Source organism: Varroa jacobsoni, unplaced genomic scaffold (genome assembly GCF_002532875.2).
Source record: "Varroa jacobsoni isolate VJ856 unplaced genomic scaffold, vjacob_1.0 scaffold_487, whole genome shotgun sequence".
Classification (NCBI taxonomy): domain Eukaryota; kingdom Metazoa; phylum Arthropoda; class Arachnida; order Mesostigmata; family Varroidae; genus Varroa; species Varroa jacobsoni.
Window position 1 is genome coordinate 203,778 of NW_019213389.1, and position 61,948 is coordinate 265,725.

The following is a 61,948-nucleotide window of genomic DNA, read 5'->3' on the forward strand; positions in this document are numbered from 1 at the left end:
TGCATAGCCGATCACGAAGGGCAGCAAAAAAAGCCGAGAAAGATGGAGTGTACAGTCATACCTAGTACAACATCTTAGAATACAAAAGAAACTCACAGGGTAGAGGAAGCAAAAAAGGAAAATTTGAAAGAGGGATTTCCTCGACGGCGGACGTGGGAGGGAAAAGGGTTTTGGGGGCCACAGACAAGTTGGGCTGGGGACCTAAAAAATAAGCCAGATGGCAAATGGAATGCAGGCGGCCATTGCAAACTCAGCATGTTATTTCGGCTGTATGACCGCTCTCTGGTATTGGACCAGCTGAGAGCTGAGAAGCGGGTCCCCTGTTACTACTGTCGGGCCCTCGCAGGAAAGCACGATGCTAGCAAACAGAATGGCGGCCGTTGTTGCCACCACATGAACGAACAACGACGTCAACAACGAAAACGATGACGACATCAGTGGCGGTGTCGGCATCGGCGACACACAGGGAGAGATAGATAGATATATATATATATATATATATATATATATCTAGATATATATAGAGAGAGAGAGGGAGAGAGCGAGAGACTAAGATAAAAGCAAGAGCGATAGAGAAAATAGGCAAGGAGAAGCAAAACCGAGTGAGAGTGAAATGGGCTACCATTAAAGGACGTGTTATGGATAGGGGAGGGGTATAGAACAGAAGGGAGTTGGTGTGGAGAAAGAGCGCCACAGGTAGGAGGTAAGGACAGCATAGAGTATGAAGGGCACATGACCCTACACAAAGGACAACAGGCATCGACAGTATTAGCAGTTGCCGGCTTTGCGCGCCATCACACCACGGTCGGCTGAGTGTTCCAGCGTGCGACGTATAAAAATGTGCGTGCGCACATACGGTTCATGCCGATATATATCAGCCGGCTTCGGATTGCACTGTGTATGTGTATTAGTCCTTAGTAGTTACGCATTTAATTGTGACTTAAATAGCAAGGGGAACTCCTTCGCAGATACGATATTGGATAACAGTGTTCTTCTGTTCGTCCGTTCGAGTGAGGCCTCGAATAGTATCAAACCTTGCAGATGACAGTGATATTCCCGACCGCGTCCCGTGCGAGAGTGCCAAAGTCCGGCTTTTGTTAGCTTGTAGTTGTTTTTTCTAATAGCTTTGATATCCCTAACAATTTGACGAAATATTACAGGAAAATTTCTCTAAAGCATTACCCTACAGCATTACCTACAGTACTCTAAAGTCAGTGAAAAAGAAGGCTAACTTATGCAAACATAGGACTTATCTCACAGACATCATTAGACCAATATTTTCAATTTCTAGGCAAATAGATTATCCGAATCCACTTAACGCTTTCGGCAATCTGGCCATATATATTTAAAAATTCGCAATTTAACCACCCTAATGTCAACTTAAAAAGACAGCAAACGTGGGACAAATCTAGGACTTTTTTTTTGTGGAAACGGGACTAGATCCATTATAAGGAATTTTGCTTTATCGAGAATTAGGAATATGATAATTACCGAAGTTAGGCTAAAGTGTGATTGCAGTTCACTACTAAACCTCTAAAGGAGTCTAGTATTTGTTTGTCATATAAAAAGGCCGATTTTTTTGTGTTTGACCAGCGTGAACTTAGGCCTATTCGCAGAAAATCTCTTCATATAGAAGACCGGCAACTCCAAAAATGACACATTTATTGACAATGACTTTGTCCGTTGGAAGTGGCCATGCTACCTATCGTAAACCGATTTCATAACAGGTGCGCATTGAGGGCATCTGTTTCCGTCTGTCTATGTACGAATGTGAGGACTGTTTCACAGCTCAAGCGTTGCATAAAGAACGATTCCCTTGTTCAGTACCGCGTCTCCTTTATTAAAGCCACGTTCTCGACTTTCGCCTATCATTTCATCTATTTCGGTGATGCTGAAAGACCCACGAGAGAGGATTCCCTTCAGTCAAACGCGCCGCGACAACGGCCACAATTTTCAGTTGTTTACCAAGAGTGTCGGGAGCGTCAGTGCCAGTGTATTGTGTGAATTGCTATTATATGAGGAAACGACTATAGAACACGCGGCATGGAATTATACGAGATACAGAACCCATGGGCGTCAATGCGTAGGTACCAAACACTTATTTTCGTTTAGAACTGATTTGTCTATAATTAAACAGTTTATTAGATAAATAATAGCACATAGATAAAGAAAGACCACAGCACATTTGGGGCATATGTGGTAGCAGGTGGAATAACATCTATGCTTGTTAACGGCATTACCACACGGATGCTGTACCATGTGATATCACTGTCCTGTTGGCTATTATTAAATTGGCATTATAAAATCACTATTGTGCCGTCATAGCCTGTAGGAAAACAGGACCGGTTTGTCGCTGCGAAAGGGCGCTAGAAACGTACTCCAACGGCCATCTGGAAATATGTGTAGCTGTGACAATCCCTAGTGTCGATTATCGGAACCGTGGCAAGTCCTCTGATAATAACCTACACATAATGATTACTGTAAGACCAGAAAGGGGTTAAGTACGTTGGTCGTCTTAGCGCCCTTTGCGTTTCTATGTCCGTGCTAACATCATCCCAGTGGCGTTAAGTTTCTATGCTGATAACGACAATGTCGGTTATCGCTGGTTACAGCAAATCTGTTCATTAGCAGCCATCTAGCCACCTATTTATTCCGGCAGGTGTTTTCAAGGTCTCCAAGGAAGTTGAGCTTATCGTCCAGGCTTGCGGCGTTATCCTGATATTTCCGTTTTTTTTTTTGGTTTTTTTTTTTGTTGATAAGAAAATTTACGCATCGAACGACGTTTAGGAATGCTGACAACACTGTTCAAGGCAAAACCTTCCTAATGAGAATTTGAGCTTGCCACGAACTATGCCAATGCACTTATCGGCTGCCTGGTCAATTTGTAGCGAGTAAGATTCAGTGGGGAAGAATCAATGGTTACGAAGAAGCACTATCGACTGTATTTGTCGCGACGATAGTCATAGTCCGTCTGTTTTTCTAGTAGTTCCTAGATAATATGTTTTTTTTTCAAACAAAGGTCATCAGTTAAATGCAGTGCGCAGTACAGTGTTATACACGGTGAGAAGCGTCTGCCGACCTGTGTTGAGCAGGATTTGGAGGCGGTTAGAGGCTGAACGGGCATCACCCTGTTTTTTTCATGTCTACTTAGATTAAGTGTCCTGAACTAATCGTCTCCACGATGCAAGCTCACAGCTTGCGTTATCTGCTAATTACGATGGCATCACCAAGGTAATTTTGCGCGTCTTCTGATAGATCCCATTAGTTAGTATGGTGTAGAATTCACTTAGCCGGAATAATGGAGCTGCACTCAGATTCAATCAGTTATAAGAACGATTTTTCGGTCATTACCTTATCGACTTACATGCCTGTTGAATGTGTTATTCGTTCATTATCGTTAAACTTAAACTTTAAAATGCGAAAGTCTTTGCCGGCCAAGCGAGTTGTTAGGCAACAGACAACGAGGCGTCTCAAAAATAAACAATAGTTATCTCCTTTTGTTCACACGTTCGTAGGAGTGGCAGATTCATAATGCCAGGTCTACGGGACACTACACTCGTCCTTACGTACTTCTGTGTCCAGCTGTTCTCTTTCTAACCCTTCGAGCGACCTTCATGGCGTCGACCTTCACTTCCAACGAGGTGTACTGCCGAGAAATACCAAGATGTGTCTGTATGTACTCAGATCCGCAGGGGCGTTAAGGCTATTTGGAACGTGCGCAGCCTTCTTATTAGCTGCTCTTAGCACTAAGAATGACGACAGGGGTAAACTACATCGTCTGCGATATCTGACCAATCCTGAGGACTGCCGATTCAAGCAAACGAACGACTGCGATGTTTTTTGGTCAGCAGCGTTCAGTGAGGAGCTAAACTAGTAGAAGCTGACTGAAAATCAGTTTCAGCAGCAACTGGGATGGGTAGAAAATAGCGGAAGTGCTGTTAGGGTCCAGTCAATACTTCGAGGTCTTTCGGTAGGGCTGTTTCGTTTGTAGTGCTAGCGATATTTTACCTTACTCTTAAGAAAGGGAGTAGGTAAGGTCATCTTGCTAATAACCAGCTACGTAAAGCAAGCAAACGAGACCAGATCATGATAGTACGTTTTTATTATGTGAAGTTGATCCTGTGGACCAGTAAGGACAGCAACGATTCTCCAACAGCGATCCGTTGACATATCCACATAACAGGTCTCTAGCGAGGTAATTTTAGTAAGTGGTTACCTATCGCTAAGTTACGAATCGTGTCCATGACAATAGTAGCGCAATTTTATCATTCAGAATAAGGTGGAAGCTAATATTTTTTTTGTTCCAGTTATTTGTGGTAGCCAAGTCGAGTTACCAAAACACTGGTCGAGCTGAGGATGAATAAAAGGCTGCAGTCTGTGGTGGAGCGCCTGGCAAGCAGTGCGAAGGGAGTCACATAGTTGCCGGGTCTGCCACTTTTTCACTATTCGAGGCCTGAGCAATGAGTAGAATTTCTAGACAGCAACTGATGTCTACGGATGGTGGCATCAGCGTATGTTCGGGACTGCTTATAAACCTTTGCCAAACCCAGGAAGGGCCGGATGCGATACATTCAGTGTTAATGGTTCGAGTTCGCCATGGGTAGCCATGCGACGTATGATGAACTTAAGGCTCGTCTATTCGAGCGGTTTCCAGGGAAAGTAGCACCTCAGGCAAAGGAATATCATGCGCGTGTCCGAGAAAATGATGAAAATCCATATGCTTTCACCGCGGAGAAACAGTTTCTGAAGCCAGGAGTATCTTCAATTACAAAGATTTGCAAAGGTTGATGAGAACACCTAGATGCGCATACTTTAACATCAACAGATCAGCAGCCGAAAAGAAAAAATTCGGTTTATGTGCACGGAGTGATCTTTCAAGGAGAAACTAGCCCAGACCGCAAATGGTCTTAAACCGTTTAAATACATTTAAAAGCAGAATAGCGGAGTGGTATATATATATATATATATGATAAATTATTTTGTCACTACTCCTATATAGAGTTGGGATGTAAGGCAGGTAAGTCGAACTTACTCTAGCTAGAACAGCAGTTTCTTGCTATTATTGCTCAGCTCATCGTATGAATCCCCCAGGCATACTTTGATTCTATCAAACACTAGTCTAAACACTGCCTTTATCCATTTATGTAATGTGTGTGTGTGTATATTGAAAACGACAAGAAGAAAGATGCAACAAGCGCTGAGCCACAGTAAATGACGCGTACGTGCACACATAACGTTGACACAGGGGGGTAACACGTTCTGACGTCTTTGTCAGGCGAGTTGCTTACGATGCCTTGCCTATGGATTGCCTGAGCGTTGGAACGGAAGTATAAAATGATATCGGTAACGAAAATGACAGTCTCAAGCATTTACTACCTGGCCACACAATGAGTACTGTGATGCTATCATTAACAAATAGCAGCCATGTTCATGCAAAATAATAGTAACGGGTTGTAATTTTCCTTCTTCTCACGTGTAAGCATATTTTTTTTCTGTTCCCCCTTTTCGCATAACACCCAACCAGTATTTATCTCCATTATGCTTTGTATGATCTATGTAATAGTTCCATATAACGTGTGGCATATATTGCACGTTTCGACGCGCGATGTCTGCTAGCATGTATAAAAACAGAAATAGTTGACCGAACACTTGGTAACGCTTATTCCACACTTAGTGGCAATAGTTACGTATATCTACTCGCGCAGAGGCAGGCTGACTCTGCGGTCGGTCGGCCGGCTTAGCTTGACATAAAGCTTTGCCAACAACTGCCAACGCATCGTACATAAACGATAGATGTATCTCAAAGATTAGCCGGGATAGCGTCGGGAGCGATTTTTCAAATGAAATGTTGTTTTGGTCTATCTCCTGACAAGTGGCTAATCAACAACGAAAAAGAAAGAGACGCATTTATAAAAAAGGTGTTCCGCATGAAACAGAATACGCAGAAGGTTGTAGATGGCGTCCTTTTAGTGTTAGCAAGGCCGCCGGATCTTAGGAAAAGCATTCTGTTATAGGAGCCCGGGACAAAATCGATTGTTGCAATTTAAATCCTCCGCTTCAACTACCATACTTTATCGTGCCTATCGGCAGCTATATCGCACTTTCATGCGATTGCGCTGCTATGCTAGATCAGCCCATTAAACTATATAATATGTATGTATATCTGGCACCTTGTCTCGATGGCTGTTGTAGAACAGCGACAGGATCTCGTTGTCACGTACGTATACGTACACGTATAGAGCACTGATATATTTAATGGTTGAGCAATTATGTACCTCGTAACAAATAAAAGGGTACTTTCAGATAAAGCAAATCACCGCACCGATATCTTTGCGCCATCGATTCATTTGGCGATCCAGTGATTGTTCTACGCTATGGCTTCAGTATACCTACTGCACAAGCTATGCGGAGAAAGTTAGTGAAATAACATAAAAATAGAGAAAAAAGGTCGTAATCCATTGCAGTATGAACCTAGATGTCAACTGGCTTTCACTAGTTGCGACGTTTAGTTTTTTAGCGGTGGTACGTTTCGTAGTGCGACTCTCGTCAGCGTAAAAAGTGGGAAACGAACCAGGAACCATCTACAGTGTTCGCCGTTCTTCGATGGCGAGTAATTCTACAGGTGTAGGCCAGTATCAGCGACGGCAGCAGCAGTAGCAGAATCAGCCAAAGAGCGAAATAACGGTAACAATAATTGTTTTTACTGCTCCTTTCTTGTGATGGACACGCAGCCTGCAATATGCTTTGGGAACTACAGGTCATCGGCAACAGCCATTGACGGCTTTTGTAGTTGCCGCTGTTACTGGAATCACTAAATGTTCATGGCCTTCCGGGCAGCCTCGTAACGCTGAGCGGGGCAACAACGGAGGGGCCACTGCCTTGGACATTGCAGCTTGTTCGCCTTCTAGCGATCACTACAGGTAGTTGTGGCGCTGCTATCGCCGCCGGCGGCACCAAAGCCGATACAAAAATCAGTGCTAGAAAAGCTCGTAGCAATAGCGAACCAATAAGAAAAAAAGTCTACTGCTATAAAGGAGTCGTATGTATATTATTTATTCTATAATATGTAATGGAATATGGTCCGTTGCCCGCGTAGCTAGGCTCACTGCTGCTAACTAAACGGCTTTTTGCTGTTAACATGGCCGCCCTTGACGTTACTCGTACTGTTAGGGACGCTGTCTAGCTCGACGCAGCTGCCGTACTCAGTCATAAGTATTCAACTGATAGCTGATGTCTTCATTGTAACTGGTTAAGCGGATATTGACTGTATATAACATTAATAAAAATCATACAGACCGTGCAAACATTGAAATGAAACGGAACTAACGAACGCCGTAAACAACTGTGACATGAATTTTCAATATAGAGTGAAGCCAACATGGGATCGTGTGGTTTTGCTTCCACAGAAGGACAATGTCACCAAGTCCGCCATTCTAAGGGGTTTATATATACTGTTATACATATGTACACAAACGCATATATATATATATATATTAGGTTAATAAGAAACGGCTAAGGGAGATGTTTCAGTTTTTTCTGTTTGAAAGAATATGGCTTTTTTGATCTTCTCTTCATCAGATGTGTTCATCACCCAAATACATTCATATTTGATGCGGCGGGAACGTACGATAGTTCATTGCGGTGCGTTGAGCACCTTCACGAACATCAGGACTAATCTGGTAGCGACATATAAGATGGCAGATAAGGGGGAGTTGTCGAACAAAAATGCATGCCCAGATAGTTGAATTGAAAATTAGATCTCATTTGTTGTAGTGGGTTGTAACAAAGTGTGCTTTAAGATGAAGGCTTCTGCTCGATGCTTTTCGTCGAAAAGCGATATATAGTAACGTCGCAAAAAGACAGATAGTGATTAGAAATCAGCTAGGCTTGCTGGAACGCTAAAAAACAGACGCGTACACAAATCGATATCAAAAACACGGCGTGTCGAAAGTGTGTAAACGAACGAACGAGCTATTACCTAATAACACTTCGAACCATTCCTGGCTGAGGAGCGGACCCGGGGTGCGCAGTGCAGTTACTGTGAATATACCAGCCCATACGTATACCGAATGTAGATCGTGAATGATGCAAAATTTTAAACGCATAATACGTACTGGACAGAAACATGCTGTATTCTGTTATGTAAAAACAACAATGCCTGTCTATGTCTACGTTCGTGCACAGTGAGAGCTTGACTGAAGGGGTTCGACTGAAAAACGACAAGTTTTCTATTGATTTTAAACAGTGAGTACTGTTTATATACAACGAGCCTGTAGTTAATTATTCTTTTTTCTTTCGTTTTATTCATAGAGGCTATTTAACGTTCGCTTTATATATGACTTTATTGCATAAAGCATCAAACTCTTTGACTTTTATTTCTGCCATTGATATTGACCTTATGTTTGTCAGCTACGCTGCCTATAAGCAGCCTAGGAGCAGTGATTCTGTAGTATAGATTGATTGGTATTGCATTTTAACAATGGGAACTTTAACGGCGACGATGGATGGTAGTGTCGATCCATCACTTTATACTGCTAAATGCACCCGACGATTATTCGAGGACGGATATTGTCAAAGGAAAACGACGATAATAGACGAACGATTGTAGAGAATTAAAGCTAAATAGAATCGACTATTATACGCTATGATATGGAGTATGTTTTTGATCTTTTTTACGCTTTATCTTCTGTGAAATTTTCCGGTCTACCTTTCCGGTCGACAAATGCGTGTACAACCTATAGCTAATATGCTCTGTTAATTCACAGCTGGCATATGCGCCTTGTGGCCTATTGTCTACGCGTCAAAAGAAAGCTGTACAAAAGGTGCGCGCCTCTTGACGCTAGTCCTTACAAACCTTTGCGAGCCATTATCAGGTATAGCATATGTGTGTCAGTGAGCGTCCTTTTAGGATCGAACTTGTTTTTTTAATAGATCAGCAACAGACCTTAGAAATGGTACACTAGGTTTAAAACACGACTTTTTGACCCTAACTCAAGCACAATAGCTGATACGTAACTGACTGTTGAATCTCTGAATTTTTCTAGATGTCCGCAAAGGTTATTCTGTTGGCATGCTTATTCCTATTTACTTTCTTTCCTAACCATCCGGAAGCTTAGAAATGTCAAATGCAAAAGGGTCTGCCTCTACGCAGTTTTCTGTAACCTACGAGGAGCTAGGCACAACAACACCGACAACTAAAAGGGTTCTTTCTAAAGTGCTACCGTTGGAATCGATTCCGAACAAGTAACATACCACAAAGACAATTACTACAAAGCCATTGTTGATTCGAAATTCGCCCGAAAATACGATAATGGGGACACTTGTTACAAGTGGGGGGCAAAAAGTGCTACGTCAAAGGGCGACTCATTTATTCTATGAAGTTTTTTTTTTTTTTCACTTCAGACGCGATTCGTAAGATTATATGTCAACCTGTGAATGATATGAAACAAAATTTCTAGCGTCGAATGCGACAGTGCGAATCATCACTTGCAGACATAAGTTCTGCGTTAATATTTGCAGAGAAAAATGATAATCATTCATAGCACATAAATAAATAAATATATATTTGTTTTCACTTATCAATCATCTGTCCATTGATCACAAAACGTTCGTTTCGGATGAACGGAGCTTTGCCGCCGCTGCAGTTACCGTTTTACTCAAAATAGGGAAATTTGCAGTCTGTTTCTGTAGCCTGCTCGATAAACGCGCTAGAACCCGTTACGCGCGACGACACACGGTTATAACTGGAGCTAGGGCCTATAAAGGGCAAACAATTTCAACGCTGGCTCGAAAAAGGGAAGCCAAGCTATATAGGACGACCAAGAAAGAATACGTTTCCGCAGCCATCCAGGGCCCCCCACGAGGAGCTGGCCGCTTCTACGAGACAAGGATCCGTAATGGCATTGGGAATGGTTAGGACACTGGGACGCTTATACAGAACGGGAAAGAATTTGAACATGCACATAGGGTAGCAGGTCGGCAAAGTCGAATGAGAGAATCGTTTTAGTAACGGTGACGGTGCTGAGGAAATATTGTTGAGAGGGAGATTTTGAGCCTGGTAGTTGTCCTAGCTCATCGAGCGTATACAAGGTGCAAGACTTGGGGGTAGTTTCCAAGGGGCACAGGTCAGTGCCACCGAACGTAAAATCCGCAGACCGGCGTAGCATTACGAACTTACCGAAAAATACCCGTCTGGTGGCGCGCAACATAGCCTGTTTGTATACTTCGCTTTGCCCGCCACAGCAGTGACAGTAGCGGCTTTATCGGTACCTGGTTTTGGTGGTGAACCATTTCGCTATTGCGGAAAAAGAGTAAGATCGCTTTCGACGGTTGGCAACAGCCGTCACTGTTCACTTCGGTAGGATAAGGGAGCACAACCTCGACGGAACTGTTTTCCAAAGAAAGAGGTTTTTCTGTAGAAAGCAAAACAACGGCGCGCATAAGCGACCTAGTAGATCGCTTAGCTTCACCCAGAAGCCTCTCTTTGACTGTCGCCCGTTTGGGCAGGGCAAACTACGATGACGCTCTTTCGTCCACACGAGCCTCTATTAAGATCTTTTCGTTGCTCTCTTCTCTACCCCCTCACTAAGTACACTCCAGGGTACTAAAAACGCCCGAAAGCAGCAAAATGTTTTCTGCAACAAAGAGTAAAAGCAGTACTGTTGCCGCTTTAAAGATATAAATAACCGACAGCATCGAGGCAATCGCCGAGCACATGATCGGCATAGCGCAGGGCAAAACGAAGCCAAAGGCCAATGACCTACGTTGTCCTTGTCGCTGCTGTTGCTGGCGATGTTGTGGAATACGTAGCCTAACTGGTGCAGCTGCAGCCTGATGCAATGCTAACAGATCGTGCAGTGTAGATGAAGTTAAAGTAACTTCCGCTAGACTAGGTTAAATTAGTCCTTAACTCTTTGGCAAGCATAACTATTAGGTGTGGTAAAGGCAACATTGTCACGTTGGTATAAATAGTAGACAATTAGTAAAAAAACACGAACAGAAATATAACTGAAGACCAGAGGCAGACTAATAATTAGCTTAAGATAAACCTATGATATATGCGTATTTGAGCACATACTTTCCGCTTTAGCCTATAGCCACTTTGCATATAGCTGGACATCTGTTTATCAGATGGCCAACTGGCTAGCGATCCGCGATCCTGACGTTTACGTCAAACATCCTTCCGTTGCTCCGTCAGCTGTTTCCCTACGACCGTAATACGAAATTTAGGATTAAATAGCGGGTTTATTTTATCAGTTCCCTATATCTCAGGATGTTCCCACCAGGTGACGCCTAGGTTAAGAATCCTGGGTCAATTCACTTCGAAGGAAATGGAAGTTATATAAAATAGCATTTCGCACGCCGTTGTATTAGCGATCGCCGCTATAGCGATACAAAATTGAGAACATAACGTGTGAGAGCAAAAGAGGTAATGGCGTCAGAAAGGGCAGACAGTCGCTGCCCTGAGTCATGTGCTCCTCTTTTATTGCGGCCGCAGAGCTACAAACTTGTGTGGTGAACTTGGACGGAAGTAACATCACAATGATAGCCCGCTCGCGGCCTCGAATTGGTCCTGATAAACAATTATTTCAAAACAGATGGCAGATAACCAACAAACTGACCCGTACCACTTCCTAGCTGATAGCAGCAGTATCATCAGACCTTCCATTAAATAGATAGTTCAAAATTGGTACCGAAGGCATTAGAAGTGCTTCGCTAAAACCGTGGACAATCGGTGTATGTTAACAGAGTAATATACGTAACAATAACGGTGAAAACGTCAGAATTACTTTAATAATTCTGCTCATCGCTGTACATTCAGGCATTTACGGAAAAAACAGAAAACTTACGGGTGAGTATGTAGGTGCACGGAACGGCTACTACAGAGTGTCATACTTTCTTTTATGTATATATTTTACCTTTATCTATGACAGGGATTTCTGCCCAACTAAAAAGCAAGATGCCAAATAGTAAGAGTTGTCTGTCAGAGTTGTCTAAGCCGTTAAGGCTGGCCGTGACCATGTATTTCATGATACTTGCGCACAGATACGTGATACGTTTCACATTGATTTCAACACATCGCTGTGTTTATGTTATTCATCCCTATAAGGTATGTCACAATCGGATGGTCGAAAAAAAAGGGGAAATCCCAATCAAATAATAAGTGTTGAGTGAAACACAATGTTTTAGTTAGCTAAACCGTAGTTACCGCTTTAATAGAAATTTGAACAAAACCGTAGTTACCGCTTTAATAGAAATTTGAACATATCTCTATTGGCTCTTGAATACTGTTCCGACTCGTGATTTTAGTCATATAAATAAATAAGATAAAAAAAATTATAGTCTTCAACGTTTCACCGATTTTACGTCTTCAACGATTACAACTCTATATATATGTGCCTAATGATGACCGTAACCATTTGATACATCCTAAGACTATATAGTAGTGCTTCCGATACCTACGGTATACGAGCTTTAGAAGAACTTGATAGGATTTACATATAGCATCGTTTGTGCTCTGTTCAGGTGTCAATACTCGCAATAACAGACCTACTAGACAACCTGAGCCTACTAGACGAAAGCTTTACTAGTGCTAATGAAGACTAGTTAGTGTGATGAGAGCTTGTGTGTTTCATAGAATAGTTTCGCATTTTTTTTTCCTCTACATTCGTGTGAGTATGATTTATGTGTCGACCGCATGAGTCAAAAACGTGTTCAAGCTTCTTCGGGCTAGAATACGAGTATTCAATTATTTGCCTTTAAGTCACCATGGCTTAAGCTGTCAGCCTGATTCTGTCTCGAATTGTCAGACTATTGCATAATTTGGTTACGTTAATTATATGTTGGATGAAGAAGGAAGCATAAATCACCTGTCCATGTTAGCGGATAAGTCGTTGGTTACATTAGCTGTTATTCTATTTAGTTCGTGTTTGTACAAGAGAAATGGGCAGCTGATGCGAAAACAACGATCGGATGGCTCTGTGCGACAGTGGCGCCAATTTTCGAAATCGAAGGCAAAACAGGAGTTGAAAATATAGGTTGTGAGGAAGATAATTTCGAATTCGTCGTTTTGTTCAAAAATACTTTCGATAAAAATCGTTAGTCATTGTTTTTATCTCATTATCATATTAGTTGAAGCGTAATAATTTAATAAGACTAGAGAAGCCATTCAACAACACTATCAGAATAAGTTCTGTTAGATTGGCAGACATTTTAGCCAATATGCGCCAAAAGATTAATCTTAATGTTTCTGTTTGTCTCGATATCTTTAATCTAGTTTGCCTGTCCACCGGCCGACGAGTCCTTGTTCTGTTTTTATGACCACAATAGTTTTTCATATTTTTATTTTTAAACGCCTACGAGAAGGACGCGTAGTAAACACATTGCTAGCAATCATTGGTCAAGAAGCCAATCTCTCGATATTTGAGCGAGTGTACGGAACAATTCATAATCACCCCAAATGCCATATCCCAACGTCATATCGGTTATATAAGAGTGGTCTCAAAGGCTTCCATTGAAGAGATGACGAAGTCTTCAAACAACAGCTACCAGTCAACAAGGAGAAACGCTATTTGTCTATTATTTTCACGAAAGAGCTTTTAGCGAGATTGAATTGTTCGAGGTTCTCGATTGTGAGACCAGTCAGCACTCCACAAGACCTTTCTGCCCAATAGTCAAATAAGCAACACTATCCGGTTACGTGCGCAATAGAAATCCTACTGTTCGCAAGGAAAAGCGACCGGTTAACACAGATAAGAGGTAACCTGTACGTATCGAGTGTTATGTCCGGTACCACCTTTAGGCATCCCATTAGACGGTTAGCTACCGACATAGAACAACGTGCCTCCATGGCCGCGTTCGAACCCAGTCCATAACGTGTCCCTGAAATTAGCAGCCAAACACGCAGTCCAACTAAACTTTCACGGGTACGCGAAATCGACAAGCTGGCGAGTTACAATGTGTCGCTGGCCATTGTCCTGCCTTCCCTTCTAAAGTTCATTGTTTTCGTCTTAGTCTTGACTTCCTTGGCGGTCTTATTTGAGGCCCTTCAGCGAAATGGAAATTGGGAATGGGCTTAGATTGTCCTCCTGAACTAGGGCAGTTGTCTATGTAGAAGGCGGAACTTTGGCCTTTTTGTCATCATGGCTCTTCTGTTCTGCTGTACAAGCGCAGTGAAAAGGTTGAGCATATTTTTAGGGACACTCACTTCTGCCAGGTGCTAGCATGGCGGCACATTTAAGATGCTCGATGCGAATTATTATAATTATTATTAATAATGGTATACTTCTAAAAACGTTATATATACAAGTAACTATATACTAGCTTTTAAACGTTCTATTTGATATTCTTAAAATAAAATAATAAATATTATAGAAATTAATAGTCATTTCGAATAAAGTAAGATTATATTAGAAAAGTGAGAATCATAAAATAAGAATAATGAGTATATCGATAAAACTAAAATGAAGAAGTTTATTATATTTCATCGCTTTATTTGGACCAACGGCGTTCTTGTTATGTAGGCTTCCAAGGTCTTGGATAAGCATTGTAAAATCCTGGATATCGTTTTATATTGCAATCCTTCATTTTCGCGCTGCAGGGACAGAAGCACCTCGCGTGGTATCGTACCTCTTGACGCAAAAATCTTTGAGAAGTGACTTATTAGAACTGAGGGGCTAATCGGACAGATGGCCGTGGTCTATTAGCAACTTGTATGGCTGTTGTTCTGCATCTGCAATGAAACGAATTTCCACCCGTTCAAGCTATAGTTGCTTTTAGGGCGCATACGTTTTCGACAAATCATCTTAAAAATAGAGCCTAAACAAAACAACTCGGGCCTCGGCCATAATTCTGAAGACCATTTGAACCCTCCAAACAAGGCTGCAACTTTGGTGAGTGACAGTTCGTGCTTCCGGGAAAAACAGAAAGACTAGAAAATTTACATTTTAACATTTACAACCTCAGATATAGTGGGAGCCTCATGCGTGCGTTCCAGGGGCTTGTCTAAATTTAAGCGTCGCGATAGAACTTGGCATTTGACAGTCCGCGCAGATGTAACTTATCTATGGTCTATCATTATCGGTATATATGCGCTCTATGGCAGTTAATGATCCTTATTCCCTATCTCTGGTTGCGTTCGCAGCAAATGTATCGATTAACGAACTTCGATAACGAAAAGTCGGTGTCGAGGTCGAGTCGACTATTTAGGAGCCATAGTTCATGAGGGTGTCTTAAAGGGTGTTGAAGTTGCCGGCAGTGACCAGGCAAGCAACAGAATGAGAGGACAGCTCTTCCAGTGCACTGACAAGCTCCTCTACCATACGTATACGGTTGATTCTGAATCAGCCGGGCGAACATAGGATACTACAAGGCCTTGTATTTGGCCACGCGAAGCGATGACGTTATTTCTCACCATACATGGCTTGAAGTCACCTATCTTATGATCGTAGAGAACAGATGTGTTACCAGGACGGCCTGGCCTGACCTATTGCTCTTTAATGCAGGGCAGTACATAAAATAGAAACGCGGTAAGGTAGAAAAGCTAGTTACTCAAGTTTTTATGAGCACAAAAATGATGTACTCTCTAGGATCTCTCAAGAGGGCATCAACAGGGTTTTAAAACCCTCATAGTTTTACTACGTAATTCTTAGCTTCTCCTTAAGGTCCGACTTTACTGCGAGCACCGTAATCGTCCATACAAGCGGACGCAATGATTCAAAGTGTCACGTACTGAAACGGGTTCTGGCGGAATTGACGACTGCAGTTTAGTCGTTGAGGCCGGTGAGTATTAATAACATTTCCTGTTAGAACAATGATTACGTTGCTATCATATTGCCTATACCATTGAGATATTCCAACGCCTCCGATTCTGCGGCTAAAAGGTTCTTAGAAATAATTGATTTAAAAGTGCTCATTTGCTAGCCAGATGTGTTCCTAAGTATTAAACCAGATGTAAACATTAAACAAAAACGTGAATGAAATTAGCAAACGAACTTGACGTGAGAAGTTTCTCGGATGTTTTGTCTCCTAGTTGGCCTAAGCGATTCAGGCATCGATGGTTAACCTAGACAAACATCATTAGCTACGATAACGGCATAAGCCTATATTGTTGTAGCGAGATAGTCTCTATGATGCGTGATGTGAGACTGTGATTTTGGCTTTTGCGGACGAGTCGATTTTTTCGTATCACTGAAGCAGACGTCTGCCCAGATTTGATCTATCTCTAATTCTTTCCCTAGTTATGCGATCTGAGGAGCGACTTAGACATGCTCTCGATGAAGACCACGTTTAATAGTATTTTACTGGAGCGCAAAACCTAACAAGAGCGGACTCTTACCTGAAAGAATTACGTGCGGCTGGTGTGCGCCTAATCTGAGGTACAGTGTTTCGCAATCTCAATATTTCGCTTCATTTTTAGAGTAGGCACGAACGGTTCAATATTTTCAATCTTTTACAAGAAGGTCGTTAACTTACTAAATAGTATGTTTTTCAACGGTACCTATAGATTAATCCTTGCTTTCCGGTAGACTTAAGCAGGTGATGCCAGAAATAGGAAAGTCCAGAGAACAAATGTTATGGGATTAACGATAATTTGAGAGATAAATATTGGGTTCATATATATGTAGATATATACAATATGGGTCAAAGGTCATTTGTGTTCCAAGATAATGTCAATGATTAAGTTTACATATAATTATTATTTAAATGTTCACTTTTTCCTTCCATCGCAGATGTCCAAATTTCTACCGTTCTGGTTAATACGTTATTACTAATGATAACAAGCTTTTTGGTTCACAAATTCAGCTTCCATGGCGTGCTAAAAGAAAAAAGTACATTTAAGCGATTGGCATTAATGATTGTAGTGTCCGAAAGGCACGGTCTAATCAAATCATAGTGCGCACATTTTTGAAACACCTTGTGTATGTATATATGCATTCTGGACGAGAGAGGGAGATAAGTGTACGGGCAATCTGTAAGCTTCGACATTTAGAAAGCTGTTTAACGCGAAGCACTAAATTGGTCCAGCATTTTGGGGGAAGACTCAGCATAGTTCGAATTCAAACCGTAAAAGGCTGGAAATTATCATGGAGCATTATCGATTACTTTATAATTAATTACCAAGACAATTTTTGCCTTGTAGTTTTATATGAACGGGAAAGAAACAGGCTGTATTCAGGCAACAAGTCTGTCGTTTCTTTTGCTTTTCGACATCAGGGCATGCTTCGAAATATAGCTATTCCAGGTAGCTGAAAACATCGTTTCAACGTTTATTCTACAATGCATTGCACCGGCTCAATATGCGATTTCAACAGATCGAAGCAGTTGTGAGGCGGTCGATAAGAGCATGACTCCGGAGTGGATAGAAGCAGAGAACGCGAGTAGTTTGTGAAATTGCTTGTTTGAGGTTTATATCGGCCAACCTCGACAAGAATCGTTTTCAGATACTTTCAGAGATGCGGTCGCTAATCAGATCGATAGTTAGTCATAAAAATGAATTGTAACTGCCGTACGTTTTTTTTTTTATTTAATGGGGTTTACTCGAAAAGTCGATATTTAGGTGATAAGGTGATAAGATAATAAGGTGAACAAGCCGTATCGGCTTGCTATTCCCGCTCCCTAGCTCGTCTAGCACCACGTAATTTCCACAACGGCAGAGACGTGCACACAAGTACCACAGGAAACTAAAAGTGGTGCCCCTATGTTAGCATAAAAAAGGCGTAAATATTTCAGCGATTACAACTGGACCTAGGTTCAATTAAAACCGCAGGATGTCTAATGGTATTGTTGAGGTCTAACACATTGTTTGAAAAAGGTCAGATGATTAATCTGCATTTCGACATAGCCCAAAATAAGGCTAACTGATACAAAGACATCGGACCGGACAAGATCTAATCACCATGCTTCGCGACAACTGCAGCCCCCCACTGCAAAAATCGTAAAGGCCGTCCTGCAAACATTAAGAGGTTCTTCAGCTGCCCGCTAACACAAACTTTAGCACACAAATCACATGTTTTTTTCCTTCCTTATCGATCTAAATTAGCGGCCACATTGCTGCAATTTTGAGACCTGATCAGACCATTCCTTTGAAACCAATTGTCGAAGTTTCGGCGAAACGGGTTCAAACATTTGGGCAGAGTTCGTCAATCACGGAAGGGGCAATATTGTGGACCAATGTAGTATGATTCTTTTCACTTCAAACATTCTATCAAGAACAAGATTAGGCTAGACCGTGAGCTTATTGCCAGTGCTCTGCCCAGCTGTATTATATGTACGCCACACATTTAGCTGTTGATATTTGGAACGGTAAAAAATAAAAAAAAATATAATCTTTTGGAGTGATTCTACATAGGGCTCTATTTAGTGTCGTCCTAGTTAATGGGTCGTTACATGCTAGCGGTTCTGACCCTGCCCAAGTAGTTCGGAGAAAGCGCCCGTAACATAACTTTTCAGTGCAAAATTGTGGTATCGCGTGTTGTATTTAGCCTGAGGGACCAATTTGTAAATACATTGAAATAATAATTGAGAGCGCAAGAATTACGGGCTGCTAGCAAATATAGTTAAATACACCAAGTTGTTTCTTGTTAGCGTATTTGTTCTTACCGTCGAATCGTTGAGTCTACCGTCAGATGGACCTTTGGCAATATCTCGAAAACACGCTAGCTGCATAAATAAAAAGACAATATTGCTGGGAAAGCAGTTACTTCCGACTGCTGACTGCGGTATTGACACCAAACCTATCGACTGACTGTAGATAGTTAAGATTGACTGACAATTCATTTTGTATGAAACGATCTCCAGTCTTATTGTTCACCCGTTGAAGATAACATTGCATCGTTGCTCTCTCACTGTCTACATGACCAGCGGTACAAAGCCGGACAATACCTTTAAAGGCCACTAATGAATAAACAAAACAAAAGTCAGTCCGTTCGGCTGTAATAGCATTTCACATCTGCATTGTAACGGACATATATGTTATACAATATTATTATAGCGTACGTTTACGAGCAGAACTTGGACGTTAAGCTAGCTATAAGACGCCACCAACTTTATAGAGCGTTAAGTATAAAATGAGAGTACTACCCTGTCCTGCATTTTCATTTTATTATACGTCTCATTTAGCCGCATTCAAAAAGCGTACCCTTTGCCAAATTCTGAGTAGGAGATACGAGGACTCTACCTCGCTCTTCTTAATCGGCTACTGTTTATTTGTATAAAATCAGTAGCCTCAAAACGATACTTTTAGATCGCTAAGTGTCTGGATAATTTCTAGTTGACTTTCATGAATTCTATCGCATCAATTTCGTTTGCAGATTTGGGCGGTGAGGCAGGGCTTGTCCCCATCGCAGGTGTCCGCTTGGCGGATGGCTTTTTTGATTATTCAGCAACAGCCCCGGCGTCACGAAGCTTTACTCTAAACACGTTGGCGTTCCGCGATGGCGACGTGGCTTTTCATAAAAATGCACACGGGGCAATGCTCTCTACGCAACATCGTTTACAGCCAACAACTAACGTGCAGTTGCCACATATTAAACAGGAATCCTTCAGCGATTTGGTGTGTGAGAGTCCGCTGACGACTGCGGTCGACCAGACGGTCGCGTCCCATAGTATGTCCCGGAACGGCCACGCCGTACCAGATTTAGACGCGTCACTTTCATCGTCATCTTCATTACTGACCTCCTCGGCAACCTCGTCATCCACGACAGCATCGACCAGCGAGACACAACAGCACTCGAGTCCGGGAGTAACACAGGCAAGCAATGTGGGGAGTGAACTTCATATTCAGTCCCGGAGCGCTCAGTTATCATCGTCATCACCATCTTCGCAGCCTCGGCGTACGTCCTACCAACGTCAGCAGCAGTTGCAAATTGCGTTGCAGATAGCGTCAACACTAGGAGACGTCTGCCTTCCATTTTCTAGTCAAGGTACAAGCTATATACACACATGACGTATGTCAGATACCCTTCTAGGTTGAGACACAGTTTTCCCTCCATGTTCTTTTACGCGTTTGACATAGAAAAGTTATACAGATCCAACCACGCACAGAAGACTATGAAAGAACAAGGAAGTAAATTAAGAGTAAAACGGAGATTTCTATATCAGTTACTAGCTACCACTCGTTCGTTATCGTGAAAAATGAATACCTTCAAGTAGGAGATGAGAGTAGGGAGCCAAAGACGCAACGTAGTAAAAAGTGACAGAAGAGTAGTTGAGAAAGAAGTTAACGGGAAGGCTGAAAAAAGGTAAGTTCTCATTATTTGTGAAGCCTATAAGGGCGACGATGGGTAGCGGCTGAGGGGTTTCAACGTGATTTCAGGAGCGGTTTACTGTTGCAATCCTTGTTTATCTGACCTGATTGTATCTGTTCCTGTCCCCTGCCTTGTTACGGTGCGCACAACTCTGTTCCGATTCCCATAGCGGCACTGTCTCATATAGTCAATGTCTCTTAGAACGAAAGACACGAGTGTTCCGTTCGTCTTGGTAGAGTGTAGGGGTGGTCGTTGGAGCCATTGGACTCGAAAGGTGCAGTACACAGTTCCGTTAGTGCGCCATTATGACGATCAAGCGATCGGGTGAACTGAAGCACTTACTACAAGCTTGGCTCAGAATGATTTTCTCTACTTGTGATAATGATGCCAATCGTATGTGGCAAATATCAAACATACATAAGAACAGGCCTTTCTCATTATAAGGTTATTAAACGGTGGCGAAAGCAGGTCCTTCGCTGTACCCTATTCATCGGGAGATCATAATGAGTACACGCTTATTAAAGCCTTTTCCTCGGTACGAATCGTTTCACGGACTAAGCGCTGCTTGTTTCCCGCGAAACAATACAGGTTTAGCGACTACGCTATATTCTGTGTCGTGTTTTTAACAGGCCTCTAGTATAGAACAAACTCGACTGCTTGTTGAACGTCCTCGATTATATCACTTCCTGAGTTATTTGAAAATGCTGGTCGCTTTGCGGTCGGTAACAATTCTAAATTGGACTAGTTGCATATACCATTAGTTATAACAAATTCCGTCGTCCGCTAGACCGTAATGTTGTTAATCAAGGACCATTTTGCTCTCATGAGTCGGAGTAGGTCTACTTTCGTTGCTTCCAGAAAGAGATTAGCATTGGCGAGCGAATGATACAGCCTTCAATCTAGGGTAGTGTGGAGATGAACTATTTGATACAAGCCTATGTTTCATCGTGTCCGAAATAGTTGGTAGCAATAATATCGACTATATTACCCCAACGATCAAGTACCTCTATTGCTAATCAGTATTCTTTTTGGAAAATTCCACTTACCCCCGAGTAATCGAGCCATGGCTAGCCATCGATCAGTGTATGATTATTTGATAGAAACGTTCGTTGACAAAACTTTGGATCTAGAAATCATCGCCCTTTTTGAAGACCGCCTGAACAACTAAGTGCATCATTTTATGATATGGATCATCTCAGATAATGATCAGCTAATTTCAGCTTGGTCAGATTGTCGGAAAAAAGAAAAACATTTTTTATCATAAGCAGAATACATAGGACTAATATAAATGCATTTACTCTAAAGCGTCTAACGCACTTGAGCATCATTGGAGGCTAACAATAGCATTGTCGTTGCTGTTGTACATTGTATCCTGTTCAATACTGCGTGCGATCATTGTATTGCTACGCAAACTTTTATGGAACCACTTATGGAAAGGGCAACCCGCTAGAAAGGGACCTAATTATGCGTATATACTGATTAACGTTTGTTTTTTTATAGGTTTGTACTCTTGCCTTTCTCATACGCAACTCCCTTATAATACCTTTTGTAACCTGGAAAATTGCTTATCACGTTTGCTAGGGGCTGGACTTTATACAAAGGCTAATGTATTGTACTATAAATGTATACGATGTATGTAAAGGAGCCATTCGATCCTCGTCTGGCCCGTAGCTTACGGCAGAATTACTGTTGTTTGTATGAGAAATTAGACTTACCGGCACCGAAAACTGATTTTAGCTGGAAACAAATTAATTGCTGCTTGTGTTGTCATGTTGTGTATCTGTCAATTCTAAATTCAAGGTTGTTAGTGAGTAAAGAAAGGTAGCTGCTTTAAGTACTGTCCACAAGAAAACGAAGACGGGGCATATTTAAATTCGACCACCCTATCTCCTCTAAATTTCAACGAAGAATAGGCTATAGGTGTATAAGTAACTGTGTAATGATTTACGTGATTTCGGCAGCATGCCTATTCGTTCTTCGAACTATTCAAGCTAACACTCTACTATGTGCTACAAACATCGACATGGGACGGTCATGACAGTATCAACATTGTGCCGTATAGTGGAAAGCCACTGCTAATGGGAGCTTAGCGCGGACTTACAACACCAATTTGATTGCGGCCTTTTTGGGACCGGTCAATTGGGCGGTCGGGTCATCGGGTAAACCAATTTTACTATCCATATTATGCATGACGGAACAGTTCGGTGCACTGCATAAGCAGCTCAAAAGGGGCACTTTCGATACCGAATAACAGCTTTTCCGTGCACAGACCGCGTTCAGTGTTACTAGTAATGCTTTGTTTATAATGATTGCATATAAAAAAAATTAAGATGTTTGATAGCTCGAAGGACAAATTACGAGGCTAGATACGCCTAAATGTGACCCCTTATCCAGAAAAGCACGGAGACTATTCAATGGGAGAGAGCCAACATTGTCTTTCTTAGGCCTTTTGAAAGCTGCTATGATACAAGATAGCGGCGATAAACGATGTTAGACTAGATTCCTTATATTCTCATACTTATTCTTCTATTTTTTTTTTTTTATTTTTCATTAGCTGTTTCAAAGGGAGTCGTCTCTACGGGAATGGTGTCACTGGCCGCGAGTGCCGGCCCATCGGGGTCTGGCCACCACACAAGTCACCACGGGGGTCACCATGGCCCCCATGGAAGTGGTCATCATTCTGCCACGTTAGCTGGTAACAATCAACGAATCCAGCGCAATATCGCTGAAAAACAACGGCGGGACAAATTGAACTCGTCTATTTCGGAGCTGGCCACCATGGTCCCAATGGTTGGAATGTCAAGCAAACGGCTAGACAAAACGTCCATACTTAGGTAAGTTATATAGTTTATTAGTTGACAACTTGATTAGATTGAATACTAGACCGCGGAAAATCATTAAATTTTTTACAGTTAAACGATGTCTAAATATGGGCCTGAACCCACTACGAAGTGTTCTTCTTCTATACGAACACAAAACAACCAGTTGTAGTGGGTCGGTAAAGTACGTATACGTGTATCGACCATCTCGGGCAATTTTTATCATGGCTCTTATGATTATCTGCGATTTTGTGCCCTCACAAAAAATATCCTATGATAAAAATCATATCTGCGAACAATAATTTGTACCAAAAATTTTACAAACGTTAACTTATTTCGAGCTTACCTTCAAATCGAGCTTAACTTTTTAGAAATAGCCAGATCTTCGCACATATTGATTTTTTTCATTTTCTTCAGTAGAGTGAAGTATGATGTTGGATATAATTGACTCGAAAAACAATTAAGACTTTTCTTTTTTTTTGGCAGTGTTTTCGTATTGCTTACTGCTTGATCTTACGATTGGCCTCATATATCCAAAGAATTTTTAAGTTATTTCACCTCAAAGCGGTGCAACAACGGTAGTAACTTAAGTAGTGACGGCTGAGTTGGACCGGAAGCACGGGGCAATTGGCGCAGATGTACGTGACACCTGCTACAGCTTCACAGGATGACGTGGACGTGGTAGTGAAATAATAATCAAAGGATAACAATTGATAAAATAGACTAATGCAACAAAGTAAAAGAATGACTCGAACATTCAGTGGATTTAACTAGAGCAAGCTGATAAACCGTAATGAGAACTCCGACAGCTGGAGAAAGGGCGTAGAGTAAGAAGAAACACTGTAACTAAATAGTGGGACCGGTATAACAAGACGATAGGACAGTATTGAACAAGGGTTGAGAAGTCGGCTCTAAATGAATCGGGCCTAAAGTGACTAAGCAGGGATAACAAGGTAGCATTAGTTATTGTACGGTACGCGCAGTTAGTTTTTGGAACTTCGGTGTTTATTGTAAAAATGGGTAGACTTTGTATGTCTATGGTGATCCTGTGTGCGAACCGAATCAAGCGCGGCAGCTCGTCACGCATCTTCTAAATTAGTGCATGCGAAGTACGCGGCCAGGCGCATTCAGGCGAGCGACTTAGGACTAAGTTAGCTTATCTGTTCGAGTGATCTAGGAAATAGTTGAGGGTAGTCCGTCTATTTCATATGCCGAAGCTGATTCCGTATTACATCAGTTTTTAGTGTTGAAGAAAAAAATCATAATAGAATACCACTATTACCTTTACCTATACAAGTATCCGCCAGATGGTTGCGTTGTCCAACTCACATGTTTTGAAAGGTCACCATCGGGTCAGGGCCGCTTAGATTACCTTCTATTTTACGTACGCGGGCTACGTCCCGCAATAACTGTCCATCCTTCCTTCCTAGTTAATTTACTCAGTGCAAAAAAATTCGTAAATGCCATTGGTATGTATAAAACGACATCTTATATTAGTGGATGTATAAATAGCAGAAGGAAAAATGTCGTCTAATTCAAATAAGTAAAATCTATGTTCTCGATCCAGCCTCATCGTTAGGACCAGTTTCTTCTAAATGGGTCGTGCTTTAACTGTACTTACTATATTATTAATTAGAGTGCTTATTTATATTACTAGCGTTTTTGACCGTTTTTTTTTTAATAAACTTATTGGCATCCATTTTGACGGAAATAACGCCAATTGGAAAGGCAGAATATATGCAGTAATAACATTTTTAATAGCAGTGACTAGAAATGATTTTGTCAGATCTGGCTGTTCAAACGCCTACTGGCTAAGGGAGTAAAATCACCAGAGTGCCTATATCACCCTAGATACTAGTCGGAACTCGTTCAGATGATATTTCATACAGTTAATCACTGTGCCATTTTGAAATTATCTAAATAAAGGCACTTAGCATTGAATGAAAATAGATCTCTGTTCACGGTACGATCGATCTGCTTGTCATATGCTGAACAGGCTTAGCGCAGGCCATCTTCGGTTCCATCAGACCCAGCTGGTGAGTAGGTTGGATTTTCCCGGCGTGATTCAGGACAACCAGAGTGCTGGACCTATCCGACGAAGGAGACGTTGGCGACCCGCCTATGTCAATCATAACCATCTACGGGAGCTGATCGATGCTCTTGAAGGCTTCGTTCTTGTGACTAATATGCATGGCAAGATCATCTACGTATCGCCAACGGTGGAAGGTTTTCTCGGCCATCAACATGTGAGTCAACTAGAGGACGTGCCAATAGTAAGGACGTTTCTAAGATTTCGCCGACGTATGGACAACACTTGACGGATACGTACGAAACAACTTCTTTCTCTCATGGAATAGATTGTCAAATACTGGAAGCCACGCGTGGCAAATAAACCCGTAGAGAGAAATCTTATCTACATATATCAGAGATTTTAATAGGTTTAAAAGTAGGAAAAAGAAATTATCTTGTTCTGCGAAACGTCATTCAGCTAACTAGGTAGACAACGAGCGATACGCGACATGCTTGCATCGAGCGTCCTATTCCTACCCTAATCAAACGTTGTGCCTAGTCGTTTGAAAGGCAGCAAACTCGATAGCGGACTGCTGCTGCTGCTGCCGCCCGATTAAATGGCAAAGCTTTGTGGATTTTCTAACATTAATTTAAATAATGTCTGCTTAAATATTTGTTTGATGCAGATCGAGATGATCGGCCACTCATTATTCACTTTCATGCATGCAGCGGACGTAAACAATGTCCATATGAAACTACAATCACTATTTTTAGCAAAAGAACAGTATCGACTGATCGGCGACCAACTGGTGTGCGACGACGTCTCGTTTTTTTGCCGAATACGTGAAAAAACTCAACCACGATCTGAAGTCATCACGTATCAGGTTGGTGACGTTAGACAGTGACTGATTTGGGTTGCTGATCACAAATAAATGCACATGTATTGCTATGATGCAGCTACAGTTTCAATGGACGTCGCCTCTGAAAATTGATCGAACAGTGTTTTCTATATTTAGGAAATAAAAAGAAAAAAAAAAAGAGCCCATAATCTATCGTCAAATCTAGAACCTTCTCGTAGGCTGCGTTTGTCTGTGATAACTTCAATATTGGTCATTTATCTGTTTCTATAAATGTACCTTTATTTTTTGCACCACAAACGCGTTACCCCGATGTGTAAAATCCTATTATTTTTTCGCACAGGCAATCTATGCGATTGGACGTATCGCAGGTCCAGCTAGGTTCGAAGAGAATAGCGGTATGGGAAGCGCTCACAGTACAGCTCTGGCTCATAATTTCAGCCCTGCGAGATTTTTACTCAAGACTTTCGTTCGCATTTTGAACGCTTCACCCTACAAAGAGCTTTCACTCACCGACGCTAACCGAGTAGGTTATCAGGGACTATTTTATAACTGGTTAAAGTTTTACCGCTGAGATTCAATTAATTAGGTAACTAGAAGGTGAAATTCATTTAAATTGTAGGAAAAATGCCCGACCTTCTAATGCACCGCAGGAGCGTCTCACGATATACGAAATAGCGTTGCGAAATACGTAACAATTAACGTTGACTGAAGATCTTCCACTCTGTCCTGTCCCTGACTGAAAGTAAACTCTACAGACCTGACAGTTGTGCGCTTATTTACTATTTTATTACATATATCGCACGTACCCACTGAACTCATAGACAGTAAATCGTAACGTCTTCTCCAGTTGTCAAGATACTGTGTTACTGTAACATGTTTGGCCGTTACTCGCAGTAATACGTAGTGGCCTAGGTTCGAATCGTTTTGAGAGCTTTTACGTCAAGTACTCAAATGCCATTGAGTACTTGACGTAAAATTTGAAACGTTGTTGAGATGATGTTAGGGTTAGATTAATTTTGAGTCGTCGCTATACTATGCCCAGTAGGTCATTGACGGGACGGAAAATAAACAGCAAAGGTTTTTATTTGCTTGAATGGAAGTAAGACTCCTTTCAGCCATCAACTTTTTAATTAAGCACCGTTGAATAATGAAATCCAGTACTGTATGAAATTATAAGGCGAAGGCATCTCGTGAAGTTTCGTTCAAAAGAAACACCGCAAAACTGTGCTCACCTCTTCCTGGTATCGTTATCGAACATCGCCATCTTGGCTGTGAGCTAAAGAGTCTTCACATATATAATAACAGTATGTGAAGTCTACTAAGGCACTTAGCTTGATTTCCTGCTACGACTGAACCCGGCTAGTTTAATACCATTTGAGCATTATATGCGTGGCAGATTTTCGTTTCAAATGTTTGTTTTCTGTGTCATTTCTTAACATTTACAATCAAATTAACAACTGGCTAATTATTATAGTTATGTGGTTATTGACTAAGCGATTCAAGCATAATTTGCCCGTTTCTTAATGAAAATTTCCCTCTCAGGTAGTTGAATTGAAGAAAATAATGCTTTTCATCCTTCGTTCCATCTTCCTGCCTATTCTTGTTACAACACATAATAACAATAGTGATATTAAATCTGGATAATTTTCATCGATCGGGTATTCTGTGTCTTTATATACAGTTTCTGTCATCTTGTTCCATAAAGTAAAATTTTCACCACTACCGTCTGCCATGGCTGCTGTTACACTATTGATGTGAGTCTATCTACGTAATTAATCGTTCGTTTTTTGTTAACTTCAAATATCGTACGGGAAACTGGACAGCTTTTGAATGATTTCCCTGTTCCAGAAACGATTTTCCTTGTATTATTATGATGCAATTGTTTGAGGAGAGAAGGTTAGCCGACGCCGAATCTTTACCTCTATAGCAATCTTCGTAACGCTGTTTTGCCCACCCTTCTAGCCTTGAAGAGACTGAAAAACTTGCTTTTCCTGCTTTGTTAAGGAGCATCGCTGATTTGGCCAATATTTTGTCTCTATACACCTGATCGTTCGTCTGGCGAGCGTGCGATCATAATGCCCTTGGCAACTGGTATTTACATATCATGCCTTTGTACTATTTTATCCTACTCTTCGGGCCCCAGTAGTAGACAAATGAATACGTGAAAGATTTCTGCCGTCGATCCTGTGCTATCCGCAATTATGGTGATCGTACTGTTGCGAGTCCTTCCTTATGCCAGTCAATCCCAGCGGCAATTGCTCATGACTGATGTCATCCAATAGGTGGCTGTCATAACACAGATTACCCCTTAGTAGAATCGGTTTAATGATACCGCTTTTCTTTTGCTTCCTTTGTTATATAACAACTTCTTTTTTTAGTTTACGAATCTTGGTAATCTCTACCTGTCCTACTTCCTACTGCTTGGTCATCTGAAGGACGAGTTATAGGTGCGAAAAAAGGCAACAAATACAAGTCATACGCGATGCCATCTCCGGAATTTCATAAGTCTCCACATCCTTATCTTATCCTTTACTCCACACACTTGCTGATATTTTACAGATCCATAAACTACGCTTTGCCCCTTACCAGTTAGTCCGCTTGGGGCTTCTGGATAAATCCTTACTGAGTGGTCACTCAGTGGACCCCATATGTTCCTGAACATCGATCACTCTCCTCACCCCCCTGATCTTCATTACCAGTTATCGCACCAGAGCCTAAATAATCATCTTGAAAAGCTTATCTACTTACTTCTTAATTGTTGTTTATTTGACTTGTTCATACATTCTTCCGTCAAGCCCCTGCGATTGCGTTTGTTATAGGGCGTCACCTAATATTAGGTACTTGCCTATATATATATATATATATATATATATATATATATATAGGGCGCCGTGGCTTGCCCTACTTGGCTGTGCCATGAACAAAATGTTTGCTTTGAGTTGAGTCAAAAAAGAGGCATACATTCGTCCTACGAACCCTACACCCTGATTCATGTAAGACCTTTAGAAGGAAAGGCGGTGACTATTTTAAGCAGGCCAATATTACTAGTGCCATCACTCTAGAACTGCATATGTTTTCGATGAGATACTACCGACACTCACCATAAACGGCATTCTCATTCTTGCTCATTATGTGTACTTGATGTCAGCTTGTTTTGTTTTCTTACCTTATATTTATGCGTTACGTACGCTGACGTATAGCCATATGTACTGCATTAAGTTGCCCTGCACGGTTACCATTAAAAACAGGTCGCCTGACGATTTATATCGGTGGCCAATCGCGGTAGAAAATAAACCTGTGGAGCCGTTACGGCCTTCGCTAATAACACAAACTTTATGTCGAGCCAGTTTTCGGAGAGTATTTTGCGCTCAGGAACTACTTTAGGAGCAGGCGGCGCCATTCGGTGCTACGTTACAAAATGAGTGTATGTTTTAGCAGTGCCTGAAGCTCACTTTCGTGATTTCGTGGAACTCAATAATGAATTCCGGCGCATAATAAAAGTCATATATTGAGCATGCACCCAACCTTGTTTTGAGAGTCACCTTTTTACACCATCGTTCAATAGATCATTTTTAACATTTAAGGGCAATTTTTTTTAATCCGAATCAGCTCTGAGTTGTTCCGGTTATCGTTTCACCACTGGGGGCGCAGCTTTAACGGTTGTATCGACGGCTGCCAGTGTCGCTGTTATAGTGATCGTTGTTGACCGATAATAAGCTTCCAACAGTTAGCCTGTATGGCGGCGAGTGTGTTTCCGTTAGCGTTCGCATGGAGTTTATGGACAAGCTTCAGATTTACACCGATGTTGCCCGATGAAAACGTCGTTGTTTCCCTCTACCACACGATTCGCGAAAAATCGGGACAAATAAGAATCGCTTAAAACAAGGCATACGTAGAATTACGCGCTGATCTATTCTATCGTTAACGGCTTTTTGACAATATAGGACGAGTACGTGACACGTCATAAGTTGGATGGTACAATCATCTACGCAGACCATCGTATTGGTGTGGTGACGGGCCATCTCCCGCACGAGGTCATTGGGGTGTCTGCCCACAAATACATGGACCCGTCAGATGTTGTTATTGCCCTATTTGCCCAAAAACAAAGTAAGTACCTTTTGCTTAAATTCACGCTCATCTGCAGAAGGACAGTACGCACAGACAAAATGACGCACAAATCAGAATGATATGACAGCAACGTTTCTGATATGCGTGCCGTAAAAAGCTAAGAACTGCCATTCACAGTATTGTGTACTATGCGCACTGTTTATAGAATGCTTCAAGGAAATGAAATAGCCGCTTACCTGTCACAAAAAGCATAATATTGTTATAAGATATACGGCTCGAATACCGCAAATAAAATCACATAGTTTTTCATAGCATGGATTGTGCACATGGTACAAGTGGCGCCCTCTCTAAACATTTCCTGACGTGGTGACGAGGGGAACAATTCCCCAAACTCCCTGGGGTACCGGCTTTGATCTCTAGCTGAGACTAAACGGTTTTCCAAGCTCTTTAAATGTTTAATTTCAGCTAACCTCCCAGTTGTGTTTGACCAGCACGCATATCATTCAACGTATATTCGCGATTATATTTCCACCGTACCACATATCGGTTCGGTTCGGCCCTAAAGTCCGCACTTACATAGTCAAAAGACCCCCGCTGTTTTTAAATACTGTAAATAAATAAATTTAAATAGATAAAAAACTGTCGCTTGACTAGCTTCCAAGACTAACTACGGCCTGCAGCGTGTACATTAATAACCATGTCACCCCTAGCTTGTCCATGAGCTGCGTTGTGACTCCGAAGTCGACGCTATCGGTTATTGTTTTCAGTGTTAGCTTCGCACTCGGGTAAAGGCGTTGTTGTATATCGGCTTAGAACGCGGGGCGATGACTATATATATCTTCGTACCTCGGGTTACCTACACTATGATCAAACCACGATGCAGGTAGGTACAATGGGTACAGGTATTCGAACAGGAATTTCTGTCCCGTGAAGCGTTCAGTTATTGAACAATTTTTTTTTTTTTATGCTCTTACATGAACGTATTCTGGAACGGCATTTTTTCGATGTTTGGTTTCAGTTAATTAGAAAACGTATAATGCCATCGTCTGTCGTCTAATCGAAATCGGGTGACGGTTTCAGGTTGACCACTTTGTGTGCGTAAATACGTTAATGTCGAAGGAAGAGGGTGAACGTGAACGACAGGAGTTATGCAACCGGTTTTCGCCACACATCAACTCAGTGACCGTTGAACATCTAAATGATTTCTTCAGCTCAGTCCATGCCCATACCCTCAGACGCATACAGCGATCCAAAGAATCCACCGAAATCAACTTAAACAAGCATGGTACGTTGCGTTTCAATATCAGCAGACACACATCTTGATGGTTTAATCTTCTTCATCGAACTATGGCACGAAAAACGCTCTTTGCCGGCTTTCGTACTAACTGCCGCTTAATCCGCTAATGACAGTTCCAGGTGGTTCTGCATGCGATCCGTTAGCGCTGGAGAACCTTGTAGAGCCCAATTTACTCCTCGGCTCGAATTGCTTCGTCAAACTCAAAACCGAGTATGATTCGGAAGATCTCGAGGAGATATCGGTAGGCCGAATGTCCTGCGTTCCTGACGGAGAGCGAGCGTCCTGTGCCTCTGGCGACACGAGCCATCCCGCTTGTTCGACGATGGATTCAAGTGCACAATCACTAATTCGTAACGCTGAATCATCCAGTCTCGTAAGCAGGTACAACTGAGTGTGTTTTCTTCTATGCAGGTCGTAAATCGGCTTCTACCTGTGTAAAAGCAAAGGTACTTTAATTTTCCAAGTGCGAGTTCTGGTGGAAATTAATATTGTGTCTTCTATAATTACTATATTCGCTCCACGAATAAAAGAGACGAACCCAGAAAGGGTTGTGGGGTCTATGTCGACTGCCGCACTGAATTAGCACATACCTTTTTTTCGCGCAGGTCAAACGATGGTGTAGAGGTTTCAAACCTGCCCGTTATGCCAAGTACGTCGCCCGTCGCTTCCGATGCGAGAATCGGAATAGGCGTAGAAGTCACACAATTTACGCAGGGCCAGTTTTCGTCGAATGTCAACGTTCGTCAGCTGATGCATAGCCGACAGTCGAATCAGCAACACCTGCAACAGCTGCAAAGTAGAAAGGCTAAATGGAACAGCTGCAATTTTCAACGTAAGAATACACAGTAGATTCTTGAATCAAATTCGATTTACCCTTGGAGCGTACGGGCGGCGCTTGTCAGAGCTAATCGTCGAAAAAAGGCAGACTAGACATATGGCCAACATGAATTGGATTTGTTGGAAAGGGAGCAAATCCTAATATTTCTCGATAAATAGGTGCATTTCCGGCGCGTTCATAAAAAATTGGGTAATTTAAGGTATGGCTGTGCTAATTGAGTTACTCAAGTTATTAGCTAAGATCTCTTCAATTATCCATTATAGTCTATTTATTGGTTCAGAGGCTTCAATGAAAGAAGCACTGACTTGCTTAGTTAAGTTAGAAAAAATGGTGTTCTGCTTACGAGAACCTCGAAAATAATGCCAGCACTTCAGCGTTGTCTTCAAGCCCTATCACGCTTTCATTCAGACTTTCAACGTCGCAGATGATGACTTTATAGAGCAGATACCATAAAGGACACACAGTAGCTAGACACGTGGCTAGTTTTTCCTTCTGAAAGAAAAGAGACATAAAAATCGTAAAATTCATAATTCTCTTTACACGACTTCTGCAAATAAACGACGAGATATCTACTGAATTAGTTATTCAGTAATCACAAAGGGGGTTATGTCCACTGGTAAACAAGACGCAAATTTAGGGTTTCCAAAGAAATTAGATTAATTTGAGCTAGTGCAAAAATCGGCTTCCTAGATATAACGATATGTTCCAATACTAACCCTATCCTTGTTAGCGGGAAGCCTATTTTTTTTTAACTTCGAATCCAATCGATATTTGAACCTTCTATAAGCCCGTTTCGGCACCCCGGTTCCTTTCTCCTTATGCTTCATTCCAAATTGATGTTTCTGTCATGATTCTAGGCTCTGTGTTAACCGCCGTTGGAACGCATCATCGGAACTCATCGGGGTCGAGCATAGGCTACGCCCCGTCAGGATCGCCGTCGTCAATCTGTTCATCGCCCGTCGATGATGCCGTTCATCGTAACATGTAAAGAACAGCATTACAAAGAAGTGTACATTTCACTTCATCCACCCGTAAAACGCAACGTTCAATGCATCATTCAATCACAGCGGCACATTATCGCGGTAATCTTCGATATCATATCTGTTTACTGCTTCCAGCTGATCTACAATCATTGACCGGCAGCTCGTCGTATCAACCGATGGTTAGTTTCAGGCTAACTCGTAAATTCGTGTCGGCAAAAAAATCAGCGACATTCTGAGCAAAGTATCTCAAAATCAAAAGGCCAGTTGCGATGCCGTGTCAGTAGAGTTGACGCAGAAAACACTCTACGTAATCCTGTTTATTAGACTCAAAGATATTGTCATTGCTCAATACCGAAAATTCGATACCGTTACCAATTAATGCTCTTTTCCATCGAAGTTATTGGCATCGACTTCCCGTCGTGTCTGTTCGACGAGTCTTTGACTATTGTTTTGGCTATTACATAGTGTGATAAGACTGCGAGACCAGACGAAAATTCACTCAATAAGCGTCGTTGTTCCGCATGCAAACAAGACAAAAGATTAGAGCTATTTTACACACAGAAGTAAATGATATTCTAAAGTTAGATTACGCATGGGGCCTTGCGTATATTTGTATGCCGATGGAAGCCCCCCTCGGCATCTATGATTCTTATCATTGTACTATCATCTTTGCAGTAGAAAAAAATTCAGTGGGGAGTTACTATGATGAATGTCACTGACGAACCAGTCTGAACGGGTCGGTCATAAAGTTAAACTGAGCTGAAAGCAAATTTAGATACTGTCCTCAGAGAATGCTGAAACCAGATTGTTGTAGATATTTTTCAGTATTTTAGCAGATCCGCGCAAAAAGAGATTGGAATGAAAAACCGTAACTTCGTGAAGTATATACATCGGTAGGTAAGATTAATACCTGTGTACTCGCACAGTACATAAAAATGCTCAGCTTCCGCCTTTTAATGGCCCTATATATTTAAGAAGCAGAAGAAAGATTTCAAATGATCCAAATGTATTTATAGCACCTCTATGAGAAACCATAAAACTTATATATCAGTTCTGTAATATATATGCATACATCTATGTATATATATTACCAAGCAACCAACAAGAAAAAGATACGGGGCAGGAAACTGAGATGAGGATAATGAAAATATGTATACAGAAGAGTGCATAGCCAACCATTCATCCACCCACCTTCACATATATACGAGTCCGCGTAAACGATCCAAGTGAGCAATCTAAACGTGAACTTAATGCATATGACTGGGGCAAAGGGGACCGAGTCGGAGACTGAGGATCGGAGGAACATGTAAAGGCAATACACACGGAGATTCTTCCGAGCTTTGAGTATCAAAATAGTTCAGATGCGGGAAAAGAAAACGATAACGGTGGAAGGACACGAGAAAGGGATATTGGAGCAGTTGCCTAACGTAGATGCGGTAACTTGTCCTCATCCGTTTGAACTTTTTTTGATTAATAATAAATAGTTATGAATTGAAGGTGAACTAATAAACTGCATGGCCAAAAATTGCATTGTACGCTAAATATCTTTTGGTAGATGTATGTGATTAGGTGAAAATGAGCTTAACATGTTTTATCCGTTACTCGTGTATACTATCATATCGCAGACATTTCATGTACTGAAACTTGAATAGGACTCTAGATAGATGCAGGCAGGATCGGAACCACATCAGCTTCTTCCTAACAGCAAATAGTTAACATGAATGAGCCAGCATTGTTAAGGGCGAGTGAAGATAATGCATAGCAACACGTACATTTTGTGCAGACCTTTGCTCTGACCAGTAGCGCCAATCTTCCCTATACGCCTGCATACGCATTTGACGAAGCACTGACCGTTGGATATGTATGGGAGTTCTGGCGGTTTTGTCTGCGTAAACCCAGTTATGCCGATCTGATGAGCGACTATTTCCGACATTTGTGTCTGGACATGTTGGCTTTGGTGTGATAAAGCGTTACCGTAAAGCTGGCTTCAAGATATCATTCTCTTAAACGACCGTCTTCTGGTCGACAATAGAACGCGACGTTTTCGCTAATAGTGGCGATAGCGGCAGTTATCACAGCGCAAACACTAACGTACTGATAAGGTGTAACAAAACTCTACGATATGTAGAACTGCAGCGATCGAATTAAAATCAAAGGGATACAGAGAACATGCTTAGACCATTGTTACAGGTATATCGTATCTACGTCGTGTATACCTACATATATATATATAGATTTATATAATATATACTATTTATTTTCCTGTTGTTAGTGTGCACGAGATTTTTATCGTCATTATTATCTGGTGATGAGAGGAAAAACATCGTACATGTTGCAGGCATTATCAGATTATTCGCGTCGTTAAACCCCCCTCAAAAATACATATGTATAAGTATAAAGTATTTCCTCCGGGATTTGCGATACAGGAATATGTACATTGTTGTATGAATAATATGTAGTAAGAGAATCACTAAAAGCTAACATATTCTAGGGATGTCACGGTGTCGTGATATAACAATATATATATATATATATATATATATAACCGCTTCTTGTAAGTGCTAAAAAATTATGAAATAACTTAGCAAGCTGTTGTTGTAGCAGATATAAATTATATAGCAATGGTACAAGAAGACAAGGCCCAACATAAAAGGGAAATATACTTGGTACTCTTATACCCACACAAACGCGCGCACACACAAAGATATGTGAAGTACATAGTATGTGGATACAGTTAGTGACCATATTGTAGCACAATGACAATAACGATAAATTGAGATGGATGATAATAGGAAGAAAGGAAGACGAAAGGAAAAATAAGGAAAGAAAAAATACCTGTATAGTTGAATTTTCGTTGATACGACTCCTGTGTGTGTGTGTGTGTGTGTATATATGTGTTTACATTTAAGCTCTGTCGTTCCACGTGCTCTTCCGATTCCGTCCCATCCAGTCGATTAGAAAAAGCAGACTTCAAAAACGACATGGATGAATATTTCTAAGCCGTCAGTTGAACAGATTGCGATTTCCGTTGCAAATCATTGGGGTACATAAATTTCTCCGCTGTCGTCGCGCATCAGTTAACGTTATACGCTAAACTAACAGGCAGTCATGGAAAAGACACGAGTTAGTGGCGTCTCCCCAGGAACAGATCTGCCTCAGCATAGCGCTTCAACGAATTCTATACCCTTCATCCTCGTCCACCCATAATCACTCATTTTCGTACATAATCGTCTTCTTTTCGTTCGCTTACAACCTATTCAGGTTACGTTTTTAATGGTTGACCAAATAGGATAAAATTGCCCCTTATCAAAACGAATTAATGTACGCTTGTTGTTTTCTATGGTTTTGCACAACTGTAGGGCGCAATACTGACAGCTACCCACCCGCACACATATAGACGCGAATCTGTCTAAAGTTATCAGCGATCTTTTCCTATGTACCTTGAATAGTTCGATTGCCAGGACGCGATTTATTGGAAACAATCGTTTATCTGATAGATCCGATAATGGAAAAGGTAAGGTCTTGGATTGGACGCACCATCCCGCTATAGGGGTCGCTTTAAAAACACGAATTGGATATTTCTATGCCACTGGACCCTCTTCCAGGACATAAGCTTGCTGAGATAAAATTTTCATTTTTAAATTATTGCAAAAGCATGTGGCACCAGGACCATGAATTTATTCGTTGTGCCCAATCAGTTTTCGTTTGTTCTGCTATTCGAAGGTATCGTTTGTGCTGTACAGAAAGACGAATCTAATCACTGATGCTGTTTCACTACGCACGTTTCTGTTAAAGAACGTTCCGTAGAATTTCTAGTCTTTGATTGTAGCCGTTATGCAGGAACAAGCGTGGGTGGAAGCTCACCTTGCACCAATTCGGTAATTCGTAGAATCTTAAAGCTCCGTTATCCTAATTGACGATGGAAGCACGGTGAGCACACTGTACACTCGCACCTCTACTATCAAAATACATAGTCCGCTTTAGTAGCCTGATATTAGACTTGTTTTAGCCGCATCAGAGCTTCTTATTGTGACATTTATCTACCGTTACACCCTACTCTCGTTCTCAGAGCGAGAAGAAACGGAAGAATGTTGTTTAACGGATCCGGGTCCCAGCTTCAAAATGTCGTCCAGATGTTTCATGAAGCTCATTACACTGAGATTTAACTGACTACAGGTATGTCTGTGCTATTTAGCTTCGACTTCATATATTTATACATATGGATTGGGCAGTGAAAACGTTATGCTCAGCAGGTATTACCGCTGAATGTTTGGGTTTATGTATGTGTAGGAAAAAAGAGAGTTCGCTGCGGCGCTGAGGTTTATCTAAAGAATTTATGGATGAATCGAAAGGACCACGGTCGTCCTTCTGTGTCGTTGGTTTTTCCGCAAAGCGGTTGATTAAAGAGGACTGTTTATTTCTTAGAGTCAAACAAGGAAGAAGGGAAATATAGAATATTTCTAAAAATAACCCCATTTGCTAGGATCAGAAATTTCTCTTACGATGGCATAAATTGCTTCTGCCAGGTGAAGTTAACATGACTGTATTATTTTGCATGTTTTTTTGTGGCAACAGTGGAACGAAGACAGCTCGGAAAGGAACTGTATGGTGGAGCTCTTACTCATATAACGTAATCATAGTATATGTCTCATTTGGCAAAAATGAAACATACGCTGCTGCGACTATTCAACAATGATGCAATATGATGACAATTTATAGAGCAACGCTAATAGAACTATGGAAGTGAAAGGACTGCTAAGAAAATCTAATCGATACTATCAAAAGTTGTTTTGCCAAAAAAAAACTTGACACAATAATGTAATTTGTAAGTTTATTCGGTGTGCACACAGTTCTCTGACAGAAAAGCACAGTTATTATGTTGGCTAGGAACAATGTCGGTAATGGAGGCTAATTTACCCTTCAGCATTACTGCGACTTCACTTATAGTCTACCTCACGTCATTATGGTTAGTAAGCTATATTATATGTAATACCACCGTCGATTGGTAATTGTTGATTAACTGCTGATAAGATCAAGCAGGAGCCGCAGCAAATTCTCACATTGCTCGAGAACTTACTCCCGTAAAGAAACCTATGCTTAAAAAATGTCTCCATACGCCAAATCGAAAAGTACGCACAAATGCCAGTTACATCGTGAACAAAAATGCTATATATCAGTAAAGGAAAGACGTAAGTTATCCTACAGGTCGCCGTCCTTCTAAAGTTGATCTCTTTTAAGGAAGACCAAAAACTTTCATTCAGATTTTTCCCGTTCGAATAACCATATTAATTACACTTCCTATATTTTTCAATCGATTTGGCAATGAAACCTCCAGCTGAAAAACTCAGGGATCACTGGTTGAAGCCACGCCAGTGACATGTATTACGTAACAATTAAAAGGATAAGGTCTATTTTTGAGCTAGCCCTGGTACAGGAGTGTCCGAGGGTATGACATGTGATCTACCTCTTTTTGCTGCGACTTTTGCTGCTTCACTGAGATAATGGAGCGTCGGGCAATAAATGATAAATCATCATTCAATCGGGCAGATCAGTCAATCGGTCGTTAATGTCCCGGTGCTGATTCACCGGGAATAAATATACGTGCGGCGTGCCACACGTATTACTATAAAAACTCATCGAACAGTCTGAGGTTGGGGCGCACGTTTCGATCGATTCTTGAGATCGGCAAAGACATTAGAATACTAATCATTTCCAGTTAACCTTCAGGCTTGACCGATCTCACTTTGTCCGTCTGCTCGGCCCGGCACTACACATGGCGAACCGCCCTTATATACGTAGATATTATACACAAATGTTAGTGTGCACTCGCGTTTTCGCGTGGACATTGAGCCCAACACAGGAAATACCGTCATTTTAGGAAGGAACAGGGTAACCGTATCATAGTAGACATAAGGACGACCCCAACAATAGACAACGTACCAGACTTGCTGATATTAACGCAATACGGTCAGAGACGATTATGATAGTGTGTTATCAGCTAACGACGAATACAAACAGAGATCAGCTTTGGCGGCCCGATGCGTTGTTATCTTGCGTTTTCCGTTGATTGTCTATTGGGTTGACCGCTAATGAATTCTGCTCGCGAGAAGTATGCTCGGGCCAGCTATTTGGTTGGCCCGGTAAATGTTTAAGGATTCATAATAAATGGCCAAGATCGACTGAGTCGAAAGGTCACGACGTAAAGGTACGGTGTACAGTAGCAGCAAAAGCGAAGGCCAAAGAAAAAAAATACAGCGTTCGCGTGATGGGCTTTAATTGCGATTTCGGCTTAAAAACACTAAATAACGAGCTACATAATTATTATTATTATAAAGTCACTGGCGTATGATCATTACCATTTGATTCACTCCGCTTTGCGTGTCAATAGAAAACTGCCGAGCAGAACTTCCAGTGTGCAAATTGTAACAATGGGCATCGTTGATTTATATAACTTACATACTGATCACACTAACATGATACGGTCATAAAGATGGCTTCACAATGATGATATGCTAAAAAGAGACGTAGACTCTGGGAATAGGCGTTGTTATGAGTCATATAGGGAGAAGCTTAGAATTACGTTATTGGAGGGCGCCACGTTAAAACATGTGCCGAGGGCCATGGATGGAATCACTGCATAAGCTGTGATCAAAAATAAAAATAAACAATAATATAAAATATAATAATAGTACCAAGATTAGCCCTGCTAATGGCGCGGTGGCCAAATCGTAAGGGTCACCGTTCAGTGTTATAACACAAAGGACTAATGGATACGATACATTCGGATCTCTAGATGAACGATGACGAAGAAATTGTCGATACTCCAACACAGTGAAGGGAGCAATGCAGGAAGCGAATATCGCCATTAGCGACAGGAGTCTGCGCTGGTGGTTAGCAGATACCAATTTCTGAGCAATTCTTTCATCGATATGTAATCTTCGTCAAAATTAGGACAGGTCAATATGTAACCTTTTTAATCAATTAGGCCAAAAAGAAAAAGATGCTACTGCGGCAAGCTTCAAGCATCAACCGGCGTTCAACGACGTCGTGTACAGTTTATCGATATGTGTATTGCTCAATGGGCAATGGCTTAAAGAGATCCTTGCGCCGCAACGCTTGCCTGGGTATCGTCAACACCTGTGATGGTGCGACATACACGTAGAGTGTTCGGCCATAGCCTCAGTACCTAATGAGCATTGCTTGTGTGCAGAATTGATGTGATTGATGGGTATGCGATTGATGCTAGACAGAGCAGTAAAAGTAGAGGAATATCTGATCTTGATATATATATGATTATGTTATTGCTGTAACAAGGTGAGACAATTTCGAAAAGTCGAAACATCGAGGAATGAGGCGAACCGGACACGAAACGGTGAGCGACAAATTGATATCTAATCATGTCGTTTAAAGAGAAACGCGAGGCAATGGAGGCAACAGACGAAAACAGTAACGACCGAAATAACAGTTAAAATGATAATAGTACCAATGGTAACGTTGTTATGGATGACTGAATGTGGAAAGAGCGAATTTCTGTCCTACTTATCGTAAGAAGAAGGTTTTACGAAAGACACTAATTGAGTGTTTTGACTGAAATATTATTACCTTTCGGTGTTTGTAGAGCAAAAGTGGCCTACGTTAAAGGCCGGATCCCCGGTGAGGAAACATGAAGGACCGTGACCAAGAATAATAAGGCCCCTTAGTGACTATGCTGGTGTTAAGCTATAATACTAGCAATGATTGAAATAACTGAAATGGTAATGAAGCTCACGATAACAACGGTGAATATAGAAAGATAAGAACTACCCATATATATAGAGATGACAATGATCTTGTTGTATTGTGTGATGATCGTGCGTCATCGGCCATAGGGTGCCGGCCGGCCGCCCAATATTGGGGGTAAAATACTACAAGGCTGTGTTTGCACTTAATGTCTACTACGTTGCATCTGTCATTGCTAATGCAGGACTACGAGGGGGGTATGTGTGATTAACTACATATGTGTACGTTTGTTATGGTGCTGTGTATATGAAAGGTAGAGAACGATAACGTTTGGGAGTGAGCGTGCATTCTTCAGCAATGCACGAGCAGAGAGTCACTGGTTCAGAAATAAACATGATGATACTGATGGAATAGAGAGATAAACGATTCAAGAGATAAGAACAGATGAAAGAAAGGAAGCAAATTTACCCTATATTGCTCAACGTAACCTTAAACTTAAATTGCGTACATTAATATATTCTCCAATAAAATTGTTTTTATTGTTGATTAATATGCGTTTTAATAAATAAATTTGGCTGCAATTTATTTATTTTAAATTATATCGTTTTACAGGAATATGTTCTTCCATAAAATGCTTATAGGTAAGGATTCATCAATATGATATGTCCATCCGAAGTTATTATGGTGGTTTTGAAACAGGCCCCTAACGTAGAATGATCGTACAAGCAAGCAAAAGTGAGCTAGGTACGTTATCAAAATGTCATGACATCGAAAAATACATATCATGTTTTTCATATAGAACTAAATAGATTTAGTTAGATACTTAGTACTAATTAACTCATCGAACGTTAGCGTAGTTCGGAAATTAAAATTATCTACCAGCAGCTCCTTGTGACAATGAGTCCCAGTCTTAGAGGCCTATCTAGACTTAAGAGATTAGTTAAAGCTCATTATAGGAGACTGCAAGTACCATAAGCTAACTCCTGTAAGTATTTTTTTCAAATTTTTAAATCTACTTAAGTGCCTAATGAAAAGTAGCAACGAAAAACCGACTCTTTCGTCACAAGGAAAACACCGGAAAAGTGTACTTTGACGTGGTAACAACGCTTCAACAGCCCTCTTTAATTTTTAAATGGTTTTTTAGGCGCTGTATGTTGACTCTCTTTGTTGAAAAGTCAGTGGTTAAGAAAATGGAAGGTAAGTACGAGGTAAATGTGTTATGAATGAATAACTTTCTTACGGAACAGCTAGTGAATATGACTTCCTTTATTGGATCACATGTTGAATAAAGGATATCGATCGCGCGACTCAAGCCAGCCACCCGTGGCTCTTTAGGCTTATGAAAGTTAATCAAGTAAGTATTTGCGCGTGGACCCAAATGCCATCTTCGGTCATGTTATATAGGAGAAGTTACATTAGTGCGTGACAAAAGAATCTCGAAGACTCAACCGTTTTATCTAGCACCTTACTGACACGGAAATAGCTACTTCTGAAGATCAGACATAATAGAACACTTCTGGGTAACTAAGACGTATCCGTCAGCCGTATACAATAATTCTCGCTGTTTCTTAGGATCACTGAATTCAAAATTACTCACCAGGGTATAGGACAAGTGTGCCCCGTTTTTCATGACGACACTTATTAAGTTACATGAGTTATCACTGGCTACCAGTGTGCGATTTCGAAATTTCGCGCCCATTACTTTTTGATCCTTAGCCATCGCTCTCCGCTGGACGTACACACGCTTCAAGTTATCGTCACCGAACAACTTAATGGATAGTACTACTGAATATCAGTTCAGCTCCATTATACATTGCAATACTACCCTAATGAAGCGTTTGACTTGAAACTTATCGATGCATTTCACCGACGGATCTAATCTGAGTTAGACGTCACTTATTGTACAAGTCAAAATAGTTTATTTGTAGTACCAATTTCTGACAATGATATTGCTAATCACTCAAAGTTCTACCCCTATCAAACTTCAATCTAATGTTTTTTTTAACCAACGTCCTTTTTATAAACGACGCGTATTTTAGCTCAGATATTCCTGTCCATCCTTTTGGAAGTTTGACCATACGCTCCTATGTGATGTTCTCTTAAACACATCCCAGATGGCAGAATAGAAAGAAAATTGCTCGACGGACTGATCAATAATACCGCCCACGGATATCTTAGGCTCTTTCCGTTTGTACAGCACACGTAATAGCCCTTTATAACCTGGATTAAATAGGTGTCTTTAACAGACGACCAGTCGGCAGATGACCAGTTCTGATAGAATGACAGATGTCCTCTCAAACTACGCACGTTATTACATCACAGTTGGTCATTCCGGATCACAAGGGCTCTGATAAAAATGCTTTTCAGGTCGGCCTCATCCCGTGTTATCCACCTTCGTAGATTCATCTCAAATCACTCAATAGTTAAATTACTTCGCAATCGGTTCAGTTGGGTACATATAAGAAGATTCTAATAACCCATTTCGAAAAAAACTGGAAGATAATATTTGAGTGGGCTTAAAAGCAGAAGCAGCTTCCTTCGTTATATCTGCATTTTAAAAGAATCACACCTCAATAGCAGCCACCTTTGCGACCTTGAATTTTCCAAATTTAGCGCCTCTCTACGAAATGGTGCACATATATCGGCATTGGGGTACCTATGTGTAAAAAGAAAACTGGTCACATTTATAGGAAGGCCCCAGCAAAGCACCAAGTTATCCTATTATCTTTTCGGAAACCCCATATAATAAGCCTTTTCCACGAGCTATATTGAGCTACCAGACTAACCATACCGCAGGGGCCGTTACGGTTGAACTCCGCCTTGTTGTACGAAATATGCCTTGAAAACCTACCTTACGAACTCGATACCGGCCAACGGCGGTATTGGACGTAAAATTTAGAGCATTTACCTGCAGCATTCCCTGATGCGTTTCAACTGGGTGTGACATCGGAATTGCATAGCAGCTAGCGGAACCCCCGTTAGTTGAAACGAACGTTTGACCCGACCCACTGTTGCTCCTTCGTTAGCGTATCTATGATGGTATACACCGTACGATGCTTGAGCTGCCGCAGGGATTTCTTTACAGCGCGCGTACGTTGCATCGCTCGCCATGCCCAGCATTCCATCGTAATCATAGTTTCCTCAAGGCTCTTTGTTTTCTCTTTTTTTTTCAGTCTTCACTAACGGCCTATATGCAATCCTAGCAACTAGAGATTTCATTGGCCATGCAGATGAAGCCGCCTTTCCTTTTTTCTTTCGATAGAAATCTAGCACGCATTGAATGCTGGTTTTGCTTTAATTGTAAAATTGGCAAGACAGAAAGTATGGTCATGCAAGACAATTGCCCATGGCCGCTTGCAGTGCTGGCTAGCTACTTGTTGGAGGAGCATTCACGCTCCATCGTGTTTCAAGTCTGTCCTACAAGTACTGGGAATGTAGTTGGACCCATAGATCCGGTGGAAAAATCAGGTAGACCAACTATGTAGGAAACTCGCATTCTTTAGCCACTTTCTTTTTACCTATGCTCAGTATGTTGAGTGTAATGTTTCATTATAATGCAGCGCTGTAAGGACTTGTGGCTTCACACACCTCACTTAGCCCTTTCCAATTCGTACTTCGTGGCCAAGCGACGTTCCGCCAAAGTTAGCCAAAAAATACTTTATGCTCTAGTACGCATCTGAATTGCAATTTTCGCAGAAAACAGAATACTTCATCGACGCTTTATTCTAAGTCGCAGCCCTCAAGCTCAAGCAAATTTCCTTTGAAGATAACAACGATTAGAATGTACAAAAAGCTGTATCATGTTTGGTTATTTGCACATTGTGCCACAGTGATGGTTGATGGCCGTAAACAGTTTTATGTCACAAACTATTTTTCAATAAATCGCGCGTTCGAATCTGGACACCCGCGCAAAAGCTGATTTTCAAAAAAAAAAATCGAAGATCCTTCCGTAAACAAAGCTTTTATCCGGAGTGAGACGTCATGATGCGGAGAACAGCAACAATGTCAAGGGCTGTGTATCTAGAGCTTGCATGATTATGGGTTTTGAATCAATCCAGGCCGTCGGTAAACTGAAAAGAACGTATTTAGCATTGATCATTAAAACCGGACGTATACCTTCTTAAAAACTCAACAATGACAAACAAACAGTCAAACGATCATCGAGCGGGATACGAGCACTAAAACTTCTCTCTATCGCTGTATATCCACGACGAAGTAGCTCATATTCACTAGGTTTTTACATTTTCAAATCTCTTTTATGTAGTATAAGACCTTTGCCACAAGTATACATTGAACGCCTGCTACTGATAAAATGTTGTGATTAGCACAGTGTAGTGAAGGTATCTTGTTCGTATAGAATGACTGATGCGAGGCACTTCCTTTGCATAAAATATATATAACGCATATTTCTTGTAATCTTTATTGTAACGACGAGTATTTTCGAGCAACATTTTTATACGGAGAACTGGTGATTTACCCACAAGCATGCAGTAGATTGGACTGTATCAGCCTGAGAAAGGAGTGCTAGCGTAATAGGACCCTTACTTGGTCCAAGGTCAAAATGATGCTTTGTCATGCAAACTCACGATCACCAGCCTCTAAGTGTCGCTTAGAGAGGCTTCAATGAAGTAATCAACACAGTCTTCGATTCTGTTTGAGAATCAGGTAATCCCGATAGGGAATGGCGACGTGGCTCGATGCATATTGCGTTTAACTTTAGGCACATGAGATTTGACATGTGCGCGGTCACCACTGGGCCTTTCATTCAGTCAGTGTGGTAGTCCCACGTATAAACACTGAAGCCGGGCAGACTGGTCGTACGCGGGAAGTATCCTGAAGCATTTTAGATCTCACATCTATTCGGCTACATTGTGTACACATGGCGTTGAGCGGGTACGCCTTGTGGCGCTCGTGACGATGGCGGCTGTCAGTGCTTTCACAGATACTGCTACGGTAACGGCGATGATGACTGTCGCACAGCGAGATGTTCAATTCAAGACGTTTAAGACTGCTCCACTAAGACCCCGAACGAACCGCTACGCTCGTTCAATAATGACTTGCTTCTCCTTTTCACGAAAATCCAACGTGTTTTGCCGCACCGGTCACAGCCGTTACGGCAACAGCAGCTGTAGCAGCCTACGACTTATTGTTGCCGCGTTAGGCGTCGAGCCACGCTAGGGCAAGGGGAAGATAGCTGGAACGAAAACACACAGTTGGCGTTTATCGGGGGAATGACAATGTTGTTCATTCCCTAAGCAGTTCCAATGGCACGGACGCTGCCGTCTGCCACTGACGCGTGAACTTATGGTAACAAATGAGGAGTGCCTCGTTGAGAGTTGCTCGATCATCTCTTCTACGTTGTCATTGAAAAGCAGAGATATGTTCGCCGTTGCTACCGCTACAGATTCCACTAACAACTAGAGCGCAGGTAGGAAGCCAGGCAAAGGGTCAGCTAGCGACGCAACGCTTAAGCCATCGGTAAGCTTGAGCACGACAACAACAACGACATACTTTCTACCATATGTAAGATACGCCACAGTGGAAAAAGAAATCGGTTGGGCCGACCGCTAGATAGTGAAGTCCCAGATGTCATACTGCCTTCGGTAGCAACGGAATCATCGGAATCTGAGAGTACGCAGATCTGAGAAAGAAGACATACAGGAAGCTTCGAACGGAGTCTCTTCAACGTCGTCTTTATCTCCTAATCGCTGTAATCAACAGTTGAGCTGCTCTCATCAGCAGTGTTGCTAGCATACGTCTTTCCCGTAACGATCGGCAGGTTCGCGTAAAAATTCGGTAGTCGCCCGTTAAAGTGTTCATGGTTTTCAACATCAACGGTGTATATAGATGGCTTCTACAGTGGCTTATGAGGACAGCTGTGTGTGTTAAGACGAGTCCTACCCAAACGGACTTCCTTAAAACTGTCGTTTTCGGTCCTACGCTATCGTTGGCCTAATAGTACTTGTGTGTGCGTGTGTGTATTCATTCATTGAACAGGGTCTGCCCGAGGAGGTTACTGTGGTACGCTAGGATGCAAGCGAATCGCAATGTGACTGTTTGTCTATTCTGTGGTTATTCAGTCATTTTGTGTTTAATGGCACGCTGCTAGATGAGCGAACGCATTCGGGATCGGAAATAGACGACGTTTGCAAATCAGCGACTGGGTGTCGTAATTACGGATACATTTGTCGTTTCGAGAGGGATAGCAATCGCTCACTAAAAAAGACGGCCGTACCTAAATTCCAGGTAAATGCTGGTAGCCACATCAGTTAGCGAGATCAGTAGGCGCCTTTGTCCAGAATGGAATAGATTACTTTTTAAAGCCAAACACAACGTACCATACTTGCGTTTTTTAAGCGCACTTTACTAGTGGTCACAGTGGTGCATAGTGGAGGCATTTTGACTTGTAACTTACTTATCTGCTGGATGAATTGCCCGCGGATTCAAGCGAAGCGCGCTGGCCAAAGCAAAGGGGCATAAAACGTATTGCAAAAGCTATTGGTGCTGATAACTGTCTCCGTAAACCATCGAAGCCAATTATGCTGTCATTATAGTTAGCACTACACAAACATATCAAGCCTGTTGCGCAAACGATATAGTATTCGCTCTCTGAGCAACAGAAGTCTCCGGATTAAAAGATACTGTGACACTTCGATCAGTATCTAACAAAAATTTATCTTGACAATTTGTCAAGGAATTGCTGTAAGATAAATTGATAGGTGCCCAAAGATGAGTACATCAAGCGAGCACTTCTTGGATCTGGACACGCCGAGGTGTGATCTCGAAGTGGATGAGGTTCGAGCGTCGCCGAGTGGTGCCTCTGGGTCGAATTCTTTGCCTGGGGTTGTATATTACTCATATAAGGTAAAATAGTCTTGGACATGAATATACTTTCAGCAGTGTGTGTCATAATCCAAAAACAGTATTTATTAAAACTTCTCTGAGACCGGCAAGTGTGTTGTAGGCCGTAGATAGAAACTTGACTCAAGTTGTGAACGATATCGTCATGAGAAAGAATTATCGTGACTCGTCAGTTGTATTAAGTAAAGTATGGACCCTTATGCATATACTAGATGGGTCTTGATCTACTATAATTAAACTCTTTTCTTCCAGTGGTGCCAGCTGTTATTCTGGCAGAATCAATTTTCGCTAGCTAACCAGTATCGATGTGACTCGAACCGAAGAGGAGCTAAAATATAATAACAGTCGTCTTATACGGGTCTTAATAAGCTATGAAAGATCTGTAACCGCTAGAATATGTGAATAAACGCAACTGATAATTTCGGTGTTGAAAATGTTCGGCCTGAGACTAATAGTGCGATGCCGTGGCTTGGCCTTGCGGCCTACGGCGCAGCTCGCCTATAAACGCTAAATCGCCTAAATGAACTATGAAAATAACATTTTTCAGTTCAGTACGTTTGATTTGTACCGTGCCAAGTATCTTTTTTATTGATTGTATCTATTAGTTAAGTTATTTTGGCAATATTGAACCCTTTTGTGCGCTTACGTTAACCGCTCTTTCGTATTTTCGAATGGCTAAAAAAAACTACTATTTACTTCGTGTTTTTTTTAGCGGGGAAATGATTTAGCGTTTTGGCAACAGGTTAAATTGCCGCTGACGGAAGAAATGCAGCAGGCAACATGATGTTCTATAGAGATAGAGGAAAGCAGTCGGTGGGGTAAGCTACTTCGTCCTGTCATGCAGTTCGTAATAAGGTATAGTACATATAATAAATATTCCTTTAATAGAGAATCAATAAACACACTGTAGCGTGGGAAGTGTAGCACGGATAGCTGCGGTCTCATAGTTTTATCGTTACGATCTGCATCATACGACGAATGTGATCCCGCAGTTTGCTACTAACGTAGCTCAACTTTTTCGTTAAACGTCCAGTGAGTGCATGAGCCACAAACTTATAGTTTTTCTTATAAGTGTTTCTTGTCACTTACTTAGTGGATTATTAACGTGCCGTTTTATCGGCTGATGATTAATAATAACAATCGAATAATTTTTACTATTAGATGGGTTAACGAGTAGTTATTGTAGCGGGAGTTGCATTTGAAGATTGACCCGACCTAACTTGTCGACGGAGCGTTCCTTAAAAACAGTCACATCAAGTCGATCAGCTCTACTTTCCCTAAAGTTAAATAGAAAGAGGATAGTTTAGGACAGCGAAGACGCTTAAACGCATGCCGGCTTGGTTTAGTTGATCCTGAAGGAGTACAAACTGCCGTACTACGCGGGCCCGAACGCTAGAACTCTATAAATGTCACCTACTTGATTAACTACGGAACATTTTTCGGTATCTACACGTACAAGCGAATCCATTTCTATGTTAATCCAACTTTAAGAACGAAATTAAGTTTATGATGTCGAAGATTTGTGTGCGTTAGTTTATCGTCTGCTACTGTGTGCAAACGGGAACCTGTTGAGCTCGCCAAAATCGTGGCAAGCTGTAACTTCGGTAGAACGTTTGTGAATATCTGCACATGTTAAAGCACTAAGCCTCTCAATAATGTTGAAAATAACGGATTTATTACATCAAGGGCATCGTTTCTAAATTGTCCATGTAGGGTTCGGCAAACTAAAACAGAGATAGACAAAGTAAAGATCGAGTACTAACTAATCTGGTCTCCATTTCACTTCGTACTAATATCTCATAAGGTCCATACGAATCCGTGCCAGCAGTCGCTGCGCACGTAAGTTAAAATGACGTTTTTCGATTATAGGACTGCTTATCGACAGTACTTAGCTGGAAATTACAACACCGTAACAGTAAATCAACGTTACCGTCAACGATTGATAGCATTATTGACCAATGTAGTTCTCATTACTATAGCACTTGTTCTTGTCCGGTATAGTTATTACTCATTGGAAATAATCGAAAAATTGTCGAAGCTCCAACGTCTATGGCACTCTTGCTGTATCGGGACCGAAGCCCGCGGCAGAAATACGCACTATAGAGGCTAACGTATACCATCTAACAGACTCGAATTGCTTTTGTAGCAAACAAAGCGAACTATACCTATATCTCTTCAGAAGACAAGAAGCTCTAGTTTTTACTAATCGTATTTGCTCTTGTACTATATTTTCGACCGAACTGTTCCGACCGCATCGCTATTGAGATAGCAAAATGGCGGGCGCTGCTATGTGCCGGGTTAAGTTTAGAAAAGTATAGTCGTTTGTACGAAGTTTTATGGCGAATAGTTATAGACTTAATGTCGTTGTTGGCTTTCAGGATTTTCCGACAAGGTCTTTAAGTGTCATGCACACATACTGGGTCCAAGAGAAAATGTGCGATGTTGAAATTCAGCTTGAAGACGATACCACACCCATCCGTGCTCACAGGTATCGCTCACATCAAGTTACATTAACACCAGTTACAACTATCCCACTTTGAAGTTTGCCTTCATCGTTTTAAGGTTGATCATTGAAGTTATCCTAATAAATTACGTTGTACGATTGACGGTGACCGTCGACAAGAATTCAAAGCAGATACTGCTTCGGAACATGGTACTTGTGTAACATATTTAGAGATCAGAACCGCATTTGCAGCTTCAAAGATATACTGGCGTAGATTGCAGCGTTGGCGAATGCTTGCCATGCCGTCTTAGAAATCTATGGCAAAACACCCGGAGAAGTCTGCACAAGACGTTTCTATTGAGGGTAGTAGAGACCTTCTACCGGAGTAAATTCTTCATGTATATCTTTTAGAAGTGATTTCGGAAATTTGTTAACATGATCAGAAAGTCGGAAATGTTCCAAAAGAACAAAAACGTTAAAGGTTTTATAGAAATTTCTCGGCAGAGGCACACAAACGGGATTATGATTGTATAGCTTAACATAGAAGATGAGCTAGATCTGGAATTAAACACTGCATTAAAATCAGGGAAGCTTTGAGTCGACTTTATTGGAAGGTCTGACTAGTACTGACGTTCTTGCAGCGACTTCGGTGAATTAAATTACTAATGAAATGGCCGTAATACTGAAAACTGTGCGTACGAAAATTCAAAGCTATCAATGAAGCTTCTAGAGAATTGAAAGCGATTCTGATTAATTTTTTTTTGATACATGCTTATTATGGGTAGAATATTTGCCCAAAAAAGCTACGTGTTTTTTTTTCTATTGTAACTGTATAAATATGATCACTACGTGTTTCTCATTTGGCCCAATCAATGTTGTTCGTTCAGGGTAGTCTTGGCCGCGGCAAGTCCCTATTTTCGTGCAATGTTTACCTCGAGATTCGAAGATGCTTCAAAAGAAAGGATACAGATAAAGGGCTTGAGCAAAATAATCATGCTGCAGATTCTCAAATTTGCATACTCAGGGCAGGTAAGCTTTTAATGTTTTGCTGTTTCAACATACATAAGTTTGGCTTAAAACGACCCCAGTGATATGGCAGAAGCTGAGTTGGAACGAGGTCTCGCTTCACCAATGTATTAGTCATACGTTAATAGTTGTGCCCATACGAAAATCACGTCGTACTGTTCTTACGATGCTCTATTCTTGCTTGGCGGAAAACCTAGTTTTGGCGTCTATCACCTCTAAAACAAAAATACAAGGAGTAACGCTAGGCGTGTTCTGGTAAAAGGTTGTACCGAATCGCTTCCAACGTCCACCCGTATGTATCTAGTTCAATTTCTATAGCTGCAATCTTACCATCCGGCTAAAAAGACCTGCGGCCAGAAGATACTGATCTCTTGAAGAACCAATCTAAGTGAACTGATCAAGTTCACTTAACTCCTAATGAGACTGCAGTATGCAGATCAAGCCGCCTGGTTCAGACATACGCATAAAAATAACACAACGTTTTCCCGATCATCTTGTCTAAGTGAATGCATAGTCTGACGAGTCGAAATTCCATGGACCGTATGTGATAAATCTGTAATCTCCAATGTACAATATTGTCATCAAGCTAACAGATGCTCTAACATCTATGTTGAGTACCATTTTCTCTGATCACAATAGTATGATCCAACTTATGAGCTTTGCTCGTGTCCACTTTTTGCCCTTGTAGGCCTTCAACTGAACTTGATAGTGCTTTTTAAGGGTAGATCGTCCGGCATATGGACCCATATTTTGAAGGGGCAGGGTAAATTCCACTATTATAGTGATAGAGCATAAGCGTTGCGTCCTGCTGGTATTTGCTGGAGACCTCACTGCTTCGAGTTCGCCTGGAGAGAGCTACGGGCCAGGCAGTAGCAGCAAGTTAGGCGGCGGCCAGAATTTCAATGAGATAAATTTATCAGGGCTCGTCAGAAGAACGAATTGGACCCGTTAACAATCCAAGACGTGAGATCTGAGGTACCTAATTGAGCACGTTACGGTGTGCTGAGATGATTTTCGAAACTATCAACGTACGTTGCTAGAAAGCAAAGAATGGAAGTTGACGGTCGATGTTACCGTCCGCCGTTAATGTGCTTAAAATCATCAAAAAGGCCTATTGTATGCCAGTTGTGTCTATTATTGTAGATAAATGCTGCCTTTTTTTTCTACGAGTCCGAAACGCTTTTCTAGTACGAAATTTATTTTAGAAAAAGGCTGCTTTACAAGATACCATCATGCGTATGCAGCGGGACGTTCATTGGTGTTTTCCGCAGGTGCGAATGCTCAACGACGATAATGTTTGTGAGCTGCTTGCGGCAGGAAATATGCTACAGGTGAGTAAGTTGGATCGCAGACAAGAGTTATCACTGGATGGCGTATTTAACTATAGTCAGTAATCGTACTAGCTAGTGTCTATGAAGCGACGGCCACCAATCGCGTTGAGGGCATAGCGTTGAGTGAACCTCTTCTTACAGCGTCTTTCAGTGATAATGTCATTATCATCAGAGTTAATGAGTAAACGTGTTAAAACAAAAGACATCATCGTAACATCGCATTTGCTCGAAACACCAGAACGCTACCTAAAACTGATAGTATTCATAGTGCACGCTGTTCTACTCAGATACGCGAGGTAACCGAAGCTTGTGCGCGTTACCTGGAGGGCCAATTGGATCCATGCAACTGTATTGGAATATTTCGATTCTCCGGACAACACAGCCTTCGCAAACTGCAACACAAAGCTGAAGCATACATCTATGAACATTTCGAAAAGGCAAGTAGAAGATGAGCCGAAAGATGGGGGCTACAAATGGTAAGAAACAAAGCGAATTGGAAGAGCATGATTTTTTTTTTTATCTTCACGAATTCTTCCTGGAAAATAGTACACGTGCAACTCTAACGCGATCCTGAACGTAAAATTCTAACTATTCAGATCACTGTAAAAGCCGTTTGCCGGCGCAGTACGCCATAAATCTAAGTGTTTGAACACTCTTCTACCAGAACTCTTATCAATATTTTTCTGTTTCTACTACTGCTTCCAATTTCAGGGGACGCTGAACAAGTCGAATAGCTAATATTGTGTTCGCGAGCTTTGACTCGTCGACCTATCCCCATTGGGCACCACTTTTCCAATATTGAGCTGACAATACAATGAGTGCACGAGATTCTCTAACCAGGAACGCCATCGACTGACTAAAGAACAATGTTTCCTTTTTAGGTGTGCCAAAATGATGAGTTCCTTGAAATGCAGCTCTGCGAAATGTTACACATTATCAAGAATGACAATTTCAGCGTCCGTAATGATGCTTTGCTCCTTGAGGCGTGTCTCAGGTTAGTAAACTGGGGGCAGTTTTAAAAAGGTTTGCAGCAGCGAGGGGGGTAAACGTCGCCACATACTTGTCTCAAGAGCGATATGATAGTAATATGTCGGTCGTCATATTTAGTGCTGATCTCTAACAAGCTAATGCTTCGTATAACAATCTATCGACTCTGTTATTTGTTTTACCATGAGAAAAAAAGGTACCAAGCTGCAGGTTTTTTAGCGAATAGAATTGATTATCATTCATCGTGCACCCTATCGGATATTGATGTCACAATGAGTATGACCGAGTTAACGACGCCGATCATATTTGGAACACTTATTTTTTACAAGTTGCACCCCAAAGTCGTTTCAGTCAATGTGTTTTCTGTTATATAATATCGCTATTATCTATTATATAATTTTTACCGTGCGTCAAGTCTTGATCGATATCCTAGTAACGTTAATATGAGCTTTGATCGTAGGCGATACAACAATGATCAGTTATTTCCTTTAATAGAACAGGACAATTGTTGGTAGGACCCATATGTTACAAGTGTTCATATACAACAGGTGGATACGCCACGATATAAGTGGTCGGAAGGGCTCACTACGATTGATCCTGCAGGTTTTACGAAGCAGCTTTTCTTCGGTAGAGTATCTTGAAGAGGTCATCCGGACCTGTCCCCTCATTCAAGAAAGGCCAGAATGTGTCGACTACCTCCAGAATATTGTAAAGGTATAAATAAACACCAGAAGATAGGAATAGAAAAATTAACTTTGTCGTATTGATAAATACACTGCTATATGTGTACACCGCGATCTAGCGATTGTCGTTGTCAATATACTCTGCGGACAATGAACTTAGTTTAAACGGGAACTGGTTACATAAACAATGCTTTTTGCTGGATTGGGTTATGCAGCCCAGTGGCTTATTATTGTGATAAAGTTTTTACTAAGCTTGATTTTCCATTCTGCTAACGATGCACTTTGTGGGTCTGACTCTGCAAGCTTGTAATCGTGGGATCACCGTTCAGATTCTTGTCTAATAATAAGCCGAATTAGCCCTTGTGCTTCCAGGAGCATTGCTAGCAAATTGAATTGGTTCAATAGCATATGGTCATTACTTTCAAACATCTATGATTTACATTCATAGTTCTTTTTTTCTTTCTGGGCTCATAGGAATTGAATCGGAAAAAGTTTTTTTACCGTGTTCCACCGCCTCGTGGTTCGTCCACTTGTTCGTCGGTTCTTTACGTCATCGGAGGTTACCATATTTCTTCGCTGCCTAATTTTGAGGTTTTTAATGCAGCTGACGGCTCCTGGATTTCACAGCCGAACTTGCCTGCTGCTCGTTCAGGTCTAGCTGTTGTCGCACTCGAAAAGCGGTTGGTTTCTTCATCTTCTTGACTCTAGATCATATGATGAGATATAGTAGATATAGATATAACAAAGAATTTTACTCTTAAAGTAAGTGTCCGTCAGGCCATGACTTACACCCACGGCGAACGTTTCTCTATGAGTTTATCAAAAAACCTTTAATTGCTAGCATCGTGTTGCCTTTAGTAACTCCAGGTCGTAGCCGGTTTATAATGAAACAGCGCACGTTCCCGAGGTGCTATATACGCATTTGCGACGCGCATGATAAGGTTTTGTTGTCGCTGGGCAGAAGAGGCAAGGTTAAAAGTCGATTCTACACACTGAATTAATTAACTAATAATAAAGAAACAACTCTCTGGTGTAGATGCATGACGTGGTAATGGTAAAAAGCTACTATAGGGACCACTACGTATCCGGAACTATTAGAACGGAAGCCATCATTTCGGTGTACGTTTGGTTAACTAACAAGCTAGATTTGTGATCTGTATATTGACAGCCTGTTTGCGTTAGGTGGTCGGGCACATCACAGAAATAGCGACGTCCCTGTGGAGGACACTCCCTTCGTACACATTTTCGACATCGAACAAAACTGTTGGACGGTACTGTGTCTTAGTGGAACGAGCAGAACTATTCTTATCGTTGTACGCAGAACCTAATGCTTATATTATGTTTGCGGAAAAATATCTAACCTATGATATAATAATAACGCAAATCGCTGCTAGATGAAATAGAACAATAAATTGATGCCATGAAATGTCACCTACGAACGTACATGCATCGTATGCATGTATTCCGCAGATTTATGCATTTCTCCTTTGTTTTACACATGCCTCGTGGGATAAAGGAAGGCCCATCGTTGCGAACACCTCGAAATCGTCTGGGAGCGGTGTCCCTTGACGGATACATTTATGTTACAGGCGGTTCTCAGCAAAGGACGATCCTTAACACAGTCGAAAGGTGAGCGCCACTATAGTGTACACAAGGATTAATGGGATCCGTGCAGGTAAACGTTTTTGATGCAAAATGGAAGAATTGTCAGAGAAGCCCTGCAACTCGTATGGTCATGGCAACAATTATTTCAGTGACGAAATCGCTGACCATCGTGAGCGTAGTAGAAAGTATGAAAAATCCCTGAGGGTGGGTCGATTACACTCAAGCAACTAAATTCAATTTAACAGACACTTAGAGGATGTTTATGTTTGTGTAGTTTAGATTGCATATGTTTCAAATGGTAATCCCTCCATATCTCGTTGGTCCGCGAACATTTCCCTGGAAAAGCTATGAATATGCGAAAATGGTAACTGTTTTTGTCAAATGCCTCTTATCTAGGTATAGCCCTCTTACGAACAGTTGGAGGTACGTTGCGCCAATGAATGTTGCACGTTCGGGCCACGGCTGCACGGTCTGTAACGGCAAGATCTACGTAATCGGTTAGTGAGAACATATTACCCCATCTGTCGTAACTCCTTTATACCCTTAAGCATAAACTGGTACGGCCATTTAATTGTATTTGTTCGATTCGGCGATTTCGATCACATATCATGGTTCGTTTGACTTGTGTGTCTTACACTACACAGATGGTAAGCACAAGATCAGTATTTTTTCGTTTCCTCTCATCGGTTCGTATTGTGTCCATGCTATATATATATATATATATATATATATATATATACATATATATAGCTCGTAAGCTAGCAATATGTCGATCTGAGTTACCTTATATTTTGGGAATCGTACTACTTACTACTTAAGGGGAGAGCGAATATCGACGCTTAATATCGACGACCTTATATATATATATATATTATAACAATAAGAAATAAGATAAACATTAATGTCATCTTTATAGTCTCATGAAGTACAACAATGTTTTGTAACAGTGTTTGTATTCGCGACACACTTGCACTTTTGGAACTTGGAACCGGTCAGTCGGGTATTGTCATTTCTTCAGCAAGTGAACTTCCATGGAAACCTCCAATAATTGATAAGTTTTGCAATGACAGCGGCAGGGATAGTTTGCTCTCTAAATTCGATAAAGGACTGGAAGCACGATGAGGCCCTGGCTCGAAAAATTCCGAAATGGAAGTGTTGAACCCGGAAATGAGCCTCATGGAAGTTCCCTAATAACGAGAGCTGTGGTGGTAGTCAACCGGTTGCATGGCTATTACCATCTAGTTCCAGGCTGTCTAAAAACACCATACTTATTCATTTGGTCTAATTCGAAGCGAGTATGAAAAAAACATAAGTTCCAGACACATTTATTCCTCTTTGCTGTCACAACACAACAGAGACTCACCAATTCGTGACTGGTAATCCATTATGATAATCATAAACGGTCAATAGGTGAATCACACTAAATCTGTGAGATATCACCGTTTAGGAAACGTATAGATTCAATAACCCTCTTTGGTGGCCTAAAATAAGTTCTGGCCACTAGAGCTTCGCGTGTCCTGAAATATTTTATACGACCGTAATATACTGCTAACGATAAAGGAAACTTCGTTACTGCAGTACTGAGTTTCAGTAGACGGAGACTAAAATCTTTTCGTATCATACGATAAGGGCCGAGCCCAGACCACAAAAAATCACGGTGTCTTTCCGTCATCTGTTTGCTACAGGTAGCTCCTCCAATTTCTTTTCAAAGTTTCGACAATTTCTTAAGAGGAACGTTGTTCAAATCTTAGCATAGTGTCAAAATTGTCTTTCGATGAGACTCTCTTACCTAAGACTTCTACAGCAGCTGAACCAATAAGTGACTACCATACATCAATTGAAAATAAAATAGCTAGGACCAGAAAAAAAGAAATATGGCTGTGATTTTTCCAACGTTCAAGTACTTAGCATAGCGGCACTTCCATCTTGTCGTACCGCTCGGCGTATCATCTCTTCCGCTTCACTTGCAAAATTCTCGTTATTATCATCTTTGGCAGATGATCCACCATTGGCTATACGGACAGTCCAGCATTACACGTAACCTAAGAGTAGGAGGACTCGCCGTTACGTCTATAGTCAGCTGTTGTCAACATTCTCTGTCCATCCGATTATTTCTCAGCAAGTTGTCAAAGCATAACATTACTATAAGAATGTATTTATAAAAATAAAAAAAAATAGCCCTATAATAGTCGGTATAGCGTTACATTAAATAATAGATTTGTAACCACTTATATCTTTCTGTCTCTAGGTGGATGCAGCGGAACGGAAAAGCTAGACGCGATGGAGGTGTACGATCCCCAAATCGACCAGTGGACGTCTCTTAGACCGCTACCTGATCCTCGAAGCGGGCTAGGCAAGAAAACATCGATGAACACAGCTTTTTCTATGATGCGTATTAAACTAATGGCTCCTTGCTTGTTTCTAAGATGTAGTCCCCTTTAAATCTAGACATTGAAGTCAGCGTTCTAAAGCTTCTCAGTAGTTGTGTACTTTGTTTTGCATTACCATATCTCATTTGATTGTCAATGGTTTATTTGACAGAATCGACGATAGGACATTCATTAGTAATAGTTTAACAAATTAGAGTGTGTCTACCTATGCTGGAATGGGTCTGTAAAGAACTAAATGGACAAGACTTTGCTTTTAAGTGTTTTTGTTACAGTTTAATAAATCAGTAAACCCATATTAAGCCGAAAATGAGGGCATTGTCAATGCTCTGCTTACCTTAAACGCTTCAAATCGGCTTGCTTTTTTTGTTTGAGGACTTCTGCTATAGTCGCCTTTTCCGCGCGGCCTTCAGTCTCCCAATTTCCATTTTTGAAGTGATTGTACTAGTAACAAGCTGCTGTTTCGCTGAGGGCCTTTGTACCAAGCGTTTTCATCCTTGGATTACATCCTGCTTAATTATTAAACGTTAATATTCTGCAATGAACGATATCATCGCTTCTAGTTTTTTGTTGTTACTCCACTAACATTGTTCTAATAACTATAAATAACCAAAATCATTGCGTAAATCTGCTAGATGAAAAAGTGTTCTAATATTGCTATCGACCAAATAGCTCTGGATAAGTTGATCTATATACGTAAAAAAAGCCTAGGAGATTTCCGAGATCGTAAAAGCCATACCGAAATAAAAAGTTCACCTTGTGATCATAGATGGCCTGTAACGTTGTGAATAGCGAGGATTTGCTATTGCTGCTTCAGGCGGCTGGCTTCGAGAGCAAGACGCTTTGAACTTAAAAATAAGTTCAACACACATTACCACACAAACACATCAAGAGACAATTGTAACAGTTTCATATTTATCGTCTGGCGTCAACATGGAAACACGATAATTCGTAATATTTAATTAATATTAGCTTTTATTAATTGTGCGTTCCAGGAGCTGCAAGTTTAGGACCATACGTATTTGCTATCGGGGGATGCGAAAACACCCAAGTAAGCAAGGTCAGCAACACAAAATTCGCTTATTTTTCCTGCTTATTATAGTGGTAGTTTTTTGCTTTTTTTTTTTTATCACTATACAAAAAATATTCTATTCACACCCTCTCTTGTGTTATCTATTGACTGGACCTATGGATATTCTGTAACTGTAGCTTTATCAGTGTTTTCTTCGGCCAGAAACACCCTTACCGCGTGCCTGGGCATCCGCTAATTAATCCAAATGAATCTAAAGTTAGAAGACCATTAAACGTTTGTCGATGTTATGTGTATTCTTCAATTAAATCAGGTGGAGAGATATAGTACAGAGACAGACGAGTGGCAAAGTGTGGGTTCACTCATTGAGCCCAGAAGTGCTATGAGCGTTGTTGCAATGGCTTCGAAATTATACGCTATCGGTAAGCATAATTTTTGTGTAGAGGATATATTTCTCATGGCAACACAAGTGGGGTGCTTCTTTCTTCCCATCCCACCAGAATTAGTCCAGTCCAGCGTCAGCTGTTGCCACTAAATGTGCTAGGATTTAAAAGGCCTTTGTAAAAGATGTTCTCATGTGGAGGTAGAGTGAACGGCGAAGCATGTCGCGTACGTTCTTGGAAAACAGGTAGACGAGTCAAAACTTCAACGTATTTTAGCTTGCCTACGCAGTAGTACCATTTCTATATCTTCCGTCTCGAATTTATATAACACCAGATCTTATTAATGTTGTGCATTTGCGATGTCAGTTACAGAGGTAAACTCATAATAGTACTATTCTGAGATATGTTTTTCTTGACAACAAGGTGGATTCAATGGAAACCAGTTTCTCACATCGATGGAGGTGTACAACTCCGAGAAGGACGAATGGTGCTCAGGTCCACCATTGCCGACACCTCGAAGTGGGCACGGAACTGCCGTTCTGTAGTGAACGTCCCGTTAATCTCTAGTAGCAGTAGACATCTACTGACAAGACCTTGTGCATTGCCCACAGCAATTTGACATGCTCGCTTAAGCGTATTGAGATAATGTTGTAGCCGGTTACCTAAACCCAATATAAATACGTAAGTGCAAGTATTTGTTAAAGGCGACCATCGCAAAGAAGTATCCTCCTAAAGGATTCCGAAAATTGTTTTCATGTAGGTCGAAGATAATTAAATTCCCTAAGGTCCCATCACAAGGATTATAGGTTGCATCGTGTCCGTTCGAAGTAATCTATCTTCGGCTAGGCATAGAGCCATAGACTTCGGCCAGAAGTCCTTTGATGGTTTCGGCTTGATTTAGAACGGCTAATTGAACAATTTACCCGCCGGACTTAGATAATAACATCGAAAACGTAACAGTAACGCACAATTGGCTTTTTAATAATGGAATGCCGTGTCAGTTATTTCGAAATAGAAAATATAGCGATTGCTTGAAACACTTGTAGATAGTGTTTTATCTCAATGATAGCTTCACTTTTGTTTCCCCGAGATTTAATCCACTCGTAGAATATTTTCTAAAATAGATAGAGATTATTTAAGTAGCATTTTAATATAATATATATATATAATAATAATATATAATTCGTATATAATAATACGAATAATAATAATAGTAGTAGTACGAAATCAACCGTGCGAAAATGCCAATTTCCGATGCTAGCGTCTCTTTTATCAGGCAACCAAATGCAAAGTTAGCCGTTGTGACAATTCATCGTGCGTTATTTGACATAGTGGTGCGGCGTTTATCGATTGAGTAGATATCGTGGCTTCTTTGATCAGGTATTGGACAATAGGCCAAAGCAAAAAGGCTTCCCGACTGTTTTTCTCGGGATTGGCGTCTCAGCAAATAGGCCGAACGATTTATAATGCATGGATTCAAGCTGTGCTATGGAGAAATTATAGCCGTTACTTACTTCAAAATAATCTACCAAAGCACTGTACAAGGTAATTGTACTTAATCGAATGATCATTTTCTAGTTTTACTCGTATGTGGTTCTTCATTAGCCTCCTCTTCGTACCTTTATCTATCCAGATCCAATGATAGTCAACAGGTAAACACGTCAGAAAAAAATACTCATAAATTAGGCCAAGTAGCATTTAGAAGAGTGTGATGTTAGGTAGGTACAGGGTACTTGAAAAATCGAAATGACTGCTTATAATTAAAACCGTATATTCTATTCTTTTCAAGCGTTTGTTATTTGAAAGTAATACGATCGATACGTGTTATCTTCTAAAAATGCTAATAATGGTATACGCAGTTCTTCTTCAAGGGGAACCTGAACCGTTATAAATGAGTTAAACGAGTTCTACGAGACAAGAACCCTCGAATTTTCATAAACAGATCTTCAAAATGTATTAGTTTGAGTACACAGGTTCCACACTCTAGTACCAAAAACCCTTACAGTGAACTAGCAGTATGCATCGTGCGTTATGTACCGAATACATTGACCCAAGCTGCTCTGAGCCTTGTTCCTTGAAAGGGACCTGCTGGCTTGCCATACATTATTATCGATTGTACTATTGGTAAGCAAGCGTTTTCATTTCGATGATACTATGAAATCTCGTTTTTCTATTGTTTGCGTTACCGCAGTCTTCAAACACAGTAGCTATTACAAATATACATCTCTTGAGGACGTTAATACCGAAAACAACGAAATCGACTTATTTCCTACCTCTTTTCCCTAAATCTGAATCACAAGTTTATTATGCATATTTCGACAGAAATGCCTCATCGGCTTCCTGTAATTTTAAAACTTCTATTTTTATTCAAT

General features: G+C 41.1%; 2 protein-coding genes and 1 long non-coding RNA gene across 10 annotated transcripts; 2 read left to right on the plus strand and 1 right to left on the minus strand.

Annotated features, from left to right (window-relative positions):
- Positions 1-708: 708 nt before the first annotated feature.
- On the plus strand, positions 709-34,656 carry LOC111260881 (uncharacterized). 4 transcript variants are annotated; one of them, XM_022833949.2, is made up of 13 exons: positions 709-898; positions 1,594-2,087; positions 19,311-19,922; positions 22,801-23,080; positions 25,062-25,311; positions 25,762-25,959; positions 26,276-26,458; positions 29,880-30,042; positions 30,771-30,886; positions 31,084-31,288; positions 31,414-31,681; positions 31,906-32,132; positions 32,996-34,656. In XM_022833949.2, the coding sequence occupies exons 2-13, from the start codon at positions 1,889-1,891 to the stop codon at positions 33,124-33,126; spliced, it is 2,832 nt and encodes a 943-aa protein (XP_022689684.1). In that variant the 5' UTR covers positions 709-898; positions 1,594-1,888; the 3' UTR covers positions 33,127-34,656. The 4 variants fall into 4 exon arrangements, with proteins under 4 accessions (XP_022689684.1, XP_022689686.1, XP_022689685.1 ...); XM_022833951.2 differs by lacking the exon at positions 1,594-2,087 and having other exon boundaries at positions 711-898; XM_022833950.2 differs by lacking the exon at positions 709-898 and having other exon boundaries at positions 1,904-2,083.
- A 9,871-nt stretch (positions 34,657-44,527) lies between these two features.
- Positions 44,528-46,963, minus strand: LOC111260885 (uncharacterized). The gene is made up of 2 exons (XR_002680599.2): positions 45,322-46,963; positions 44,528-44,910 (listed from the first exon to the last, which is right to left on the minus strand). It is a non-coding gene; the product is annotated as an uncharacterized LOC111260885 (long non-coding RNA).
- Positions 46,964-46,972: 9 nt separating this feature from the next.
- Positions 46,973-60,621, plus strand: LOC111260883 (kelch-like ECH-associated protein 1). Of its 5 annotated transcripts, none has more exons than XM_086968489.1 (16): positions 46,999-47,086; positions 47,535-47,704; positions 50,080-50,189; positions 51,032-51,173; positions 52,442-52,501; positions 52,789-52,938; positions 53,383-53,495; positions 54,037-54,202; positions 54,646-54,851; positions 55,340-55,442; positions 55,688-55,800; positions 56,173-56,273; positions 58,025-58,129; positions 59,159-59,223; positions 59,507-59,615; positions 60,000-60,621. In XM_086968489.1, exons 2-16 carry the CDS (start codon positions 47,570-47,572, stop codon positions 60,119-60,121), a joined length of 1,800 nt encoding a protein of 599 aa, XP_086824615.1. In that variant the 5' UTR covers positions 46,999-47,086; positions 47,535-47,569; the 3' UTR covers positions 60,122-60,621. The 5 variants fall into 5 exon arrangements, with proteins under 5 accessions (XP_086824618.1, XP_086824615.1, XP_086824616.1 ...); XM_086968490.1 differs by having other exon boundaries at positions 59,943-60,031; XM_086968492.1 differs by lacking the exon at positions 47,535-47,704 and having other exon boundaries at positions 46,973-47,086; positions 51,037-51,173.
- Positions 60,622-61,948: the final 1,327 nt, after the last annotated feature.

Bases quoted from the DNA above. Each gene is read 5' to 3' on its own strand.
- LOC111260881 (XM_022833949.2), top strand. From the start codon at position 1,889: ATGCTGAAAGACCCACGAGAGAGGATTCCCTTCAGTCAAACGCGCCGC. The intron at 25,312-25,761 runs GTGAGTCAACTA...TGTTTGATGCAG, and splicing joins GTTTTCTCGGCCATCAACAT to ATCGAGATGATCGGCCACTC. The intron at 30,887-31,083 runs GTAGGTACAATG...TGACGGTTTCAG, and splicing joins ATGATCAAACCACGATGCAG to GTTGACCACTTTGTGTGCGT.
- LOC111260883 (XM_086968489.1), top strand. From the start codon at position 47,570: ATGAGTACATCAAGCGAGCACTTCTTGGATCTGGACACGCCGAGGTGT. The intron at 50,190-51,031 runs GTATCGCTCACA...TTGTTCGTTCAG, and splicing joins ACACCCATCCGTGCTCACAG to GGTAGTCTTGGCCGCGGCAA. The intron at 53,496-54,036 runs GTTAGTAAACTG...CATATACAACAG, and splicing joins CTCCTTGAGGCGTGTCTCAG to GTGGATACGCCACGATATAA.